The 70,496-nt window shown below is 53.4% G+C and overlaps 4 long non-coding RNA genes across 7 annotated transcripts; 2 read left to right on the top strand and 2 right to left on the bottom strand.

The window, feature by feature from the left end:
- Window positions 1-1,962: 1,962 nt before the first annotated feature.
- Window positions 1,963-25,160, bottom strand: LOC120387943. Of its 4 annotated transcripts, XR_005590445.1 has the most exons (5): window positions 25,110-25,160; window positions 19,716-19,801; window positions 18,725-18,878; window positions 12,969-13,081; window positions 1,963-2,647 (listed from the first exon to the last, which is right to left on the bottom strand). It is a non-coding gene; the product is annotated as an uncharacterized LOC120387943 (long non-coding RNA). The 4 variants fall into 4 exon arrangements; XR_005590446.1 differs by lacking the exon at window positions 1,963-2,647 and having other exon boundaries at window positions 12,913-13,078; XR_005590443.1 differs by lacking the exon at window positions 1,963-2,647 and having other exon boundaries at window positions 12,913-13,081.
- Window positions 25,161-26,002: 842 nt separating this feature from the next.
- On the bottom strand, window positions 26,003-27,178 carry LOC120387944. Its single transcript, XR_005590447.1, has 3 exons — window positions 27,093-27,178; window positions 26,829-26,946; window positions 26,003-26,308 (listed from the first exon to the last, which is right to left on the bottom strand). It is a non-coding gene; the product is annotated as an uncharacterized LOC120387944 (long non-coding RNA).
- A 2,799-nt stretch (window positions 27,179-29,977) lies between these two features.
- Window positions 29,978-37,649, top strand: LOC120387942. Its single transcript, XR_005590442.1, has 3 exons — window positions 29,978-29,992; window positions 36,246-36,419; window positions 37,513-37,649. It is a non-coding gene; the product is annotated as an uncharacterized LOC120387942 (long non-coding RNA).
- A 14,181-nt stretch (window positions 37,650-51,830) lies between these two features.
- On the top strand, window positions 51,831-54,923 carry LOC120387786. Its single transcript, XR_005590337.1, has 3 exons — window positions 51,831-51,892; window positions 52,727-52,880; window positions 53,965-54,923. It is a non-coding gene; the product is annotated as an uncharacterized LOC120387786 (long non-coding RNA).
- Window positions 54,924-70,496: the final 15,573 nt, after the last annotated feature.

Genomic DNA, 70,496 nt, shown 5'->3' on the forward strand with positions numbered 1-70,496 from the left:
CAGTGACCCTCTGGTTTTGCTTGGTTCAGCAAAGGCCAGGCAGAGGAGAAGTCCTGGTCAGCCCCTCCTCCCTGCCACAGCCCTGGCTGCTGAACTGCTGGGCCTTCCTGCCAACCTGCTGGGGGAAGGGAGAGAGAACCTGCTTTTGACACTACACCCCGGATCCCTCATGATGATGCATTTAGTACAAGATGGGTCGTGTCAGACGTTATTGGAAAAGTTCTGATTTGCTGAATATAAGACTCCTGTCTGTATGCATGTATCAGTTTGGTAGCTGAAGTTATGAATATTGACTCTGTATCTTTATTCCAAATGTATTTACACCTGGTGACAGCCACTAGGAAAGATGCTTCCAGTGTAGACAGCTGGTTGGGAAGAGCCAGCAGGGGAGACAATAGGCCTTAGGAGAATCTTATCCCCGACCTGGTGAGCCTGCTGGAGAATGCTCCAGGCAGCCTCTGAGCAATGGGCTCGGCAAGGTGGGCAAGGGCATGTGACCGGACCACATGACACTGAGCTCCATTTTGGGTACCCGTGTTTCTCCACAAACTGGGCTGGGAACCAAGTTTGGAAGAACGAGTATCGGCCACATGGAACAGCTCTCTAAGGCAGGGAGTGACATCATCGGTTGTTGGATACTCTCCCATTGCTGAACACCTGAGAGAAGCTCCGAAAGAAAATGACTTGGTGCTGGGGTGGGTAGCCCAAGCTGGAAAGCAAGTGCAGCTTGTGCCTTCAGCGTCTGCAAGCCTGCTTGTGCCATCAGTCAGGGTGAGCACTTGCTAAATCAGACCCAATCTTCCTAGTCTTTTAGGCTTTGTTTGCAGTTTTGTGTATTTACTAGGTAATCTGCTTTGAGCTGTTTGGTATCACTTCACTTCTGGTTTCTGTAGTTAGTAATCTTGATTCATGTTTTAATCTGAACCCGTGTGCTTTGGAGTCAAGTGTCTGGGGAAATCTGCACCCGGAACCTGGGACGGGAGGAGAAGGGGACAGACGGACAAACGTGCACAGAATGTTTCTGACCCTTTCCCCAGTCACCAGGTCAGTCTGTGCAGAGTCAGGTGATAATGGTGATGTCACCAGTCCTTGATATGTCCTTCACGGTGTAACCGTGGTGGCTTTGTGGGACACAACTGAGGGTGCCAAATTCAGGCCGAACTGCTGAGAAGTAGGGCAGACGCCCCGAGGCTGGTGGCTAATCCTCACTAGGATTTACCAAACCAGCAACAAAAGCAACTTCTGCTTCACCCCACTGGCTAACAAGAAGTCATCAAAGCAGTTTCCCCAGGCATTCCAATTTCTATATCACCACCAAAACCACTGGGTTCAGAGACGAGTGATTCTTTACAACCAGTCTCATCTGAAAAACAGTTCTTCTGATCCCAAAGCTCAAACCGCACACCCAGGTCAATGTAGAACTTAGATCTTATCCCAGAATCATGCTGAGGCCAGTCCTTCAGTGTCGAAAAGTTAAAGGTTTGTTCACAATAAAAAAATAAGGTGAGAACTAAAATTGGTTAAAGGAATCAAATACATACAATAATTGCAGTGTGTGTGTGTGTGTGTGTGTGTGTGTGTGTGTCCGTCCGTCCATCCCCATTACCCCAGCCCTTTCTGCCTCTGTCCACCCACTGCCTCTGTGCTCTCTCCTTTTGTAGCAGGTCTTGGCTCCCTTACTGGTTGCAGCTGTGGGAGCCAGCATCTGTTATAGGGGCCGACGTCCTTTCTGGCCTGGGGGTGCTCGGTCCCCACCCCTCTCCCTAAGGCCCTGCCCACAGCCCTGCCTCCACTGCATCCCTTCCCCCAAGCTCCTGGCCCATTCCACCCCCTTCCCCAAGTCCTTTCTCCCACCCTGCCTTTATTTGCCCTTGCTCTACCCCCACCCCTATTCCACTCCCTTCCCCAAATTCCCGCCCCACCTCTTCCCTGCCTCCTCTCCCAAGTGCGCCACATCCCCCCTCCTCCACCTCCCTCCCAGAGCATCCTAAGTGCTGCGACACCAGGCCTGGAGCTCCAGCTGTGGTGAGAGTGGCGCGCATGCCGGGGATATGGCTGGTTACACGGGCTGCCCTACAGCTGGGTGCAATGTGGCATTGATTTAATGCATTTTGCTCTGGGGGATTCATACATTCTTGCAGCTGGATGGTGTGAGCTGAAATGATTTTCTTTAAGGGGAAGGCTGGCGCTGCTCCCGTTGGCTGGAGAATCCATGGCTGGAGCTTTGTAGCCATCAGTCACACTCCTTCGTTCTGCGGCTGGTCCATGTGGCTGGGCAGTGCAGCCAGGAGTCTATTGCAGCAGAGTGGCTCTGAGCTGAGATTCAACAGTGAATCTGGGGAGTGGCCATCTGGGACCAGCCCAGGAGCTGCAGCTGCGATGGGAAAGGTGTGCTGGGCAGAGATGCTGCTGGGGAAGCAGCCGGTCACATCCGGAGCAATCGGATGCAGTATTGTCACAGAGCTTGACTCAGACAGTGATGAGATCCATTATCACGAGTGTGTAAGGCAAGCTGGTTCCACAGCCGTAAACTTCCTTCTAAGCAGTCAGTCTCCCTGCTGTGTGGCTGCCCGAGGCTGGCAGCGCTGGGGGATGGGCTCAGGAAGAGGATCTCACTGCTGCTGGGCTTTGCTGGTGAACATATTGCCTGAGAATTGGAGTCATCAGTCAGACACACGGGACAGGCAGTTACTTTTGGCCAACAGAAGTGGCGCCTGGCAGCTGTGAGGTGGATGCTGGAGAGATGAATCCCTCAGCCCGTGTCCCTTGCAGCTGACTGTGCCAAGAGACAATTCCCAGACTGCTGAGCGGAGCAGCGGGCTGGGGGAGTGGGGACACGCTCCGATGCCAAGGACAAAACCCATGGGCTGGGGTGCAGTGAACGAGCCAGAAGCCGTGAGTACAAATCGTCTCCCTGCTCCTGAGGCTGTCTGTGTCTGCAGGGGGAGCTTGGGGGGACGGGGTGGCCCAGGGGCAGCAAGAAAGGGGCAGTGAAGGGGGTGGGACACACAGACAGGACAATATGTGTGTGTGAGACATAGATGGGACAGTGTGTGTGAGAGGTTGTGACACAGACAGGACAGTGTGTGTGACTGACACAGAGAGGACAATGTGTGTGTGTGTGAGAGAGAGAGAGAGAGGCTGGGAGCTGGGGCGCTCTCAGACACAGCGCACTGTCTCTTTAAGAAAGGCCCCCAGTCACACACTCCCCATTCAGAGTAGAATGGAGCAGCTCCGCCTCCGAGTTCTCCGGAGCCAGGTTGTGTCCCCTCCCCTGCTCTGCAGAGATGGGGACAGGGCAGGGGACACCCTGACATCAGCACCCCCTGATATTTGGGGCTTTTCCTTATATAGATGCCTATTACCCCCCCCCCACTGATTTTTCACACTTGCTGTCTGGTGCCCCCACCCCCTGCTCTGCACATCTAGCGGGAGAGTCCCAGCCAGGAGCGGCGGGATGGAGAAACATTGGCGGGGGGCACCTGCCGCCTCTGCAGCAAGGAGGCATGTGAATCTCTCCTGTGCGGCAGGGCCCCGCCAGGCCCTGTGACATCGCCCAGGCCCCTGGGAAATTGCCCCTTTGCTCCCCCGTCGGCAAGCCTGACCCCAGCTGGGACTCACCTCCCAGGTGCTGTTGAGACCCTCCGTTGAACTAGGAGATTCTCAATGCAAGCAGGGGCTGAGTGAGCTCTCCCCGAGTCCTAGTGCTGAGCTGGGAACAGGACTTCAGGAGCCGACCTCCTCTGCATGGACACACCCACCCTGCCTCGGTGCTCAGCACGAGGGGGCTGCTTTGCCCAAATGGCCACTTTTGGCTGGTGCTGGCTCACAAGTCACTTTGTTATCGGGGGCAGGGCACTAAAGGGCTGTTATCCTGGCTGTAGGACTCAAGGGCAGCAGACGGTGCTTTGCATCGCCTGGCTGAGGGACTCACTCTCAACTGAACCTCACTCCGTGTGGTGACTTCCCAATTTCCCTGCTAGATGTAATTCATGCTTAGGCCCTTCCCTCCCGTTAGCCTTAGACCCCTCTTGACCTTAATCTGGCCCTGCCTGTGAAACGCGGAGAGCTGCCTGGAGATGCTCTCAGGCCCCCACCTTTAGCTGTGCTGTCTCGATTCCCATCGCAGCCAGTAGTAGCTGAAATCATCTAGGATCCTGGTTAGAGGGTTGGATCCAGGTGCAGATGCAGCAGCTCCACTGGTTAGAGGAGTGGCCAGAGCAGAGAGAGAACCCCAGAGTGGGGACACCCTAGCCCCTGTTCTAAGTGACCACAACAAGATTGGAGGTTGAACCCCCAGACACCCTGGGCCCAGCCTTACCAGGGTTACGAGGACTTTGCCACACACAGAGTAGAAGGAGAGTCCTTGAGGTCAGGGAGGCCTCTGGGTAAAGGGAGTGGGAGTGAGGACTCACATCCTAGCTGGTCCATTCCACTGGGGGTGTGTATAAGCCAGAAAAATGTGCCACAATATAGGGACCATGCCCCCCTTTACACTTGGACCCTTTGCTTCTCCCTCTCTCTCCTCTGCTGTCTCTGCTCCCCTTGGCTTTCCCAGCACCTGGCCCCACAGTGCTTGTGGTCAGCTGGAGACGGGGCTTCCTGGGCCTGCTCCTCTCTCCTGATTCCAAAGGACTTGGCAGGAGAAAGGGGTTTTTCCAGGAAATTGCCACCGCTTCTGGGAATCTGTGTGGTTCTGGAAACCATTGAGCTCGTGGCGCACGAGGCAGTGGAAGGGGTGAGTGGCCAGACAAGGACTCAGACCATAGACTCGCAGAGTAGGAGCCTGGTGTGCTACAGGCTGAGCTAGCCAGGCTTGTTGAAAGCCTTTACACCTCCCCCACAAGGGCAAGGAGGCAGGAAGGCAAAAGAGAGACCAAAAAAATAAGTCCCCAGTTCCCTTCCTCTTTTTCTCCAAGGCCCCTGCCTACCAGCAGGATTCCTTTTCCTCGACCTCCCTCCTGTGCCACGGGGCCACTAAATCGCACCTGTACAGCCTGCTGCACCCCAATCCCCCATGCTTAAGCCTCCCTGACAAAGTCCTGCACCTTTGCCATTCCTGACGTGCCAGAGAAATGGGCGGCTGCCCGGCTCACGTGCAGAGCAGTTTCCCTCTTCCAAGTGTGCGCCTGTCCCGCCGCTTGAGGGGGCTTGCTAAATAGCACCTTTGGAGCCTGTGTGTTTCTCTGCTTCCCGCCAGCTGGGGAAAAGCCCCTTGGGGTAAAATCTCCTGCCCCACTGCCAAAATGAGCAACCTTGGAGCGGGAACGGTAAGAGGCCCCAGCCGCGGGGCAGGCCCTGCTTTCCTACTGTCTTCTGCTGTTGGCCACAGAGCATCAGCAGCTGCCCCCATGCTGGTCTGCGGGTGCCTTTCAGTGGGTGTCTGGTGTGCCAGGGAGCAGGCTGGCTGGTGTCTTTGTGGCTGTCTGCAGCCCACACGCGGGCATGGTCCTCCCCTCCTCTTGCCCCACCCTCGGTCGCTCTGTGGCTTTTAAGCTTCCCTTGGAGCTGTCAGCACCAGCTGCCTCTGCTCGAGGGGCCCAGAGGAGGAAGTTGTGCTGGGCTCCAGCCTGGGGCTCTTCCTCCCTCCTGCCTGTCCCTGGCTATCAAGCCTGGGCCTGGCCCTCCTTTTGTTACGCGCCCTGTGGGCAAGAGCCAAAGTGCGGCAGCAAGTGCAAGGGCCAAACCCGTGGGCATCTGGTGAAGCTGCAAGAATTGCAGCCCTCAGGTCACCCCACAGGACGGCAGCATCTCTAGCCAGGGTGTCAAGTTCTAGGGCCCGGCCCATTGCGGCCATTGCGTCAAGCCGGCCAGACCGAGGCCTGGCTCCAGTGGGAGCAACTCACCGGCAGGAGGGGAAAGAGTTGCTCTTGCACAACTCCAGAGAAAGAAGCAGAGATTCCAGGGCTTGGCCACAAGCCAACAGGGCACCAGGTGGTCCCACGGAGAGTTGAACTGAGCTGGTAGGAGTCAGACTCCTGCATGAGCCCATCACACCCTGGGAGGGTGGGCAGGAGCTGTGAGCCCGGCGGGTGTGTCCGGTGCAGGGCATTTGGAGTCTGGGGGCTGCTGCACAAACCAGCTGCCGGGGGGGCCGGTGGGTGCCTAGGCTGCTGCTGCTGCCCCAGCCGGGTCTGTATGGGGGAGAGATCTGCATTAGCCCCCTTTGTGCCCAGCTCTGCGGGGCGGGGAGGGTTCGGACTCTTTGCGGTGGCTGGAGCCAGCCCCTGAGCCGGAGCCTGCCGGTGAGGGGAGAGACCTGGGGGAAAGGGCTGGGGGCTGAGCAGGAAAGTGAGTCTGGAGCTTCAGCTCTCACAGCCCCAGATCTGCCGCTGAGGCCAAAGCAGAGGGTTCTTTTGGGTCAGTTCTTGGGTAACCTGCATTGAGCTGTGCGCTCATTGCTTACAATCACTTCAAGCCTCTTTGCGTAGTTACTAACTGTGTGTTCTATTTCCCCCTAAAACTCTGTGTTTTGCTAGATGTGCTTGGGGCACCTGCTCAGGACCAGAGACTGGTGCATGATCCTCTCCACTTGGAGGGAGGGACAGACTGGGGAATAAACTGATACCATCAGGCTTTTGGCCAGGGCAAGACGCTGCAGCACTAGGGACCTAGGCTGGGGAGAAGCTTCCTAGTCCCTGCAGCTGGGTGTGTCCCTGCCTGTGAAAAGGTTTGTGTGAGTGCAGGGCCGGGAGCGATCCGCATCTTCTCCCAGCAGCTGTGTGAGAGGGAACCCAGGCTGGGGAGACAGACAGCTCAGTGGTACCCCAGCTCCAGGTTGCACCCCGGGGGTCCCCTCACTATAACAAATAAATTAGTGCCTCTCTCCCCAAACTAGTTCTAGAAGCACAAAAACACCATGGAGACCAGGCCTTTACATGTTAGGGACCATCAGAGTTAAGGTGACGTGTACAAACTTTGTGCAGTGCTGTTGTGCATGCCTGTTATGATACAGACTCACAAGTGTGGCCTTGGGGTGAATTCCCTGCCCCCCACAGCATCAATTTCCTCCAGACTACCAAGGGAAGTGGTGCTTTCTCCATCCCTTGAGGAGGTGCCTTTCTGGAGTCTGCTTTGGTCCAAAACTCACTACTGCACCATACAGGAGGCCTGTGATGTGCAGAGGGGTCAGATGAGATGCTCTAACCGTCTCTTCTGGCCTTAGTCTCCAAATCTCTGCAAAACTGAGTGTGGCACATTGAGAGCCTCTGAGGTTTCCATGTGCTGCCTGCTTGATCCCCAGCACTAACCCTGAGTGCGTGGGGGTGTCACAGGGAGAGCAGCTCAAACATGCAAAGGGGCTGGCCAGGGGCAGGACATTAGCCCTGCAGGGCAGGGGTGGGTGTGGCGGTGACATCACAAGGGCCTTTTGCAGCACCTCAGCTGATTGGTCAAAGGAGGTTGGGAGGCGGTGACCTCACAGAGCGTCCATGACAACGGCCAGGTAGGACAGGCTGCAGGGCTGGGGCGATCTCCGAGACCCCCGGGGCTTTGCTGCAGAGAGTCTCCTTCTGTAGGTCTCTCCTTGAGGACTGAGAGAGGATTCTGGGTCAGGCCTGTGATCACGAGGAGGAGCCTCCTTGGGGTTTTCCCCTTTCCCACGGCTAATTGAGCGAGAAGACAGACGTCCCTGTGGAGCAGGTAAGAGCCCCAGAGACGTTTGGTACCTGGGCAGCCTGACCCACCTGGTGCTGGCCAAATTCAAGGCGTGGAAAACACTAGGTTAAGGTGGGAGAATTTTTTTACCACCTAGGCCTTTGTCCATTAGAGTCAGGGGGACATTGGGGTTCATCATTTTTGGTTTCCCTTTTTCCTACTTCCCTCCCTCGACTGGCGAGGAGGGGGCTGCTCTTTAGCCCTCGTGGAGGGAGGCCGTCCCAAAGAGATGGGACAGGAAGACTGCTCTGAGAGCGATCCTCACTGGTGACCTGAGCCATCCGTGGGCCATCTGGGGAACCCTCAGCCTCCGCCAGAGTCTCAATGCTGATTGGCTGAGCAGGGGATCTAGTGACAGGGAGGAGACTCAGGACTTTGTTGTTCTCTTTTAAGGCCCAGCAAATAAGCCAGAACCAATCATCTGCTTGGTGAATTGTTCTCCTTCCTTCTCGCCATTGGCTGTCTCTGAGCCGTTCCTGGTTCTCTCGGATGGTCTAGTGCTTCTACAACACGTGCTGAATAATCTGTGTGAATGGTGGTTGGTCTGTAGCTCATTCGAGGTCACTTTGTTCTGATCATTCAGTGCGTGAAACTCCAGACTGATGGTTAGTTTGACAGTCAGGACTCCCGGGTCCTGTTCCCAACTCTGTGCCGACAGGCTCTGGGATGTAAGACAAGGCCCTTCGCCTTTCTCAGCCTTCGTTTCTTCCTCTGTCGGTTAGGGATAACAAGCCTCTCACACCTGCCTCCTGGTGGGGGAAGGCTGGGGAGCTGTGGGGACCTGACTGAGAGGTCACTAGTAGCAATGTAGCACAGGAGGTGTCCTATCGGGTTGAGTCATTGCAGATGATGATGTAGTGCAGCAGACCCCCGTTTTCCCAACCTTGCATTATGCAGCTTTCCATGTTAACCGAACCACCAGTGCCCACAGGTGCCGCAGCCGGCGATTTGTCCTGTGGCCACTAGATGGTGCTGCAGCCTCGCACTGTCCCGTTCCCCTGGGTATCTGAATGTTTGATAGGGTGACCTGGCCCCACCCGGCCCCGGTTAGATGCGGTCAGTGGGGTCTGCTGTGTAAGTGCTGAAAGAGTCAATTTTACTGGTATTTTATTATCTTTAAATCATTAAGGGGAGCAACTACGTACCTGACTGAAGCATCTTATCTCGTTTCTAAATCATTGTCTCCTCTTTGTGTGCGAAGAGACAGTTTAAGGGGACGCCACAAACGGGAGATGCTTTTGGTTTGGAAAACAAAACATTTTTGCAAAGAATTTTCATCCAAATTGATTCATGATTCCACAAACCAAACTTGTTTAATGTTCATGGGATTTTCTAACAGAAAACTGTCGATGAAAATCCGCCCTCCCCACCTCCAATTGCTGGGCTCTGTCCCTCCCCCAGGGGGCTTGTTGTCTGCTGATGACAGCGAGTGAGAGCTGTTGGCTTTTCTCTCTAGCTCTGCCATGGCTTTGCTGTGTGACCTGGGGTAGGTCATTTCCTCTCTCTGTACCTCAGCATCCCCATCTGTGCAATGGGACGAGAGACACGTCTGTAATGCCTGGCAGAAGTGAGGCTGGGAGAGAGAACGGGCATTAAAGCACTTTGGGGAGGAGAAAGGGTTGTATCGTGGTGTTGAGCACCAAGGCATTCTGACATTTGTGAAAATGTCTCATCTAGAGAAACAAGAAATGGTCGGGGACAAAGCCTGTGAGAGGATGTGACTCAGAGAAGCCAGGGTATGTGTTTGGGGTCTCACCAGTGCTTCCCACCTGTGAGTGCTTCCCTGTCATCGTAGCTTGGCCTGGGAACAGGAGAAACAGCAAACCAGATGGCGGAGTGAGTGAGTGGGATGAAGTGACAGTGCCACGGGGCAGTGAGGATGAGGTAACAAGCCTCTGCTGCCCAACATAGACCAGAAGGGAAGGGATTTCCCCTACAGTCCTCACCTGCCCTGGCTCTGAGCAGGATTAGCGGCCTAAAACCCACAACTGCCAGAAGCCGTCCAGACCACAGCTGAGACCTGTGGCACTCTCAGCTCTATCGAAATTGTAATAAACTATTCAGCTGTAAAGACCCGGGGACTAGAACCTGGGTTGGCCAATACTCCTGCAGTGCCAGCTGCACCAGGGAGCACTGGGGAGAGTAGGCACTACAGGAAGTACCACCCAGGAGACCCAGAGTGACAGTACCCTGCAGGCCTCTGATTGGCCAAGTGCCCCTACATAGCCCCAGGGGTTGCCTCAAGAAGTTGTCTGGGCAACCACCTGCTACTTTGCTGGACTTTGCCTTGTTTCCTGATCCCTGATGCCGATTCCTGCCTCTTGGCTCTAACCTGGTACTGCCTCTGGTCTCGGAGTCTGACCCCAACTCTTGTTCATGGAGCCTGGCCTTGTGATTTCTCTAACTCTGGCCCAATGATCCCCATCCCTGGCAGGCAGACCTCAGCCCAGCTGTGACCACTAGGCGCGACTGCCTATACACTGGTCCCTTACACCTGGGCAGGGATGGTCTCTCACTACTGTTGTGTCCAGCTCCCAGCACAATGGGGCCCCATCTTGGCTGGGCATTTAGATGCTCCCATATAACAGGACATATTAGGGAAAAGAAGCCAGTGCAGGCAAAGCTTTAAATGAGGTATGAATGGCCACTGATCACTGGGTGGGGAAGTATCCCCATCTCCCAGCCACACATATCCCAGGTGAGGGGTCTCTGGGGATATTCCTACAAGCAGAGCAGTCCCTGACCCCAGTGATTTCACGATTCAGTGGCCCACCCTCATTGCCTCCAGCCTTGGTGCAAGTGGCAGGACTGAATTGTGACCACATCTTTGTGCCCCCTGGGATCTGAACCATTTAAACCACACTCAGGTTATGTCTACACCCAGCTGGGAGTGAGCTTCCCAGTGCTGGCAGACAGAAGTGTTAGCTCGCCTTGAGCTCGGATGCTAAGAATAGCAGTATAACGGGGAGTCCAGGGGGTAGCTCGGGCTTCCTGCCTGAGAACAAGCCTGCCTGGACTCCTGCGGTACATACCCGGGAGCTGGCTTGAGCTGCCACCTGTGCTAGCCCAGCTCCACCGCTAGTTTTAGTGCAAGACCTCGAGCTCAGCTAGCACAGGTGGGTCTCTCTACCCCACTGGGAGCTCAGGCCCAGCCGCCTGTTACCAGGCAGGAGGTACCCAAGACCCTGTGGCAGGAAGCAGAAGGTGATTTAAACACAGTCCCTGAGTGCATCACTCAGGCTCTCTGGGCTGGGACCCACAGGAGAGGGTGGGCCTGGGTCCCCCTACCGCCCAGGGATGGACGTGGGTAGAGACAGCTGAGCTCCCTGACCAGGGGTGGCAACAAGAGTAGGAACACTGGACTTTGCCTTTGTGTTCCTGCTGTAACTTCCCTTGTTTTTTACAATGGGGCAAAAACAAAGTAAGAAACCTGTGAAGGGGGAGCAGTGGAAAAGGGGTTATGTAACCTGGCACAGACTCACCCAGCAGCACCTCCTGCTGGTCATCTCAGGGAATTAGTGTCCAGCCTCCCGAGCCCCCCCTGTCAGCCAGTGTCACGCTACCACTGGCCCCCATGTCCCTCCTAGACCCCGGGTGACCCTTTCAGTGGGTGTTGCCCCCTGGCAGTACCCCCAGTTTCTCCAGGTCTCCCCACTCAGGGGAACTCCCACTACCCCCACCTCACCTCAGTTGTAGGCTACTGCCAGTCACCAACTCACCCTCATGCACTGGGGCAGACTGCATTGTAAGCCACTCATCATAGGCAAGGTTGGGTCTGGACCTGCTGCCTCAGCCTACCCATGGGCTGCCCTCTGCAACCCCAGTACCCAGGTGGCTTTAGACTAGGCCACAGCCTGAGGTTTTCCCAGGGCTGGTGCAACCATTTAGGCGACCTAGGCAGTCACTTAGGGAGCTAGAATTTGGGGGGGGCACCATTTTTTTCATCAGCGACTGTGGCGGCCGGAACTTCGGCCACCCTAGTCGCTGCCGGCATGTAGGCAGAGGGACCTGGGACAGGGGAGCGCGGGGAGGGCTGCCTGCAGCAATTAAGGGGGGGAGCACGCAGGGGAACTCCCTGTCCCAGCTCACCCCTGCCCCGCCTCCTCCCCAAGCATGCCATGGCTCCTTCACTTCTCCCACCTCCCAGGCTTGCGGTGCCAATCAGCTTAGGTGCCACAAGCCTGGGAGGCGGGAGAAGTGAAGCAGCGACGGCGTGCTCAGGGTGCTCGTGCGTGGAGCAGGGGTGAGCTGGAGCGGGGAGGTGCCTCAGGGCAGAGGGTGGGGAGCTGCCACAGGGGGGCACCTCAGGGCGGAGGGGGGAGCTGCCACCAGGGGGGGCACCTCAGGGCAGAGGTGCGGGGCGCAAGGTGGAAGTTTTGCCTAGGGCACGAAACATCCTTGCACCGGCCCTGGGCTTTCCAGGCCAGAGCTCCCCAGCTCCCTTGGCCTTCCCCAGCCCTACTCCCCCCAGGTACCTGCTCAGCTCCCTAGCAGCCAGGCCCTTCTCCCTCTACAGACAGAGAGATTATATCTGTGCCCATCCCTCAAAGCCTTTTTATAGGGGCCGGCTGTGGGCTGTTCGAGGCATGGCTGCCAGCTGTGCCTACTTCCCCAATCAGCCTGGGAGCTGCTTGCCCCAGCCCCAGCCCTCTGCTGGGCTCTTCTAAGCTCCTCAGGGCAGGAGTGGGTGACCACCCTGCTACAGGTTAGAAGAGCCCTGAGTCAAAGGCCCAAATCCCTGGGACACTTGAGCCGGCAGCACTTTGCTTGAGGCCAGACTCTTTTCAGACCCGAAAGTGAAGAGACACAAGTCAGTCCACTGGAGGACTGGAGCTACAGACAAAGGGCTTGTCTACACTGGCAAGTTACTGCACTGCAACTTTCTCACTCAGGGGGGTTAAAAAACACACCACTGTCACCCCCAAGCTCAGCAAGTTACAGTGCTGCAAAGCCATGACTGTGCTTTGAACTTTTAAGTGTAGACATAGCTAAAGACTGACAGATATAAGTTCCATCCCTGAACCAGCTAAGGGAAACTGAGGCAGAGACAATTGCAGTTCTGCTGCTGCTGCATGCCAGGGTTGCTACAGCGCTAAGGTCCCTCAGTTATAGGTGCCTGTTGATACAGATGAAATTAATGGGAGTTAGGCATGGAGGCACATTTGAAAGTCTCACTAGTTGTCTATCTGCATCTTTAGGTGCCTACATATTTTTAAATTTGTGGCCTTAAATGACATGATCGTTCGATTCATTCTGCCAGTTCAAAAACATTTTGTATTTGTTTTTGTGATACTTATTCAACTGGAACACACTGGAAAAAACAGATCTTTTCCTCCCAGATTTAGCCCCTCCATCTCCAACGAGAAACCTTCTCATGTAGCCGCAGAAACAGCAGGGAAGACCAGGCTCCCCTGCCCGGACGCTGCTGGAGGAAAACACACAAACGTCAGAACGGTTCTTTTTTTCAGGATGGAAAATCTTCAGCATCTTGTCAGGTCTCCCTTGTGCCCCGAGAGACCCCACAAAGGTGCTCAGCCCCCCAGTTATTCTCCCCTCTTCGGATCAGCTTCAGGAATGGCCAGTTTAAAAATTACTGGACATGAGTCAGCATCTGTTTGCCATTTTCTCTCATTCTCGCAGTTGGAAATAAAATCACCTCAGGTTTTGTCACTTGTCTCAAATATTGAAAAGAAAATTATCTCCAGTTTTGCCCTTTTTTGTCTGTGATTATCAAATATGGAGATAAAATCCTTTCACATTTCCCTTTTCTCTCACATTATTGAACATTTCTCTGTCACCCCCCTCCCCCGTCAGGTTCTGCCCCGTTTCCCCCCTAACTCTCAGATATCCCCAAATGAAACTGTCCAGCCCCAGGCCCCCCTGTCCCAGTTGCCGCCCCCCTCTCCGCCCAGCTCAGCCCCTCCCCGACCAACTGCCAGTCACCTGCCCCTCCCCTGCTGCTGCCCCCCCAACTGCCAAGCAAAGCCCAGCTCCCCCCACACCCCACCAACAGCCAGTAACCAGCCCCTCCTGCTGCTGCCCCCGAACTGCCATGCAAAGCCCAGCTCCCCCTCCCCGACCAACTGCCAGTCACCTGCCCCTCCTGCTGCTGCCCCCGAACTGCCATGCAAAGCCCAGCTGCCCCCTCCCCGACCAACTGCCAGTCACCTGCCCCTCCTGCTGCTGCCCCCGAACTGCCATGCAAAGCCCAGCTCCCCTCCCCGACCAACTGCCAGTCACCTGCCCCTCCCCTGCTGCTGCCCCCCTGAACTGCCATGCAAAGCCCAGCTGCCCCCTCCCCCGACCAACTGCCAGTCACCTGCCCCTCCCCTGCTGCCCCACAACTGCCATGCAAAGCCCAGCTCCCCCTCCCCGACCAACTGCCAGTCACCTGCCCCTCCCCTGCTGCTGCCCCCCCGAAATGCCATGCAAAGCCCAGCGCCCCCTCCCCGACCAACTGCCAGTCACCTGCCCCTCCTGCTGCTGCCCCCGAACTGCCATGCAAAGCCCAGCTCCCCCTCCCCGACCAACTGCCAGTCACCTGCCCCTCCCCTGCTGCTGCCCCCGAACTGCCATGCAAAGCCCAGCTCCCCCTCCCCGACCAACTGCCAGTCACCTGCCCCTCCCCTGCTGCTGCCCCCCGAACTGCCATGCAAAGCCCAGCTGCCCCCTCCCCGACCAACTGCCAGTCACCTGCCCCTCCCCGCTGCTGCCCCCAACTGCCATGCAAAGCCCAGCTCCCCCTCCCCGCCCAACTGCCAGTCACCTGCCCCTCCCCTGCTGCTGCCCCCCCGAACTGCCATGCAAAGCCCAGCTCCCCCCTCCCCCGACCAACTGCCAGTCACCAGCCCCGCCCCAGCGGCGGCCCCCCCAACAGCCAAGCAAAGCCCAGCAGCCCCTCCCCGACCAACTGCCAGTCACCTGCCCTCCCCTGCTGCTGCCCCCGAACTGCCATGCAAAGCCCAGCTCCCCCTCCCCGATCAACTGCCAGTCACCTGCCCCTCCCCTGCTGCTGCCCCCCGAACTGCCATGCAAAGCCCAGCTCCCCCCTCCCCCGACCAACTGCCAGTCACCTGCCCCTCCCCTGCTGCTGCCCCCACAACTGCCATGCAAAGCCCAGCTCCCCTCTCCCCCGACCAACTGCCAGTCACCTGCCCCTCCCCCGCTGCTGCCCCCACAACTGCCATGCAAAGCCCAGCTGCCCCCGCCCCCGACCAACTGCCAGTCACCTGCCCCTCCCCGGCTGCCCCCACAACTGCCATGCAAAGCCCAGCTCCCCCCTCCCCCGACCAACTGCCAGTCACCTGCCCCTCCCCTGCTGCTGCCCCCCCAACTGCCATGCAAAGCCCAGCTCCATGTATCCCGGGCCCCTGGCCAGTACGGACTGCAGGCGGCTGAGGGACCGTCGGTGACAGGCTGGAGGCTGAGCGGCTGGGGCCAGCTGAGCGCCCGTGGGGCCATCCCTCCCTTCCCCATGCTGGGCCAGGCCCTGAGGGAACCAGCTCCAGGGAGCTTCCCAGCTGAGGCCTGGGAACAGGGAGAAAACAGCCGCTTGGTGTGGGGAGCTGGAGGGTCCCTGGTCTCTGGCTGGCGCCGCCCCCTCTCCTCCCTGGTAGCTGTCACCCGTGGAAGGGGATGGCTCCTCTCTGGCACCTGGGCTCTGGGCTCAGGAACCCCCCAGAGCTCCCTGCTCGTGGGACAGCTGCTGCTTCAGCGCCCTCCCTCCAGCCTCCCTGCTTCGGGCGGGGGTCGCCTGGCAGGGGGGCAGCAACGGCCTGGATGCAAACTTCAGCCCTGGCCGGGCCCCAGTAAGCATCACAGCCCCCCTTATGGTCAGGGGTTACAGCCCCCCCCACCCTGGTAACGCGGCATCGCCCCGGGCTCCCTGCTGCCCACGTCAATGGCAGGGCCTGGGGACCCAGCACGTCCCAGGTAGTGACTGAGTGTGGATGGAAAGTTCCCTTGGATTTCACCCTTTTCTCTCTGATAACCCATCATTGACCAACCCCTCCCCCGATTTCCCCCATTTCCCATTGAATGCCCAAATTAGATGTAAAACACCCTTCAGCTCGGCCCTGTCTCTCTCGTTACTGGCGACTGATATAAAATCTCCTCCGATTGTGTCACGTTCTGTGTAACTCTCAAATACTGATGGAAAATCCTCTGCTGCTCTGGGCTCCCCAGTCCCTGTCTGCTGCCACGTCTTGTTCTGGAGGGAAACTGCTGCCCCGAGTCATTACCCCAGTGCGGGGGAGGGGAGCTAAACCCCCAAAGGACCAACTTTCGCCTCAGTTTTGAGCATCAGATTGTTTCCCCCTGTACATCTCACTCATGACTGAACACAGGTCAAATCTCCGGGTTTGCTCTTTCCCACGTCATTACCAGTTACTGACAGAAACTCCTCTCCGGTTGGGATTTTTCCCTCACATGTTTTAAGTGCAGCAACTTCTCCTTTTTTGGAGGGAAGCTGTTGCCCTGCGTCATTCTCCATGTCAGGGTGTTGCAGGGGGACGGGGTCAACCCCCCCAGTGACCAACTTTCCCCTCACGTCTCTGATTCAAATTGTTTCTCCCGTTACACCCAATAAAACCGACATGTTGCTGAAGAATGTGACTCGCCCCATAGTTAATGAACATCAGAGCCAGGAGCCTCCCCCTGGCTGCTAAGGCAGAGCTGGCCAGTCCCTGACAAGCTGTTTCACTGCCCCATATGGGGTTGAGAAGGGGGGGGTTAAGGGGCCCACCCCCACCCCAAGGGGCTGCTCTCTGCTTCACTGCCCCTGTTCGCCTGGGCAGGACCCAGTGTGGCCACAGACTCCTGCCCCGGCCCCTCACATTCCCTCCCCTCTGTCACCACAAGCTCAGGACAAATGGCCCTGGGAGGTGGGGGGTCATTTCCCCCAGTGCTCAGACAAAACCCCGGCAGGGTGGGAACGTGGGGGCTGTTCTGTGCCAGCGACGGGGCACGGCTGGGTCACTGGAGGGGAAGGGACGAGCCACGTCCCCACTGAGACTGCCCGGTCCCAGTTTGCCCAGTCCCAGCTGCTGACCCTCCTCCACTGCTGCCCCCCCAACTGCCATGGGACCTTCTGGCTCCATCCCCCTCCCTGCCCCTGTTCATGCAGTGTCCCTGTCCCCCATGGCTCCCTGCTGCCTGTGTCAAAGGCAGGGCCAGGGGAATCAGCACTTTCCAGTTATTTAATTAATTTTGATTTGATTTCCCCTCAGATTTTGCCTTTTACTGTCTGATTGTTGAATATTGATGCTCCTTCCCCAAGAGATCTTGCCACACTTCTCTCCTGTTATCAAATATTCAGACTTTGCTCCATTTTCTTCCTAATGATGACAGATTGCGGTGAAATCCCTTTGGGTACCCCCCAGTCATTAGAACAACAGCAACTCCTCCCTGTTTTGGAGGGACACAACTGCCCGGGCCTTAGATTTTACATTTCTCCATCTAATTATTAAATATTAACATAAAACCTCCTCAGATTTTGCCATTGACATGGACAGTGGGGAGTGCTGGGCAATGGCATGTTAAGAGGGGGCAGGAACAGGGATAGAGTTAGAAGGTCCCTTGTTCAGCTGGGGGGGAGCAGTAGGGGAGGGCAGGTGATTCACAGTTGGTGCTTGAGAGACCTGCGTTGGGTTCATTATTTGATAATTTGGGGAAATGGGGCACAGTCTGCAGAGGATTTTATATCAGTATTTAATGAGCAGTTGGGAGTTTAACCTGGTCAGTCAAGGTCTGGCCAACTGCCCTGTTAGCAGCCGGGTGTTGCTGCTCCCCCATGTTCTGTTCTGTTCAGTCTGTAACCCTTCTGCCAGTTGAAGTGGGCAGCGAGAAGGGCAGGTTCAACACCTAGGGGGTTCCTTTTCAACAATGCAACCAGAAAAGGCTCAAGCCCCCACCCGGGAACCTGGGGAAATTTCACTGTAACGCCTGGATGCCTCTAAGAGGCAATTCTTCCCCTCTCGCAAGCACAGAGTCCGAGGTAGAGTTTCTTTAATAAAAGTAACCTAGCAGTAATCTGAGAAAACAGTCAAGCGGTATCCATAGACATAAAAGCACGAGCAAAACACCCTTCCCAGTGTACGCTGGGCAGTGTCTTTTGCTTCAGGTTCTTGAGTCCAACTCCAAAGTTCCTGTAGTATACCCCACCCTTAACATCCCACCTCATAGTTGTTGTCCCTGGTCAGTGCAGACCCACAGTTCAGAAGTGCACCTGTTGAGTGGCTAGGCAGCAGTTCTGCAGAAAAGGACCTAGGGTTACAGTGGATGAGAAGTTGGATATGAGTCTACAGTGTTGCCAAGAAGGCTAATGGCATTTTGGGCTGTCTAAATAGGAGCATTGCCAGCAGATCGAGGGATGTGATCATTCCTCTATTCAGCATTACCTGTAACCAGTTTCTGAATATATTAGGCTTAGACTTGAGTGTTTTGGCTTTATTTTGCTTTTGTGGCTTACTTTGTTCTGTCTGTTATTACTTGAAACCACTTAAATCCTACTTTTTATACTAAATAAAATCACTTTTGTTTATTAATAAACCCAGAGTATGCGATTAATACCTGGGGTGGGGGGGGGAGGGGGCAAACAGCTGTTCATCTCTCTCTATCAGTGTTATGGAGGGTGAACAATTTACAAATATACCCTGTATAAGCATTATACAGAGTAAAACAGATTTATTTGAGGTTTGGATCCCATTGGGAGCTGGGTGTCTGGGATGCTGAAGACAGGTAACTTGCTGAGCTGTTTTCAGTGAAGTCTACAGCTTTGGGGGTGTGGACCAGACCCTGGGTCTGTGTTGGGCAGGCTAGCATGTCTGGTCACAAGATGGGGTTCTGGGGGGCCCAGGCTGGCAGGGAAAACGGGCTCAGAGATAATTTCAGCACATCAGGTGACAGTCCCAAGGGGATCTCTGTGACCCAACCCATCACAGATCCCTTTGAACTTCTTCAAAGTCTTCTCTAGGGCCGAGTAACCTACATAATTTTGTGTCATCTGCCAATATACATCTCACTGTTCAGCCCAGGTTCCAAAGTGTTGATAAGCATCTGCTGTACATACCATAGCAGGATGAAGAGGTCTTCTGTGTTGGTCCTGGTTCCCTAGTCGAATGCAGAACCTGACACGAGATTTCCAAGTTTCTGCAACCATTTGTAATGTCTATTGAGGATGTACCTTCTGGTCCTGTCAGATTTCAAAGGCACTTCTTGAAAAGCTGAAACAAAGAGGAAACGGGTTGGAAGCCCCATGGTGCTGATGTAACTGGTGCCTAGGAAACCTCCCCTTCAGATGGCCATTGCCACATGCTATTAGCTACCCAAGAGTCTGGGGGCACAGAAACAACAACTCAGCTACTCCCAAAATAGCCCTGGAGAGAGAGGAGCCTCCATTTTTGCATAAGTTCCCTCTCCGCCGGCATACACATGCACACCCATACACACAGACAGTTGGGGGCACTTGTTCTTTTGGTGGAATAGGAAATTGACAGCAGCAGAGGTGTTAAACCATCAGACATTTAGGCTGAGATCCACAAAGGGATTTAGGCTCCTAATGTCTATTGAAATCCTTTGTGGCCCTGTGCCTTCATTCCTTAAGAGTTCACAGGGAAAAGTGTTTCCCATGTGCACTCATGGGTTTTCCTATGAGCTGATAACCAATCTCGGAGTGAAGTTCCTTGGCCTGCAAAGACGCCATTACAGGGAGGGCAGGTGATGAATCTTTCCCTACAGAGGGTAATCGTCATCATCATCATCACCACCACCACCCTTAATAATAACAACAGCCCTTTTCAATTCTGTCAGGCCTTCCTTTAGAGACATTCCTGACCTTTATGACAACAGTCTCCCCACACAGCTCTATTCTAGGAGCTAGAGATGGAATTCCCCTGCTCCCGTACACATATTGTGGCACCTCGATGAAAGCTCGCGTGACCATCCTTCTTCCTTAAACTCTGTCCTTAGACAGAGAGGGACACATTCAAACTGTTTTCAGGCCCTGTGCTGCACCTCTGTACTTCCCACAGAGGCACTAACACACAGAGGTATTTCCTTACCTTCATACAGGCGGGAGATGCCATCTTCATTCACTGTTTCAGACAACAAATCGCAGTAATGGTGGATAGTCTTTCCTAGGCCTGCTCTAAAATACAAGGTTAGGTCAAATTTAGCCACGTTAGGTCGATTTTATAAGTAATGTGTCTACACAACCAACCCCATTCTGACCACCTAAAGGACTCTTAAAATCAACCACTGTACTCCTCCCTGATGAGGGAAGTAGCGCAAAAATCAAGCTTCCTGGGTTGAATCTGCAGTACTGTAGATTCAGTACTGTGCAATTTGATGGTATTGGCCTCCAGGAGCTATCCCAGAGTGCTCCAGTGTGACTGTTCTGGAGAGCACTTTCAACTCCGATGCACTAGACAGGTACACAGGAAAAGCACCAAAAACTTTTGAATTTCATTTCCTGTTTGGTCAGCATGGCGAGCTCAGCAGAACAGGTGACCATGCAGTCCCAGAATCACAAACGAGCTCCAGTGTGAAGCAAACGGGAGACACTGGATCTGATTGTTGTATGGGGAGAAGAATCTGTGCAGGCAGAACTCTGATCAAGCAGAAGAAATGTTGATATATATGCCAAAATCACACAGGGCATGGTGGAAAGAGTCCACACCAGGGGGACACAGCAGTTCCATATGAAAATTTAGGAGCTCAGGCAAGCCTACACAAAGACCAAGGACAAAGGAGGCAAATGGTCACTCCGGGTCAGAGCCACAGACATGCCGCTTCTATGATCAGCTGCATGCCATTCTGGGGGGTCCTTACCTCTACCCACCACTGTTTGTGGACACCTGCAAGGTGGCAGCCTCGTGCGACACGGAAGAGGATTTTGTGGATGAGGAAGAGGAGGAGGAGGAGAATGCCCAGCAGGCAAGTGGAGAATCCATTCTCCGCAGCAGCCAGAACCTTTTCCTCACCCTGGAGCCAATACCCTCCCAGGGCGAATTGTTCCCGGACCCTGAAGGCGGAGAAGGCACCACCTAACTACACTACAGTGATTAAAAGCAACTGTGTTTAATGTTTGATTTGCCCTGAACAATTGGGATGCATTCACAGCCAGTAAAGCTATTGGAAAAGTCTTTTAACATGTCTGGGGATGGAGCGGAAATCCTCCAGGAATATCTCCACGAAGCTCTCCTGGAGGTACTCTGAAAGCCTTTGCGGAAGGTTTCTGGGGAGGACTGCCTTATTTCGTCCTCCACGGTAGGTCACTTTACCACATCAAGCCAGTAGCAAGTAGTCTGGAATCATTGCAGCACAAAGCATGGCAGCGAATGGTCCTGGGTTTTGGTCACATTCATGCAACATTCAGTCTTTATCTTTCTGTGTCAGCCTCAGGAGAGTGATATCATTCATGGTCACCTGGTTGAAATAGGGGAATTTTTGTAAGGGAACAGTAATCCCCTCCGTTGGGTGATCCCTGGCACATTAGACCCCGGTTGTGCTGGGCTGTTTGCGCTTGGCTAAAAGGGATCATCCTGGAGAATAGCCACATAGGGGGGAGGGGTGTGCTGCACATCCACCCAAAAACCACAGCCCCTCCTTTTAAACAGCAAACCCAACCGGCATTGGTTATTATGGGAAAGGAGTGCGCTGTAGTTTGAAACTATTCCCACATTTTATGAACGCAGAAGAAGCCAACCTCGCTTACCCTTTGGCTTACCATGGCTGCCTGAAAACCTAATTCTGTTGCCCAGCCGTGTGTGATGTGTCACCATACCGGCAGGCACTCAATATAAAAGGCAAAATGTGACTTTGTACTTAAAACACATGTGCTCTCTGCTGTGAATTGCTTGATTCACTGTGAAAGAGTCTCCCTTTTGTTCTCAGAAATGTATCTTCTTAAATTCTACTCTCCTTTTCCCCCCTTGCAGCTGAAAATGTTTCTATGCTCCCCGTATCAACTCCATCCCTGAGGTTATCGCAGATTAGAAGGTGAAAAAAAACTCACTGGCAATGACATGTTTTCAGAGCTCACACAGTTCTCCCGCACTGATAGGACACAGCTGAATGCATGGAGGCATTCAGTGGCAAAGGCCAGGAAAGCATACAGTGAGCGTTATCGGAACACGCAGGAGGAGATGCTGAGGCTAATGCGGGAGCAAACGGACATGATGAGGCGTCTGGTGGAGCTGCAGGACAGGCAACTAGACTTCAGAACCCTGCTGCATCCATTGCCCTCCTTGCCAAGTTCCAGATCCTCCTCACCCAGATGCCCAAGAACACAGGGGTGGGGAGGCTCCGGGCACCAAGCTGCTCAACTCCAGGATGGCCCAGCAACAGAAGGCTGTCATTCAAACAGCCTTGATTTATACTGTGGCTACAATAAGCACTGTGACCTTGTCCTACCCTCCTATCCCACCCGACTAGGCTACCTTTTACTAGTCAGCGTTGTCAGAGATCTTTTTTTTTTTAAATGAATAAAGAATGAATGGATTCAGAACAATAGAGACTTTATTTCCTGTGCCAGCTGTGGTCGAAGAGGGGGAGGGGGATTGGCTTACAGGGAAGCACATTCACCAAAGGAGGCAGCTTCACATCAAGGACAAACACACACAACTGTCACACTGTAGCCTGGTCAGTCATGAAACTGGTTTTCAAAGCCTCTCTGATGCATAGCATGCCTTGGTGTGCTTTTCTAATTGCCCTGGTGTCTGGCTGTTCAAAATTGGCCGCCAGGAGATTTGCCTTAACCTCCCACCCTGCCATAAACATCTCCCTTACTCTCACAGATATTATGGAGCACACAGCAAGCAGCAATAACAGGAATATTGCTTTCGCTGAGGTCTAACCTACCCAGCAAACAACGTCAGTGCCCCTTTAAACGTCCAAAGGCACATTCTACCACCATTCTGTACTTGCTCAGGCTACAGTTGAACTGCTCCTTACTACTGTCCAGGCTGCCTATGTACGGCTTCATGAGCCATGGGAGCAAGCGGTAGGCTGGGTCCCCAAGGATAACTATTGGCATTTCAACATCCCCAATGGTAATTTTCTGATCTGGGAAGAAAGTCCCTTCTTGCAGTTTTCTAACAGCACGGAGTTCCAAAAGATGTGAGCATCATGCACCTTCCCGACCGTCCCACGTTGATATCGGTGAAATGGCCCTTGTGACCCACTAGTGCTTGCAACACCATAGAGAAGTACCCCTTGTGGTTTATGTACTTTGGCAAGGTGGCCCGGTGCCAAGATAGGGATACGTGTTCCCTCTGTCGCCCCATCACAGTTAGGGAACCCCACTGAAGCAAAGCCATCTACTATGACCTGCACATTTCCAAGAGTCACTTCCCTTGTTAACAGAAGGTTATTGATTGCCTTGGCTACTTGGATCACAGCAGCCCCCACGGTAGTTTTACACACACACACACACACACACACACACACACACACTTTTAAGATTCTGGTGCTGTCGGAGGGAACAGAGCAAATTGATTCCCGACTGACCGGTAGCAGACAGGTGTTGCAAGCTTCCACAGGGATATCGCCACTCGCTTCTCAACTGTCAGAGCAGGTCTCATCTTGGTATTCCTGCACTTCAGGGTGGAAAAAGCAACTCACAAAGTTCCATGAAAGTGGCCTTACACATGCGAAAGTTTCGCAGCCAATGGGAATCATCCCATACCTGCAACACTATGCAGTCCAAGCAGTCTGTGCTTGTTTGCAAGACCTAGAATCGGTGTTCCACTGTATCAATATGCCCCAATGCCGCCATGATATCCCAATCGCCACATCCTGTGCTTTCAGGAACATCTGTGTCCATGTCCTCCTCACAATCTTCCTTATGCTGGTGGCTCCTAGCTAGGCTCTGCACATACTGCAGGATAATGCGCGAGGTGGTTACAATGCTCACAAAAGCCGTGTGCAGTGGAGCGGGCTCCATGGTATCTGCCATGGCATCTGCACAGATAACCCAGGAAAAAAGGTGCGAAATGATTGTTTGCTGTTGCTTTCAAAGAGGGAGGGAGGGGAGACTGACAGCATGTACCCAAAACCACACACAACGATGTTTTTGCCTCATCAGGCATTGGGAGCTTAACGCAGAATTCCAATGGGCAGCGGGGACTGTGGGATAGCAACCCTCTGTGCACCACTCCATGAGTCAATACTAGCCAGGGTACTGAGGACGCACTGCACCAACCTAATGCGCTTAGTGGGGACAAGCATGATTGACTGTATAAAATTGGTTGCTAAAGCTCAACTTCTATAAAATCCACTGAATTTCGTAGTGCAGACACGCCCCTAGACATACCATGGATCTCATTACTTTTCAAATCCTTCGCTGAAAACTGCTAAAGATGCAGCCATTGCCCCAAGACAGCCCTTGGGAAATTAAATACATTCCTTACATCTGTTCACAAAGCACATTAGATAAAACATCAGGGGCCCAGAAGATACTGAGAGGCTGATTTCCAAAGAAGATTGAATTCACATCATGCTGGCTTCCCTAGGTGCAGCCAAAATGTAGTTGTGGGCAGGGGACATTGGTGCAGTCATACAGCTAAGTTGCTCCCTTCACACACGCACACACAGTGTTAAGATTCTGGTGCTGTCGGAGGGAACAGAGCAGCAGTCTAGAAAAGGGCTTTGAAGGAAGCAAGTCAAAAAAGCTCAAGTGAAGTTGCTCTGATTACCAATGAACAGGGCTGCAGAATGTCTGATTGTTGTCTGTGAGCTTTCCAGGTACTCTAAGGCGTGGAACAGGAATTTGGGGATGTGGCTCTGTCATAGGTCTCACCCCCACTTGGAGCTGTTGGGATCCAATGTGGGGACCTGCATGTATCCCCCCACCCTAAAATCCTAGGGTAGGTCTCCTTCTCGCTGCCACCAGTCAGGTTAAAGTGTCTGACACACTGCCTGTCCCCCAAGCTTCCCCTGGGGAACCCAGATTCAAACCCCTTGAATCTCACCAGAGAGAGAGAAACAGCCAGTTCCCCTCCCCCCTTCCCCCTCTCCAGCCTGCTCCGGAGAGAGAGATACCTTGATCCAAACTCCTTGAATCTACACACAGGGAAGCAGCCCACTTCCCCCCTCCCTCTCTCCTAGCCACTCTGGAGAGAGACACACCGATTCAACTTTGTGAATCACCCTTAGGAGGAACTCACTCTTCCCCCCTCCCCTTCCCTTGAATCTCCACAAGAGGAGGAATTAACCAAGTTTTAAAAAGAAAAGACTTTATTAAAAAATAAAAAGAAAGTAACTTGTCTCTGTAATCCAAGATAGAACAATACAGGTTCTAAACTTATCAATCTCTGGAGAGAATTCCCCCTCCCCCCTTTCTCAGTAAAAGCAATATCAGCAAACAGGAATAAAGAATTTCCTTTAGCAAACACACAATTGCAAATGTAGAAATCAAATTATAAGACTAATTCGCCTTTCTAATTAATACTCACTATTAAATAGTAGAAACTACTCCAGGAGAACTTGGAGACATGACTGACCTCTCTTAGATCCAAAGAGAGCTCTAACAAAGAACACAGACAAAGGCTTCCCTCCACAGAGATTTGAAAAAAATCTTGTCTCTGATTGGTCCTCTGGTCAGGTGGTCATCAGGTACTGCATGTTAACCCTTTACAGGTAAAAGGGACCTTAACCCTTAACTATCTGTTTATGACAGGCTCTTGTTCTGCATCTAGGAAGAAAGAAGGAAGAAATGCACAATATACAAATGACATGTTCTCCCCACAGCGACTAGTCCAGGGAAGCCAAAGCATAGAGCCAGGGCATGGCAACAGCCAGTATGAGCCCATGCACCACAGTAGCACCTCTCTGGAGTTACTATTGTGTTCTCCAGAACCTCAGCTTTCATTTTCAAAAACAAAAGTTTGCAGGTCTGACAGTTGTGGAGAAAAATTTTAAAAATGTGAAGAGATTGTAACTCCTGCAGAAATGAACCAGCAGAGAACCTGGAATAGAGTCCTGCCACCCAACCGAAGCAGATGGGACCTGGCTACAGGGGTCAGCTCCAGGTGGGAAAACAACCGGACCCTCTCAGGCTTGGGTCAGGGCCAGCTGCAGAGGGAGCGAAGGAGTCACAGCGTTTCTAACTCCACAGCGCCTGCAGTGCAGCGGGGGCCGCAGACAGCAGCTGCGGGTTACAGAGCCGATGTGCCGACCGCACAGGCAAACGGAGCAGAGTCCGCACAGGCAGGACACAGAGGCAGGAGAAAAATTTAAAAAATGTGAAGAGATTGTAACTCCTGCAGAAATGAACCAGCAGAGAACCTGGAATAGAGTCCTGCCACCCAACCGAAGCAGATGGGACCTGGCTACAGGGTCAGCTCCAGGTGGGAAAACAGGCTTGGGTCAGGGCCAGCTGCAGAGGGAGTGAAGGAGTCACAGAGTTTCTAACTCCACAGCAAGGCTTGTGTGGGGATCTCACTCTCATTTCTGAGCTATTCGATAGACATCGGCTTCCTTGGTCCCCCGGACAATCCATGCCTCTCACTTTTTCTGGCTGAAGCACAATACTGCCAAGGCCCCGTAGACTGAGCCTGCGTATGATGGGATTTGTGTCTTTGATCTACTCCATGAACTGCGCCCGGAGGTCTGATTTTGTCACTGTCGTGGCAATAGAAGCACTCTGAAGAAACTGAAAAGAGCCAAATCAAGATCTGGATGAGGAGCAGAGATCTTACTGTGGAGTCTGTTCCTGACACTCGTCTTTACCAAATGGCCACTTACTCCCATACAAAGTCTCTGGTGTGTAGGGAGCCAGGTGCTGCTCTTTCAGTTGGTTCAGAACTTAGACTAATACACAAGTCACAAATAAACCCCAGGAAAGGGGGAATCTCCAGGCCCCACTGAGTGCCATGGAGCGACCCTGGGGCAGAAGAAAAGCAGAACCTCAGGAAAAGGTGAGGAGAGAAGCATGGCCTTGGGGCACCGGAGAAACATCTCCTCTTGTCACATGATCCCACCTAGGCACATCCAGCCAGGAGCGATCTCACCCTGTCTCTCCTCCTCTCTGTGCCATGCCCCACCACCATCCATGTGCGGAGAGGAGCTAGCTGGCTGGAAGGCTGCTGAGCTGCTGACAATGTGCCCAGAGCTTACTGGCCTGAGCTGCTCTCCAGAAAGCCCACTTGTGCCTGTCAACTAATGAATCTCACCTCAGTGCAGAAAGTCATGGCGATATTTCTCTGCTCCTCCTCCTTCTCACTCTGGACAATGCTGACGGCCTCTCTGAAAGCTGCAGGGAGCTGAGGGTTCTCAAACTCGATCATGGCTCTGGAACATAGAGCAGAAAGTCCCTTGTGGTTATCAAAGGGGAGAGAGTTCCTCTCTAGTTGCTGGGCTGAGATGGCAGCCTGGAACAGAGGAATATTTCACATGGAAATCCCATTCCCAATGAAGAGGAACCTTTGGGCTCCTACCTTGCAATCACGCCAACACCCTGCGAGTAGTAATTGCGGAGGCTATCATGTCTCAACTCTGCTGTAACTGGATGCCAGCAAATTCCTTCCAGTCTCCAGGCATGGAAAAAGAGTCTTCACAGCCTCCACCGATGTGCTAAAGACAAAAATACCAGTGTCAGGTAAAGAGATCAGCCCCAAGCATGGCAAATCTGCACATGCCCTGGCACACACAGTATGGACAGCAGGAGCTAGCCTCCCAAGGATAGATCTAGTGTGATATCATGGTGCTTCCCTGCCCAATGGGCCCTGTCGACACTGCAGTTCCATTGAGTTTGTAACCAGTTAGTGACACTGTAGCTTCTGAAGATGGTTGATGTCATCACTCAATGCGGTTGAATACTTGATTCTTTACTGTGACAGGTAACAGGACTCAAGCAGGCATGTGGGGCCAGATCCTTAGTTGGCATAAGCGAGCAAAGCTGTGTCAGTTTACACCACCTGAGGTGTCTTCTGGCGCTCTCTTTTTCCCATGTAGATGGAGGCCCCTAACTGTGCCCACAGAACCAGTTGAACTGGTCCCTCTTCCTCCTGTTTACCTGTGACACTGACATCCTGCGGTGCCTGGTCCCATGTGCTGCTGGTGTGGCTCTGTCCACGTTCTGGGACAGAGGCCCACAGATTTGCTCAGGGGTCCTTGGCAAGTGCAGATCCATCACATACTGCACTTGCCTGATGCAGAGGATGAGCATCTAGGGATACATTTCCAGGATGGCTTCTCGGTATCCCCATAGGAAAAGGACCTCGTAAATGGTCCTCATTGCCTGGAGGGGGGGAAGAATTTCACTCAACTATCCCAGTCTGCCATCTGCCCCCATTGCCACTCGCTATTGTCCTTTTGTCATGTCTCAATTCCTCTCCAGTGTATTACAAAATAAGATTGGCTCCTCAGAGCGGAGGAGACATATGAAGGCTCCTGAACCTTCACCCACTCCTGGAAGCAGGATGGAGCCCTGTGGAAAGATCAGAAGAGTTTGGATGATGTTATTCCCCGTTCTTTCTCTTAATGCTGCAGACTCTGTGCTTTGGCTTTCCAGCCATGACTGGACAGGCTGAAACCATCCAGAGTAGATCCGTTCTCATAGGCCCAGTATTTCTGGCCCAGTCAAAAGTGGTGGACATCTCATGATCCCGTGCTGGGAAGATTTCTAGGCAAAATTTACAGAGACAGAAACCTGGATACTTCCAAGACACACCCCAACTGCACCTGCTCACTAAAGGGCCACCTAGAGCTGAAGGCAACTGAGCCAGGGTACCAGCAGAGAAACCACTTAAGATCTGGTTTCAGAGTGGTAGCAAAAACGTTTTGTATCAGCAAAAACAAGGAGTCCTTGTGGCACCTTAGAAACTAACACATTTATTTGGGAATAAGCTTCCGTGTGCTAAAAATCTAATGTCCCCCTGCTGATACTCACACTTTCTTGTCAACTGTTTTAAATGGGCCACCTTGTTTACACTGGCTTCATTAGCACTACAAAAATGCTTTCCACCCCTTCTTGGTGGATGCTTCCACCCCTTGTTGAGATTAGCCCACTTCCACCTTAATTGAATTGGCTGGTTAGCACTGACCCCCCGCACTTGGTAAGGCAACTCCCATCTTTTCATACGCTGTGTATTTATACCTCCCTACTGTCTGTTACACTCCATGCATCTGATGAAAGCATGCACGAAAGCTTATGCCCATATAAATTTGTTAGTCTCTAAGGTGACACAAGGACTCCTCGTTGTTTTTGTATTCTGTGTTGTAATTGAAATCAATATATTTGAAAGTATAAAAAAATTCAAAAGTATTGATAATACATGTAACCTGGTATTCTATTATTGTTTAACAGTGCGATCAAAAGGCCATTAATTGACAGCCCTAGTTATTGGCTTTGGATGGAGCCCAACGGGAAATCAGTAGAAATTCTTTCCCAAACACTCACCCACTGTCCTTCTGAGCTCAGAGCTGCCAAGGCCGGATGACATCCAGCGCCCCGTGAATACTGGCTGAATGCCCTCACATGGATAAGGAGAGTCCTTTTATCCCCCGTTTGTGACAATAGAGACCAACCCCCTGCTGGCTGACAGGGCACATGCAGCAGATCTGGGCGGTGTTGGCAAGGAGCGGTACCGCAGTGCCGGTCCTTGGAGACGTTCTCTGCTTAGGAGAGTGCACGGTGTGAGCTCTCACCGTGCAACCCCCACGCTGCAGTAGTTACTTTCTGCAATCACAGCCCTGATGGAATCACATGGCACAGCCCTGGAGGGGGAAATGCCCAAGAAACCCACCACAGGAGCATTTAACCTCAGAAAGGGGAACTGCCCAGACGTGAGCAGGCTCGTTAAATGGAAATTAAAAGCAACATGCCAGGGTGAAATGCCAGCCAAGCGCACGGAGACTGTTTAAAAACACTGTACTAGAGGCTCACACTAAATGTACACCGCAAACAAAAAACAAACCTGTGCAAGGATAAAAATGCCCCCATGGCTAAACAGCCGAGTAAAAGAGGCACTTAGAGGCCAAAAGGCACCTTTCAATATTGACACCCGACTGTGCAGCCCGGGGGTTCTCCCCCAGGAGTTCTCCTGCTCCTTCGTTGTCACCGCAGGCAAGAGTCTGGCAGTGGGAATGGAGAGGGGGTGTCTGCAGGCAGAGCCTTCCATGGCTACCTGAATGGGAGCCTGGCAGGCTTGTGCCCGTGATGGTGAAGGGCCCAGATTCAATCCCCATCCGTGCCCATGGTGTCTCCGTGTGGCCATGGGTTCCCTTACCCATCACCGCAGGCTGTTCAGTAGGTGGAGGAGAACCTGGCCATGGAAGAGGCAGCGTCTCTGGACTGAGCAGCACCGGAGCTGGGGGAGCCAGGCAGGAGCTTCTGGTACGGGAGGTTTCACGTGCGGTCCATGGAGCTGGAGAGGACAGAGCTGGGCCCAGAGTCCTGGGGCAGCTCTCAGTTAGTTCCTGTAAGACCCAAAGGAGAATGTCAGATTCAGGCCCTACTGACCCCTGGGCACTTCCCAGAGAGGCTGCCCAGACACAGCCAGCAGGATCCTCTGGCAACACAGCTGGGCCCTGTCCTCCCGATTCCTTCCTTCCCTTCCCACTTGGCCCAGCCTCTCACAGCTGCCCCCTACCTTTCTACCGCCAGCCTCGCCTTACCCCCCAATCCCACGATTCCCACCTACCCCCAGCGCTTACGCCCAGAATTTCCCCTTGGCTGCTGCCCAGTCCTCAGCCCCAGGAATCCCTGCTCTTTGCTGTCCTCTCCAGTGCCACCGATCTGCTTCCCTGCCAAGGGAGCCCCCTCCTTGTCCAAGGTCTCCTGCCCTCCCGCCAGGTCCCCACAGCCGTCTCTCACTCACTGCTGTCTTCTCCGCCAGGGCCGCTTTGGAGCAGGGCCATTCCAGGCTGTCCAGCCACCCTTCTGTGCGGTGAAGCACATCGGAGCAGGGGGGGGGGAGACGATGGTTCATAGAGTTTCATAGAGCTTAAGGCCAGAAGGTACCATTGGATCATCTCATCTGATCTCCTGAATGTTCCAGGCCATTAAATTTCACCCACCTACAATTTGAGTCTCTCACTGTAGGTCATTTTCTCCAGCTCTCAGATCATTTGTGTGACTCTTTCTGCACCCTCTCCAATTTAACACCATCCTTTAAAAACACAGACACCAGAACTGGACGTCACCATTCCATTATCTCTCTCACCAATGCTATAGAGAGAGGTAAGATCCCCTCCTTGCTCCTACTCATTACTTCCCTATTTATGCATCTGGGCAAGGGGGACCTGGCCATGGAGGTGGAGGAGGACTTGGCTTTGCCCTCCTCATCCTCTTCCTCATCCAAGTCATCCTCTTCCGCTTTCTTCTCCATGACGACATGCTCCATTCCCATGGCCCGGTCCTCCCCCTCCTCCACTTCCTCCTCTATGGTCAGGTCCTCCCTGGACAGGTTCTCCTCCTCCTTTTCCTCCTTCTCGTCCTCCTCTCTGGCCAGGTCCTCTTGCTCCTCCTCCTCCAGGGCTAGGTCCATCTCCTTCTCTTCTTCATCCCCCTGCATTGGCACATCCTCGTCCTCCTCTGTTCCTGGGTCCTCCTAGTCTATAGCCAGGTCCTCTACCTCCTCTTCCGCCTCTTCTTCCCCCTGCATGGCCACATCCTCCTCCTTCTCCTCTGTGACCAGGTCCTCTTCCTCCTGCTCATTCTCCGGGGCCAAGTCCTAATCCTCCTCCACTTCCTTTCCCTCCATAGCCAGTACCTCTTCTTCCTTCTCTTCTTTCTTCTGAATGGCCACATCCTCGTCCTCCTCCATTGCCAGGTCCTCTTCCTTCTCCTCCTGCTAATTCAGGTCCTCCTTTCCCTCCTCTGTAGCCAGGTCCTCCTCCTCTCCACCTGCTCCATGGCCAGGTGCTCCACTACTGTGGCCAGGTCCTCCTCCTCTTCCTCCACAGGCAGGTGCTCCTCTTGCTGCTCCATGGCCAGGTCCTTCTCTTCTTCCTTTTGCTCCATGATCAGGTGTTCCTCCACCAGGGCCACGTCCTTCCTTTACCTTCTTCTTCCTCTTCTTTTACCTTCTTCTTCCTCCTCCGTCTCTGTGGTCAAGTCCTCTTCCTCTTCTGTGGAGAGGTGCTTGACCTCCTCCTCTTCTGCAGACACGTTCTCCTCCTCCTCCTCCTCTTCTTCCTCTTCTGCAGACAAGTTCTCATCCTCCTCCTTTTCCTCCTCTACGGATATGTCCGCCTCGTCCTTTTCCTCTGTGGTCAAGTCCTCCTCCTCTTTTATGGCTAGGTCCTCCACCTCCTCCTCTTTTTCTGTGATCAGGACTTGCTCTTCCTGCTTCTCCTCCTCCTCTGTCTCTAGCTCTTCCTCCTCTTCCTCTCCTTCTGCGGCTGGGTCTTCATTCTCCTCAGCCTTCTCCTCAGGGGCAAGGTCCTTCTCTGACTGGTCGGTGGGGGGTCTCTGCATCAGAGAGACAAGGGCAGAGGGTGACTCTTGCTGGGAAGGGGGGAAGAGGAAGGACAGGGGTGTAAAGGGATGGGGAGAGAAGATTTAATGTTTTCCCCTCCCATGTTAGCATCCAAAGGCAGAGAGATCCCCACACTGCCCCTCCCACAGACCCCAGGCCCCATAGCAGACAAGTCCCGACACTGTCCTCTCACAGACCTCTCAGCCCCAGGGCCCCATGGCAGAGAGATCATAGAATCATAGAATCTCAGGGTTGGAAGGACCTCAGGAGGTATCTAGTCCAACCCCTGCTCAAAGCAGGACCAAACCCAACTAAATCATCCCAACCAGGGCTTTGTCAAGCCTGACCTTAAAACCTCTAAGGAAGGAGATTCCACCACCTCCCTAGGTAACCCATTCCAGTTCTTCACCACTCTACTAGTGAAAAAGTTTTTCCTAATGTCCAAACTAAGCCTTCCCTTCTGCAACTTGAGACCATTACTCCTTGTTCTGTAATCTTCTACCACTGAGAACAGTCTAGATCCATCCTCTTTGGAACCCCTTTCAGGTAGTTGAAAGCAGCTATCAAATCCCCCCTCATTCTTCTCTTCTGAAGACTAAACAATCCCAGTTACCTCAGCCTCTCCTCATAAGTCATGTGCTCCAGCCCCCTAATCATTTTTGTTGCCCTCCGCTGGACTCTCTCCAATTTATCCACATCCTTCTTGTAGTGTGGGGCCCAAAACTGGACACAGTACTCCAAATGAGGCCTCACCAGTGCTGAATAGAGGGGATGATCACATCCCTTGATCTGCTGGAAATGCCCCTACTTATACAACCCAAAATGCCATTAGTCTTCTTGGCAACAAGGGCACACTGTTGAATCATATTCAGCTTTTCGTCCACCGTAACCCCTAGGTACTTTTCTGAAGAACTGCTGCCCAGCCATTCGGTCCCTAGTCTGTAGCAGTGCAGGGGATTCTTCCGTTCTAAGTACAGGATTCTGCACTTGTCCTTGCTGAACCTCATCATATTTCTTTTGGTCCAATCCTCTAATTCCCCACACTGTCCCTCTCACAGACCTCTCAGCCCCAGGGCCCCATGGCAGAGAGATCCCCACACTGCCCCGCCCACAGACCCCTCAGCCCCAGGGCTCCATGGCAGAGAGAGCCCCACACTGACCCTTGCACAGACCCCTGAGCCCCAGGGCCCCATGACAGAGAGAACCCCACACTGCCCCTCCCATAGACCCCTCAGCTCCAGGGCCCCATGGCAGAGAGATCCCCACACTGACCCTTGCACAGACCCCTGAGCCCCAGGGCCCCATGACAGAGAGAACCCCACACTGCCCCTCCCATAGACCCCTCAGCTCCAGGGCCCCATGGCAGAGAGATCCCCACACTGCCCCTCCCAAAGACCCCTCAGCCCTATTCCCCATGGCAGAGAGATCCCCACACTGCCCCTCCCACACACCCCAAGCCCCATAGCAGACAAGCCTGACACTGCCCTCTCACAGACCCTCAGCCCCAGAGCCCCATGGCAGAGAGATCCCCACACTGCCCCTCCCACAGATCCCTCAGCCCCAGGGCCCCATGGCAGAGAGATCCCCACACTGCCCCTCCCATAGACCCCTCAGCCCTATGGCCCCATGGCACAGAGATCCCCACACTGCCCCTCCCACAGACCCCTAAGCCCCAGGCCCCCTGGCACAGAGATCCCCACACAGCCCCACCCACACACCCCCAGCCCCCAAGCAGAAAAACCCCGACACAGCCCCGCACACAGACCCCTCAGCCCCAGGGCACCATGGCAGAGAGATCCCCACACTGCCCCTCCCACTGTGTCCTTCCTACCGCAGTAAGTCGTCCTAACTGATGCTGCTCCAGCCACATGACTAACACAGCTGGATTCGAGGTAGCTTAGGTCGACTTACTGCTGTGTCTACGCTGTGCTGGGCCGACGGGAGACTTACCTTACTCCTGTCGTTCCCGGTGTAGTCCCAGAGTTGCCCGGAGAGCGCTCTGCTGTCAATTTAGTGGGTCTTCACTAGACCCCCACTAAATCGACCCTGGTGCATCGATCGCAGCAGACAGCCTCACAGCTGTGCTGCGCATCCACCCTGCACTACTCAGCCCCGAGTCAGAAATTCAGCTCCTGTGGGGTGTGTCACCCTGCTCAGCTGAAGATGCTCCCCGAGTCCCCAGTGATTTCTGCGATAACTTGTCTCCAGCCTGTTTGGGTCCATACGCTTCCCACGGGGAGGCTGTGCGTGGTCTAGTGACAAGCTCTGGTTGCTCAGGCCTGTCAGGAAGGCGAGCTCCGGGAACATTGACACTCTGGAGATCCTCAGTGGAAGCACAGGCGGTGGGTATAATAGTGGGGAAGCCTCCTGGCACAGCTGCCGCCAACCAGGCCCCGGATGCCTGGGCCCCAGTGCCCAGCCTGTGCTCCATCTCTTCCTGTATCTGCTTCCCACTTCTCCCAACCCCATCTGCCCACTGCTGCCTGGCTGAGTTCCCCTCTCCTCCACTGCACCCCTGTCTCTGGGGTCCCTGCTGCTCACCGTGTGCCTCCTCTTCTCCACCCTCCCCGCTGGGTCAGTCCTGGGGCTGATTTATGCAACATCTTCATAAATGATCTGGATGATGGGATGGATTGCACCTCAGCAAGTTCGCACATGACCCTAAGCTGGGGAGGGGTAGATATGCTGGAGGGTAGGGATAGGGTCCAGAGTGACCTACACAAATTACAGGATTGGGCCAAAAAAATCTGATGAGGTTCAAGAAGGACAAGTGCAGAGTCCTGCACTTAGGACAGAAGAATCCCATGCACTGGTAAAGACTGAGACCGACTGGCTAAGCGGCAGTTCTGCAGAAAGTGACGTGAGGATTACAGTGGATGCTAACTCATATCAAGCTTCTCAGTGTGCCCTTGTTGCCAAGAAGGCTAACGGCATATTGGGCTGCATTAGTAGGAGCATTGCCAGCAGCTCGAGGGAGGTGATTTTTTCCCCTCTATTCAACACTGATGAGGCCAAATCTGGAGTATTGTGTCCCGTTTTGGGCCCCCCCACTACAGAAAGGATGTGGAAAAATTGGAGACAGTCCAGCAGAGGGCAAGGAAAATGATTAGGGGGCTGGGGCAGATGATGTATGAGGAGAGGCTGAGGGAACTGGGCTTATTTAGTTTACAGAAGAGAAGAGTGAGGCGGGATTTGATAGCAGCCTTCAACTACCTGAAGGGAGGTTCCAAAGAGAATGGAGCTTGGCTGTGCTCAGTGGTGGCAGATGACAGAACAAGGAGCTATGATCTCAAGTTGCAGTGGGGGAGGTCTAGGTTGGATATTAGGAAACACTATTTCACTAGGAGAGCGGTGAAGCACTGGGATGGGTTCCCTAGGGAGGTGGTGGAATCTCCATCCTTAGAGGTTTTTAAGGCCCAGCTCGACAAAGCCCTGGCTGGGATGATTTAGTTGGTGTTGGTCCTGCCATGAGCAGGGGGTTGGACTGATGACCTCCTGAGGTCCCTTCCAACCTCATCTTCTATGAGTCTATCAGTCCTTTGTCCATCCCCTCAGTAGGCACCAACTTCCCTCTGGCCAGTGGTGCTCAACTACGCTCTGCCCCAGGCCCTCCCCACTCCACCTCTTCCCCAAAGCACCGCCCCACCTTTTCCCTGGTCTGCCCCGCTGCACCCCCAAATCAACCCTTTCCTCTGCCCCCTCTCTTCCTAACCCTGTTCCACCCTCGCCCCACTTCTATCCCACCCCACCTCGCCTCTCCTCCATCTCCTCCCCCAAGTATACCATCTCCCCCTCCGCCCCGACCCTCCTGGAGTATCCTGAATTCCATGAAAGAGCTGTTTTGTGGTGGGCAGGAAGTGCTGGGAGGGAGCAGGAGGAGTTGCTCACTGGGGCCACTTGCATGCGAGACGCACTGCAGGCAGGGCAGAGCTTGGCTGCCAGTGGGTGCTAAGCACCCACTAATTTTTCCTTGTGGGTGCTTCACGCCCAGAGCACCCATGCAATTGGAGTCTATAATCCCCCTCCTCCAAATCAAAATCCCTAGAGATTTTGGGTGTCTCTCTCACTGTTGTTAATGTTACAAACTCTTCTGTGTGTGTGTCTCTCTGGGTGGGTGTCCAGGTGTGTTTATGGTTAAATTTATTGTGATGTCATGTATCCCAACAGCAAAGAATGTTCTGCTTCAGCATTCTTGCCCGGCCTTCAGTCTGCCAACTGGCTTGGTTGACAACGGCTGGTGACCCAAGGAGCTGCTGATAGACGCGGACTAGCCATCTCTCAACAACTTCTTGAATCAGCTATTTCCACAGGTGTTCGAACGAAGATGAGTTTTTACAGAAGGTAATTCCCAGATTCTGTTTCTGCTCCTTAGATCGCACATGGCAGGTTGGTGCCTCTTTCTCCTAGCCCAGGGGTGGCCAACCTGTGGCTCCGGAGCCGCATGCGGCTCTTCAGAGGTTACTATGCAGCTCCTTGCATAGGCGCTGACTCCCAGGCTGGAGCTACAGATGCTGACGTTCCAATACGCTGTGGGGTGCTCACTGCTCAACCCCCGGCTCTGCCCCAGCTCCTGCCACCACCCCACCCCTTCCCCCAAGGCCCCTGCCCCTAGCCCCGAGCCTGCCATGCCCTCGCTCCTCCCCCCTCCCCACCACAGCCTCCTGCGCACTGCCAAACAGCTGATTGCAGCGGGCGGGAGGAGTGGGGAGGGAGGGGGAGGCGCTGATTGGGGGGGCTGCCGGTGGGAGGGAGATGCCGGGGGCTGGGGCGGTAGTGGATGAGGGCTGCTGACATATGACTGTGGCTCTTGGCAATGTTCACTGGTAAATTCTGGCTCCTTCTCAGGCTCAGGTCGGCCACCCATGTCCTAGGGACTGGTGGGGGCCAGGGTTGCAACAGTCAGGTCTCAACGTTCCGTTTTGATTTGAACGTCGGCATCTTTCAGCTCCCTCCTGCGCCAGCCTCTCACCTTCTCTGGAGGCAGATTTCCACTGTTTTAACTTTCAGCAGACGAGTGGGGTGAATTTCCAGGGTATCACCTAAAGGGAAGATAACAAAACTGGTGTAGAATTTAGACTGATATCTCCATAAATAGTATTTCCTCTGGAGTTGCCCCAATGCACTCCTTTGCCTTCCCGTTGGGAATAGAAACCTTTGTCTCATGTAATGATTGTCTAATGTAGGTGTATTGTTCATTCCTCTGGGGCACTGGCTACTGTCTGAACACAGGATAATGGGCTAGATGGACCTTTGGTTGGACCCAGGATGGGTGGTCTTGGGTTGCTTATGTTCTCGGTTGTATGAACCAGTCCTGACTATTAGAGGAGCAGATGGCTTCAAAAGACCGGTCTCCTGGACCTGTGAATCCTGGGCAAACTAATTCCTTCCTTTAGAGAATGACAGAAAACCCATTTCCTCCTTCTTTCTATTCCAGGCTTCATTCCTTTTTCCAAAGACTCATCTCTAGGGAGCACAGAGAGATCCATGTGCACAAAGTGCTTGTCCAACCTGTAGCAATGGAGGCATGCTCTGACTTTAGCCAGCAAGAACAGGCCTTGCCAGAGAAGCCCAGAGAAGGAAATGTTCATGGTCCATCCTGTCAGGCATGAAGAGACTCTGTGTCTGTAACCAATCTGACACCTCGATGGCAGACAGGGATGAGGAGAGAACAATTTCTCACAAAGAAGGTGGAGGCACTTGTCCCGAAGAAGATAGCAGCTGAGAACCAGGTGGAGTCAGAGGAGGTGAAGCTGCAGGAGGATACAGGGAAAGTTGAACTGGATCCTACAGGTGAGGATTCAATCCACATGGTTAGCGAGGAGCATGTGAGGAATACTCACACCAGTCACCCTACAAGCCTTACACATCAGGGCCTTCTCACGGGACAGCGATGGGGACCAGGGCCGGCTCTGGCTTTTTTGCCACCCCAAGCAAAAAAAAAAAAAAAAAATTGTGCAGAGGCCGAAGTGGCGATGGGGTTGGGGGGAACAAACCTGCCAGCCAGCGGAAACAGCAAAGGGGGGAAACCAACCTGCCAGCCAGCCGCGAGCATCAAAGGGGCGGGAAACCTGCCGCCGGTTGGAGCAACAAGGGGGGGGGCTCAAAACAAACCGGCCGGCCGGAGCAGCGAAGTGGGGGGGGGGAAACCAACCTCCTGGCCGGAGCAGCAAAGGGGGTGGGTGGGAAACCTGCTGGCCGGTCGGAGTGACGAAGGGGGCGGGGGGAGGGATGAATCAAACCTGCTGGCTGGAGCAGTGAAGGGGGGGGCGTGAAACAAACCTGCCGGTCGGAGCGATGGGGGGGGGGCATGAAACAAACCGCCCAGCCGGCCGGAGCAGTGAAGGGGAGTGAACAAACCTGCCGGCCATAGCAGCAAAGGAGGGAGCAGCAGGAAACCTGCCGGCCGGTCAGAGCAGCGGGGGGCGGGGGTGTGTGCGAAACAAACCGCCCAGCCGGCCGGAGCAGTGAAGGGGGGTGAACAAACCTGCCGGCCATAGCAGCAAAGGAGGGAGCAGCAGGAAACCTGCCGGCCGGTCGGAGCAGCGGGGGGCGGGGGTGTGTGCGAAACAAACCGCCCAGCCGGCCGGAGCAGTGAAGGGGAGTGAACAAACCTGCCGGCCATAGCAGCAAAGGAGGGAGCAGCAGGAAACCTGCCGGCCGGTCGGAGCAGCGGGGGGCGGGGGTGTGTGCGAAACAAACCGCCCAGCCAGCTGGAGCACCGAAGGGAAGAAAAAATAAAAAACCAAAAAGAAAAAAAATACCTGCGGGGCGACGGGAACACGGGTGCAGGGGGACTCCGAGCCCTGCAGACCCCGGGCAGCGGAGTGCACACTCCAGCTAGCGTGGGGGGTGGAGACAAGGGGGGCGGCCAGGGCTTCCTTAAGTGGGGTGCTCGCGCTGCCTGCTGGGAGGGCTCCACGCTGCTCCGGTGGGCGGGCTGCTGGGCTTGCTGCAGACCTGGCACCGCTCCCAGCAGCTCCCCTCCTCTGCGCTGCCACAAACCAAAAAGAAAAAAACCTGCCGAGGCAGCGGAAGCAGCAAAGCCCCCCCCCCAAAATGGGATTGGACGGACTGCCGCCCCTTGGAATCTGCCGCCCCAAGCACCAGCTTGCTCGGCTGCTGCCTGGAGCCGGCCCTGATGGGTACCTCAGACTCTGGAATCCATTTAGTGCCAGATCCTTTTGGCAAGGGTGGCCGAGGTCCATCTCTGAGGTGGGGAGAGCTGAGTGTGTCAGGTCACCCCCCCTCTGGGGGTCTGGCACTGTGGGGTGGGGAGTACTAACATTGCTCCGGGCTGTAAGGAGAACAGAGAGGCTGGACGTTGTAGGAAATCATTTCTTGTCTCCTGGATCGGGTCCATTTCATCAGTAAAATGCTCCAGAGGTCCCAGCTGGGAACCGTACCAGAGCTGAGCCATTACTTCTTGGGGGGTTAAATGCAAATGAGGCCCGTTGCCCATCACTGACAGGGAAGGTGTGCAAGGGGAGGGGACAAGTAGAAAACACCATGGAAAAGAAACTTGCCCCCAGGTCCGAGGAAGCCTCGTGTGGTAAAAGCCCCCAGCAAAGATCCATGAGATCGGAGTTCTCTGCTTAGCTGCCAACAACCTTCAGTCTGACCCTGGGCAATTCACTTCAGGGCTCTGGGCCCGACCTCCATCCTCTGTAAAGCAGGGATACTACATGGAAAAGGGAAATGTTACGAATGTTTCTTTCTGCTCCAGGGACGAAGAAGGAGGCGCGGAGTCGCAGGGGAAGTGGGAAAAGGGAGCCCAGAAGAGCAGGAAGAAGAGCGCACTCCCACCCCTCATTACCAAGCAGCTCCCATATGACCATGGTAATGACGCTTTGTGACTGTGCTATTGGAAAGCCTCCTGCTGGGTGTATTAATATCTCCCGGAGCTGGGATCTCTGACAGGAGACCTACCTGCCCCTTGCTCAGGAGCTGAAAGGAAACACTCTTCAAGTGTGATCGACCCCAGCCAGTCTTTACGAGTTTCTCTGGGTTGCTTGAACGAGGCCCAGGTTGACAAAGGGGTTCAGGCACCTCTGGAAGTTCTGTGGTGCTTTGTGGGATCTGCAGAAGTGCCTGACTCAGGTGCCTGATTCTGATGCACTCTCCATGGGACACAGGCACTGCTGAAAATCCTACCAGGCCCCTCCCTGCACTTGTAGGGGTAACCCACACACCTGCTGGGTGGGGTGTTCTGGCCCGTCTAGTGGCACCAGGACCACTTAGAGACAGAGATCAAAGGAGTCTGCTCTAGAGCCTTAGCTAACAGCCAGTTGGGTTTTAGCTGCTGCGGAGAGGCTCCTGCACTAAACTCCAGAAATCCCAGGTTGGATCCCCTCTGCCAGGAGTATCTATGCGAGTGTGTCGCTCTGGTGTGCTCTACTGCATCCTCAGCTGCTGGCGTCCAGGACAGACGGGGCTAATCCAGCCACGCAGGCCAGCTGCAGTAACACTCAGGAGGTGCCTGAGACACCAGGGCAAAGGCCTTCAGCACCCCAGGCCCTGGGTTTAGGTGACCCTGGAACCAGTCCCCCTGCAGTAACATTGTGCCCAGTGAGTTCTGACCCACGGGGGGCTGGGCCCCAGAGGCCCACAGTTTGGGATTCTCCTCAGCCAGGCAGACTTGCTCCTTCAGTCGAAGCTACTTTCTGTCCTGCCGGCGATTCCTGCCTGTTTTGTGGCAGCACCACACGCTGCAGGGTGGGGAAGGAAGAGGCATTTCCGCTTGGGCCCTGTTCTCAGTCCTTTCCTCGCAGACACTGTGGGCTGCTAGAGTTGCTGAGCCAATCTGCTCAGGTGCTCGGGGTGGGATGGGACATGGGGCAGGTTCTGCAGTGACCCTCGGCTGCACTCAACAAGCAACTTGACTGGGCTTTGCAGGCCATTGAGGCTTTCTCAGCAAAAGCTGGGCTTCCTGGGGGGAGGGGCTAGAGAGGGAGGAAATGGGGTGCCCTTGGGGTCCCAGCACCGGCTGAGAGGCTCCCATCTCTTCTCAGGCAGGGGGGAGGGGAAGCGTATGAAAGACTGAGGAAACCTCGGCACCTGTTGAGGTTTGTTAAGAAAAGGGCTCAGCCGGAGTCTCCACGCTCACGGGGCGCTGCCAGCCTCCCGCCGGGACAGACTGTTCCAGGGCAGCTGAGCGATGGAAATACTCAGTCCCGACAGGCTCTGTCCCTCTCATTGCAGACCCCCCGGGAGCAGCTTCCTCAGCCCAGCTCCAAGCCCTGCTGATGAGAGCCGTGAAGGGTCTGACGACACCCACCCTGGAGCGATTTCAAGCCGCCGAGGAAGAGCTGAGGACCATCGTGTCTCTACACGGAGACAAGATGGAGAGAGTAAGAGACTCCGCCGTGGGCAGGGGATGCTGCGCAGAGAGGGGAGGGGAGAATTTCTCTCCTAGGAAACTGTTCCTGGGACACACGGGCATGGTGCTGTGAAGGTTGGCTGAGCCCTTTCCCTTCATCGCTTGGCCGCGGGATCCGCGGCGTGAGGTGTTTGACCTGTTCTCTGCCCGCTGGAGCTCTGACACGTCCCTGAGGACAGCCCAGCCCCACTGAAGGGGAGCGATAGCCCCAGCCCTGGCAGCGCAGCACTTACCTAGTCTGCCCAGGGGCCTCCACACTGGTTTCTCAGACATGCTGCGGGCCTTGTTTTTCCAGCTGAAGGATCAGGAGGAATTTGGCTTTGCACTTTTCTCTCTGTCTCTCCCTAGCTCTGATCCTGCTGCCCATCCCCACAGGATCTGAGTGCCTCCCCCGTGAATTAGACTGGCCTAGGGAGGTTTCTGGCAGACTTCATTTCTACATCCCCTGAGTAGGAGGCTCTCAGAGTCATTATTCCCCTGATTAATGAAGCTCCACCACCTCCTGGGAGGTAGGAATTCAACCCATTTGACACCTGGGGAAACTGAAGCCCAGAGAGCTCCTTGAGTTGCCCAAGCCTGCGCAGGTGGGGTTATCGAGAAAGGAATCAGGGTTCACGTTCCCTACAGTCCTTTAACTGTTGCCTTCAATCGCTCGGCCTGGAAATAGGTGACATTCCTGCCCTTCCCCAGATACCGCCTGCCCATGGCGCCTAAGTGCAGACTTATTCCCTTCCTGGGCTTTGGCTTTCCTGGAAACTCGGAGACTCATAAACAAACAGAATCCTGAGCCTGAGCTTCCTCCCCAAACCTGCCTGTTCCTGGGGTTTCCTGCAGGTCGTCCCTGTCTCTGTCCGAGTTCCCTGTTTCCAGCAGGTCCGAGGGGGAAGATAACAAATGGCCCTCAATCAGGAGATTGATTTGTGCAGGGCTCTAACTCCTGCTAGCAGAACAGGGCACCAGAATCCAGCCACCCGGGTTGTAGCTCCTGCTCCTTGTTCGAGAGAGGAAAGAGCAATGACCAGTTCCTCATGGAAGAGCCCGAGGGGGCGGCTTGTCCCTTTCGGGTCTGTCTACCTTGTGCTGCAAACTCTGCAGCAGGAGCCGGAAAGCCTGGCCCTATGGACGTGGGCTCCCAGGGCTGGCACAGTGGGGCCAAACGGCAACGCAGCCTCTTCTGGGCTTGGGCTGGAACTGGAGCTCTGAAGCCTGGGGAGGAGGGGGCTTCAGAGCCTGGGCTCCAGCCCAAGTCTCCAGGTCTGCACTGCTGTTCCCAGTGCCATAGCCTGAGCCCGAGGTTAGAGACCCGGCTTTGAGATTGGTTACGGCAGGTTTTAAAATCCCGCAGTGTAGAGGTTCTCCTTAGGGCTGGGGCCTGGAGCTGGCTAGCCCAGTCCAACTAGCCCTGCCTGCCATCTCTGGGATGGGCTCTGGGGTACATCAGTGGAACCAGCTGGGTCTGGAGCAGCGCTTCTCTACCTGGGACATCCTCAGGGCCAAACAGGTGGTATTGGACGTGCCCCACACAGCACATATGGGGCCCACAATGGAAACTGGGTTGAGAAGCATGGGCCTGGAGGAACTGATTGTGCTAGAGAGATCAGCAGGAAGCTGCAGAGATGGAGGAAAGGCTCCTGCAGGGAAGCCCTTGAGAGCAGGCTGAGAGCAGTTTGCTAAGGCAGGAAGGCCCTGGGATAGCAGGGGAGTTTGGGCTGTGCCCACAGTAAGGTTTGGGGAAGTCTTTGTGTGTGTTTCTGAGCTTTAAGGTACTAAACCAGACCTCAGGAAGGCTGGGGTTCCTGGACTTGTCAAAGCCTCTTTCTTCAGATTATGGAGGAGCCAAGATGGGCAACCGAGGTGAGAGGCGGCTTGCAGGGCTGCCAGGAGGGGTTACCTGGGAGGTTGTCACTCATGGATAAATCCATCCCTCAACTTTCTGGCATTCTTCCAGGTTGAGACGTCGTGGACGTATCTTAATCTGGCTGGACAACGTCTGTCATCCCAGAGCCAGAAAAGCAGCACTGAGGGCCACGGCCTTGCTGGCTCGTTCCCACCCCCAGGACGTGGTTCTGAGCTGTGTGGCACACACGCTGTCCTCGGACAGGTAGGGAGCTGCTCTGTTATCACCTCAGGCCATTATTTCTCTTCCTGCTCCTACCGACAGGCCACAGTCCGGGAAGGGTCCGTCGGGCTCACGCAGCTGGAGGGAGTTTCCTGCTGTGCAGAGAGCTGTCCAGGCTCACCAAGAGGAGATGCCCAGGCCCAGCCACTGAGGAGCCAACCCTCCTCCTGCACTCCCCAGGATGGAGACGTGCCAGTTTTCTGGGGAAGTCCAGCACTGTCCTGATTTCTATGGGTCACCCCACTTCCTCTCCCGTCCAGTACAGGGCCAATAAATGACTTTGGGGCTCACTCCACATCCCTGGGTCATGAGGTCTGGCTGCTCCCTATTGTGTGAGAGAAGGCAGAGATGGAAAAGGTCCATGAGGTCCATCTGTCCGTCCGCTGGGGACCAGTGCAGGATTGTTACCTGCAGTCAGATCCCTAGTTATTCCATGGCTGAGGAAGTGGTGAAAAAATGCACTCATCCTTATGGCGCTGCGCAGCAGAGGTAAATCTCTTCAGACAGAAAGTTCCAGACCTAATTGTTGCAAACTAAATAAATAAATAAATGATCCACACATGACCAGAGCGTAAATGCAGTGCAGCCTGCCTGAGTCTGCAGACAGCCGGCAAGAACAGCTCTGAGAGGGGTGAGTGCCTCTTTCATCTCAATACGTTGTGAACCCTGAGTCCTGCTGGTTATTGCCGATCACTTTGCAGAGTCATCCAGCTGAGGTGTTTATAATACAGTCTCCATGTGCCTAGGGGCCGTGAAACCCAACTGGACCTCGCCAGAGGTCAAAACTCCGTCTTTCCTCAGCATCCTCTGCAATGCAGTTCTGCACTGACCATAGACAAATCTGTGTCACATGGGAGAGAGAATTGAAGAGCAGCATGAAAGAAACTGAATTTCTTACCCAGTTCCGTTACCAGAGGAATACAGTGTTGGTTTTCATATTGATTTGAGTGTTTGATTTGTAAACCTTTCAGGTTTGAATTCCTTGAAGCAGCCCCAGTGCTTTCCAGGGTCTGTGCTCAGAACCTATAGAAACTCGGCAGCGTTGGCACAGAATTTCAGTCAAGCTTCCTGAAGACCTTAAATCCAGGCCATTTGCTCTTGGTTTGTCCAACCTAGTTCTCAGTGTCCCCAGGGCTTGACCACCATGTCCGACCTTCCTCACCAAACTTGGAAGTTAAATGACTGGAAGCCTTTTGGATCTGTCTGCAGTCTTCCTGTGCGGATGCCTGGGGGGACCAGGAGCGGTTAGATCAGCAAGAATGGAGAGAAGAGAGGAGGGGGATTTCAGTACTAGTTTCCTTCCAGCTCTGTCACACTGGGCAGTACAATCTCCCTGAACCTCTCCTATCAGGGCATGTTCTGAGTCAGTGTCTGACCCGTCCACCACACTGCAGTAGGATTCAGCTGCTAAGAGACACTTGGCCAAATGCTGGGTCTCAGTTACACCCCAAATAGCCAGAGGAACTGCACTGAGGTCAGGCAAGTTCCTCGGGACTGAGCCTAGCGTAACAGAGCAGAATGTTGCACAGTCTGGTGGTCACACTGTGCTGGTCACTCGGTGGTCAGATCATGGTCACTGTCCTGGAAACAGCGGTGCTAGCTTCAGGAACAACAACCCATTAGGGGAAAGGAATAAATACAACCTTCTCTGACGGGACTTGCCCTGCCTCAGCCTCCCTGCACCAATCGGTGTCTCCTCTCTCAGACGCCTTTCCTGCCCGTTTTCCAAGCCTCTCCCTGGGGAGGGCAAGAGGTGGCCAAGCAGGGAAGGTCTGACTTCTCTTTCTGAATCTGCAGATGTGCCATTGAGCTGTGGAAGGCCCTGGGGGAAGAACCACAGCTCCCCAGGGAGGTGCTGCAGCAGCTGCTGGACAAGCTCCAGCAGAGACACCGGGAGGAGAAGAGCGGCAATGTGTCTCTGGCTGTAAGTGAGGTTTGAGATGTCACTTTGAGAACCCGCAACCGCGGGGAGGATAGTGCATCTGTGTGTGTCTGTGAGCTTCACCCCTTCTTAGCTTCAGGCCACGGCTCCACTACACAATGAAGCCGACTCATGTAATCTCGGCATACAGCCGCCACAGCAATTCTATCCCTTGTGTGTGTCTGCACTTTGCTGCTTGTGTCGGCAGTGCACGTCCTCACCAGAAGCGCTCGTCTCGATTGTACGGTCAGGGTGGGGCATTGTGGGAAGGCTCCTGAAAGCCAGTTGACGTACGCGACGTTGTGTCTACACTGACACTGCATCGACCTGGACTCTCTGCCACTTATGGAGGTGGAGTTATGAATTTGGCACCAAGGGGCAGTTCTGCCAATGGGAAGGAAATTCCATAGTTAGGGTGATGCTGGGTGAGGGGCCTTGCATTGACATAACTCTGTAATGCAGACCAGGCCTTAGTGTGTCCTGGCCACCTGCTAGCAAACCAAAGAGGTGTAAATAAAGCTTCACCCAGGAAAAGTTACTGATCTGAAGCGGTTTATCTGCTGGTGCCCTGGCTCTGTTTGCCGCTCTAGGTGGCTCTTTAGTGAGCAGGTGCAGTTCGGGTGTCTCTTGGAAGTATCCAGGTTTCTGGCTCTCTAAATTGTGACTAGAAATCTTCCCAGCATGGGATCATGAGATGTCCAGTACTTTTGACTGGGCCAGAAACACTGGGTCTACAAGAACAGATCTCCTCAGGATGGTTTCAGCCTGTGCAGTCATGGCTGGAAACCCAAAGCACAGAGTCTGCACCATTAAGCGAAATAATGGGGAATAACATCATCCAGACTCCTCTGACCTTTCCGTAGGGCTCCATCCTGCTTCCGTTCCAGGAATGGGTGAAGGTTCAGGACCCTCCAAATGTCTCCTCCCCTCTCAGGAGCCAATCCTCTTTTGTAATAGGCTGGGGAGGAAATGAGACCCGAGAAAAGGACAATAGCGAATGGCAATGGGGGCAGGTGGCAGATTGGGATAGTGGAGTGAAATTCTTCCCCCCCTCCAGGCAATGAGGACCATTTACGAGGTCCTTTTCCTATGGGGATACCGAGAAGCCATCCTGGAAATGTATCCCCAGATGCTCATCCTCTGCGTCAGGCAAGTGCAGTATGTGATGGATCTGCACTTGCCAGGGACCTACATGGCCAGCACGACATCCAGCCCCGAGGAGGGATCCAGCTGCCTCAACCCCCTAAGGTAATGACTGAAAGGAAAAGGAAGAACAGATGTGCTCTGCTAAACACATGTAGGCTGTTCATGGCCATCATTTGTTCGGGTGCTATAGTTAGCCCAGGCTCACTTACACCAACTAAGGATCTGGCCCCACATGCCCGCTTGAGTCCTGTTACCTGTCACAGTAAAGAATCAAGTATTCAACCGCATTGAGTGATGACATCAACCATCTTAAGAAGCTACAGTGTCACTAACTGGTTACAAACTCAATGAAACTGCAGTGTCGACAGGGCCCATTGGGCAGGGGAGCACCATGATATCACACTGGATCTATCCTCGGGGAGGCTAGCTCCTGCTGTCCATGCTGTGTGTGCCAGGGCGTGTGCAGCTTTGCCATGATTGGGGCTGATCTCGTTGCCTGACACTGGTATTTTTTGTCTTTAGCACGTCGGTGGAGGCTGTGAAGACTCTTTTTTCCATGCCCGGATACTGGAAGGAATTTGCCAGCATCCAATTTCAGCAGGGTTGGGACATGATAGCCTCACGATATTACTACTCGCAGGGTGTTGGCGTGATTGCAAGGTAGGAGCCCAAAGTTTCCTCTTCAGTGGGTCTCTCTTGGGAATGGGATTTCCGTGTGAAATGTTCCTCTGTTCCAGGCTGCCATCTCAGCCCAGCAACTAGAGAGGAACTCTCTCCCCTTGATAACCACAAGGGACTTTCTGCTCCATGTTCCAGAGCCATGATCGAGTTTGAGAACCTCAGCTCCCTGCCGTCTTCAGAGAGGCCGTCACCACTGTTCAAAGGGAGAAGGAGGAGGAGCAGAGAAATATCGCCATAACTTTCTGCACTGAGGTGAGATTCATTAGTTGACAGGAGAGCAGCTCAGGCCAGTAAGCTCTGGGCACATTGTCAGCAGCTCAGCAGCCTTCCAGCCAGCTAGCTCCTCTCCGCACATGGATGGTGGTGGGGCATGGCACAGAGAGGGAGGGAGAGACAGGGTGAGATCGCTCCTGGCTGGATGTACTTAGGTGGGATCCTGTGACAAGAGGAGATGTTTCTCCGGTGCCCCAAGGCCATGCTTCTCTCCTCACCTTTCCTGGGGTTCTGCTTTTCTTCTGCCCCAGGGTCTCTCCATGGCACTCAGTGGGGCCTGAGATTCCCCTTTCCCTGGGGGTTTATTTGTGACTTGTGCATTAGTCTAAGTTCTGGGAATGAGCCAACTGAAAGAGCAGCAACTGGCTCCCTACACACCGGAGACGTTGTATGGGAGTAAGTGGCCATTTGGTAAAGATGAGTGTCCAGGGGACAGACCCCACAGGAAGACCTCTGCTCCTCAACCCGATGTTGATTTGGCTCTTTCCAGTTTCTCCAGAGTCCTTCCATTGAGACAATACTGACAAAATCAGAGCTCCAGGCACAGCTCATGGAATGGACCCAAGATAAAAACCCCATTGTACGTCGGCTCAGTCTGCGAGGCCTTGGCAGTATTGTGCTCCAGCCAGAAAAGGTGAGGGGCGTGGATTGCCTGGGGGACCGAGGAAGCCGATGTCTATTGAATCGCTCAGCAATGAGAGCGAGATCCCCACACAAGCCTTGTTGTTTAACGCACAGCACTCGAATGTTGGAGGTGCTTTACTGAGCAAATCAAGGCACGACGTGGTCCCTGCTCCCGTGAGCTGACCCCTGATTGCAGATGTGATGCAGTGGGGAGGCGGGTGAGCAAAGACAAAGGTTACAGTGAGCAGCTGGCAGAGAGTGACAGGAGAATGACTTTGTGCCCCATTGGGCGGCTGTGCCAGCCGTGGTGTCTCATAGGTGGGAGTGGATGGGCCAGCATATGCCCCAGGCTGTCATCCAGGGTAGTAATGAGCTGCCTTCTCCATTGCTGCAGGTGCACTCGTTACGGGCCCAGCTGCCAGCGATCATGGACATGTTCTGTGACACGGATAGAGGGCGTGTCATGGGAGCCATGCATCAAGCTGCAGACATCATCTACCTCCTGGATGGGGAGGGGCTTGGCTCCATCTCCCAGGACATTGCAGTCAGCCTTCGCCCCTTCATTGATGACGTAAGGCTGGGAAACACAGGAGAACCCCATTCCTCCCCCCCCCGCCTGTCTCTGGTGCCCTTGTCTCTCTCTTCCCATCCCCTTCCCTCCCACCCCTCAGCCCTGCCATGAAGCCTCCAAGGGGTGCCCCTGCCATGGGTGGGGAATCTCCTGCTCAGCCACCTCCCTGTCAGAGCTCTTCTCCGCAAACCTCAGCATCAGCGCCATGCTCCCAGCCCCTGCTGCCGCCTGGCCTCGGGGAGAGGGGTCCTGGCACTGGGCAGATGACCAGCTGTCTGGAGAACACCGGCCCCAAAGAGGTGGAGATTCCCAGCAGGAAAGAGGTGGGTCGGGAATCTCCCGGCTCTCAGGGGCACCAAGGAGCAAAAGAACTGCTGTGTTTTGTAGCAGCACCTCCCTGTAAGGCTCCAGCAGCTGCTCCTCCCCTTCCCCAGACCAGTCTCCAGCAGCCTTCCCTCCCTCTCCCCTAAGCTTCTAGGGGTCTAGGATTCTGTGCTCTCCAGACAGAAATTGTGTCTAGGACACCATGGGGCTGCACTGCCCTGCACAGTGTCTCAGGCCTTGTTCTACACAAGATGTCTATGGCGCTGGCCTGGTGGCCTCACTGCTCCCGCGACCCAAGTCAGTTAACACGGGGGAACCGGAGCAGCGTGCGGATTATGACTCTGTCACGTTATGCTCTGATCCTGCCTGGCTTTAACCGGGCTTCCCCACTCCCTGTGTGTCATTGCCAGGAGAGGGACAGCGTGCGCTCCGTTGCCATTTTACTGCTTGGCAACGTGGTGAGCAGCGTGAAGGACCCGGACAAACCCATCGTGCAGCAGAAGATGATCCACTGCTTGCTCCCGCTCCTGCTGCACCTTGAAGACCGGGATGAGAGTGTGACACTGGTAAGTGCCACGGTCATTATTTCCTTAAGAGTAAAGAGCCAGAATCTCCTGGGGCCCCCACTCCATTAATGGCCAGAGCCCTTGCCCAAGCAGAGTCTTCTCCTCCCTGCTTCACTCCATGCTGGAGCCCAGTGCCTCATCCATTCTCACAGCACACAGCACAATTGGGAAGAAAAGCCTTCTTCTGGGAAAGAGCCCTGACCCTCTCCTGCAAAGACGGGCCTCAGGCCTTTGGGCTGCTGCATCCAAAGGTTCATAACAAGAGGCAGCAAAAGAAAAGGGAGCACAGATCTGTAAGAGCCCCTTCAGTTCAGGGAGCTGATATCTGCCCACAGCCTTCTGGAAAGTGGGTGCAGCTGCCCTGACTTCTTCCCTGGAGCTCCTGAGAGAACTTCTCCAGGTCCCAGCTTCCCAGAATTCACCGGACGTTGCCCTCTGTTGTTGGGCCAACTGGGATGTGGAGGGAAGCCTGATCTGGCGGCCCTTTGGTCCGACTCTTTGGGATCCCAAAGCTGACTCACGCTCTCATGCAGTCTCTTTGCACCTAAGGACTGAGCTGTGGAGATCTCTTATGAATCTTTCCAGGGCTGTCCATAGAGGGGCACAGGGCCTGGGACAACACCCCCTACTCTGCCCTAAGCCCCAGCCCCACTCCATCCCTTCCCCCAAGTGCCACCCCACCTCTTCCCACCCCTGCTCCGCCCCCTGCCCCATCCCTATTCCTCCCCTCCCCCCAAAGCCCCACCCCCTCATTTCCCAAACGACGCTGGGCGCTGGCGAGGTGGGGCATAGCATAGTGGGACCGGGAGTACTGCTCCTGGCCCCAGCATGGCCCACGTCCTGCGTCCCCCTGAAGTGCGGGGCCCCCCAAAGCGCAGGGCCCTGGTCAACCGCTCCAAACCATCCAAAGACAGGACGGCTCTGGCTCGCTCCAGCCCATTCCTCTCCTGAGCACACTCCTGTGTACAACAAATGACAGGAATCTCCTCCACTAGCAGGAAAAGCAGGAGAACAAGTGACGGGAAGGCTCCATGTCCCCCAGACTGTCCCTCTCTCAGTGAGAACCCTCTTGGTCTCACCTTCTCTTGCAGAGATGCAAACTGACGCTCTTCCGCTGCGCAGTGTTTCTCAGGTGGGCTCATTTGAAGACGCTGTTCCGCAGCATGGCCTGGGATGGCTCCACACAGCTCCGGAAGTGTGCCTGGAAGTGCTTGGTAGGTGAATTCCTTGTGCCTTCAGAGTGGTGAATGGGGACTTGAGGGAGACCTTTAACCCCACACCCTGAGTACCCATCCGCTTCCATCGGGTGGCAGGACTCTATTCCAGGCTCTCTGCTGGTTCATTTCTGCAGGAGTTACAATCCCTTCACATTTTTGAAATTTTTCTCCTGAACTGTTAGACCTGCAAACTTTCTGAAAACAAAAGCTGAGGTTCTGGAGAACACAACAGTAACTCCAGAGAGGTGCTGCTATGGCGTATGGGCTCATACTGGCTGTTGCCATGCCCTGGCTCTATGCTTTGGCTTCCTGGACTAGTCCCTGTGGGAAGAACATGTCATTTGTATATTGTGCGTTTCTTCCTTCTTTCTTCCTAGATGCAGAACAACAAGAGCCACATCCCCAAATTCCTGTTCCACGCCTTAGAATACCTGGAAAGCTCACAGACAACAATCAGACATTCTGCAGCCCTGTTCATTGGTAAGCAGAGCGACTTCACTTGAGCTTTTGACCTGCTTCCTTCAAAGCCCTTTTCTAGACTGCTGCTCTGTTCCCTCTCACAGCACCAGAATCTTAAAACTGTGTGTGTGTGTGTTTGTGTGACAGAGAGAGAGAGAGAGAGAGATTAACATGTCTTCCAAGATGAGTGGAGCAAATTATCTGTATCGATCGCACCAACTTCCCCTGCCCACAACTCCTCTTTGGCTGCGCCTTGGGGAAACCAGTATGATGTGAATTCAATCTCCTTTGGAAATCAGTCTCTCAGTGACTTCTAGGCTTCTGATGCTTTATCTAATGTGCTTTGTGAACAGATGTAAGGAATGTATTTAATTTCCCAAGGGCTGTCTTGGGAGAATGGCTGCATCTTTCGCAGTTTTAAGCAAAGGATTTGAAAAGTCATGAGATTCATTGTCTGTCTAGGAAATACTATCCACCATTACTGTGACTTGTTGTCTGAAACAGTGACTGAAGATGGCATCTCCCGCCTGTATGAAGGTAAGGAAATACCTCTGTGTGTTTGTGCCTCTGTGGGAAGTACAGGGTGCAGCACAGGGCCTGAAAACAGTTTGAATGTGTCCCTCTCTGTCTAAGGACAGTGTTTAAGGAAGAAGGATGATCACGTGAGCTTTGATCGAGGTGCCACAATATGTGTACGGGAGCAGGGAAATTCCATCCCTAGCTCCTAGAATAGACGTAGCCTTAGAACTGTGTGGGGAGACTGTCTTCATAGAGGTCAGAACATCTCTGAAGGAAGGCCTGACAGAATTGAAAAGGGCTGTTGTTATTATTAAGGGTGGTGGTGGTGATGATGACAATTACCCTCTGTAGGGAAAGATTCATCACTTGCCCTCCCTGTAATGGAGAGATTTCAGGCCAGGGAACCACTCATATCTTGGTTATCAGCTCATAGGAAATTCCTGAGTGCACATTGGGAACATCTTTCCCTGTGACCTCTTAAGGAACGAAGGCCCAGGGCCACATAGGATTTCAGTAGATGTTGTTAGGAGTCTAAATTCCTATGCGGATCTGTGCGTAAATGTTGGATGATTTAACACCTCTGCTTTTCTGTTCCATCCCAAGCAGAGTTGCTCCCACCTGCCTGTGTTTTAGCGTGTGGACGTGCGTATGCTGGGGGAGGGGGAAGTTACGCACGGAATGGGGTCTCCTCTCTGTCCAGGGCTATTTTGGGAGTAGCTGAGTTGCTGTTTCTTGCCTGCAGACTCTTGGGTAGCTAATAGCATGTGGCAATGGCCATCTGAAGGGGAGGTTTCCTAGGCACCAGTCACATCAGCACCATGGGGCTTCCAACCCGTTTCCTCTTTGTTTCAGCTTTTCAGGAAGTGCCTTTGACATGTGACAGGACCACAGGGCACATCCTCAATAGACATTACAAATGGCTGCAGAAGCTTGGAAATCTCGTGTCGGGTTCCGCATTCGACTAGGGAACCGGGACCGACACAGAAGACCTCTTTGTCCTGCTATGGTACGTACAACAGCGTCTTTGGAACAGGGACTGAACAACGAGGTGGATATTGGCAGATGACAGACAATTGTGTAGGTCAGTGAGGCGTAGAGAAGACTTTGAAGAAGTTGAAAGGGATCTAATAAAGCCATGTGACGGGGCAGCACAATGGCAGATGAAAACCAGAGCTGACAAAGTCAGGGCCATACGCATGGAAAGCCCGGAGGTGAACGACTCCTACATATCGCTGGTGTCAGACACCAGAGCATGGACGGTTGGGCCCAGTGGCTGGAGCCGGGGTGGTGGGGCCTAGTGGAGGTCGAGCCGAGGGTTGGAGCTGGAGTGAGGAGCAGCTAGGGGCAGGGCCAGGGTGGGATTAATGATTCGCAGCCAACAGGAGCTGTAGGGGGCGGAGCCTACAGGCAAGAGCAGCTCATAGAGTATCACTAGCAGGGTTGGAAGGGACCTCAGGAGGTCATCTAGTCCAACCCCCTCCTCAACGCAGGACCGATCCCCAACTAAATCCCCAAATGGCCGGGGGGGGGGCGGAGAGGAACGGCAGCGCGTGGAGCCGCCTCGCCCCACCCCAGCCAGGCAGAGCCGGCCCGGCTGGAACGCAGCACACAGGGGCTTTAGCGGCTGTACCACGGGGCCCCCCTTAGCCCTACTCCTTTCATGAGTGCATCACTGCCCCACTTCTGCCCCAGCCCCACACACGGTTACAGGGCAGAACCCTGTAGCTGAACTCTGAAATCTCTCTCACTGTAATGAAGTTACTGCAGAGTCAGGACAACCCCACCTTTGGGCTCCATGTCTGACATCTCTCCCCACTGCACAGAGCCCTACATTCACAGAGCTTCTCGCATGTGATTCCCTCAGTCATCAGAGCCAGGCGGAGAGAGGAGAAAGTCTCCCAGACTCCATTGCCAGCCCACAGGGTAGCGGAGGTTGTGGGGGGTTGGGTGCTCTCTTTACGCAATGCCAGCTCTCAGGGAAGTTACAAAGGAGCATTAGCAAAGTGTGGTGGTTTTGTGCTGTGGAAAACTACCCTGCTGGAAGGTTTTGTTCTTCTGATTTGTGTTCCTGCCCTTTCTCCCTCTTACAGACATCTAGAGGCTAACAGGAGCCAACCGAGCCCACCACTGATCACATCTCTTGGGAGACGGCAAAGCAGCTGCTGCATGGGAAGGAGGAGAGAGAAGAGGCAGAGCAGGATGTGCCGGGGTGCACCAGTCACACATAACCTCACAGTCTAGGCGGCGGAAGCCAAGCCCCTCCCCAGCCCTGCCGGACATGCTACAACTGGAGCACCAGTGTGAAAGGGAGCAGCTCAGCTCGGTCTAGGCAGATGCCGAAAATGGAGGATGCACATTGTAGGCTCCAGTCCAGAAGCAGCTGATGCCCCTGACTGCAGAGCCCCAAGGTGCCGAGACCCAACCCCATCCCCGGGTGCCTGCAGACGTGCAAGGGAGCTCGGAGTCACTGGGAGATTCCCACGCCGGGAGCCCAGAGACCCCCAGCCCATGTCCTAGAGACATCTCGTAGGAAGTAACCTGGGAGAACTAGCCATCGCCATGGTGACTGACGTCAGATGTTCTGGCTGGATCCCCACTGACTCAGTGCCGAACACATTGGCCATGGACAAGGCCCTGGGGTAGGACCCGGGGGGGGAGTAACAAGGGCCTGGGTCCCCCTACCCCGGCCACCATCCATCCTTGGGTGGCAGCCCACCTCCCCAATGTGCCACTAGACTGCACAGCCCCAAGAGGAGGGGCGGCCATCTTGTCTCTGAACTCTCAGCCAGACAGCCCTGTGCTGAAGGGCAGCGATATTGACTCTGCCCGTTGGGCCACACAGCACTGAGGGAGAGAGCAGCCATATTGTCTGGAGCCATCGGGCCACACAGGCGTGAGAGACAGGATAGCGGCACGGACACTGGTCTCTGGGCCACACAGCCCTGCCGGAGAGGGAGGGCGGCCGCACGGACTCTGGTCGTTGGGCCACACAGCCCCGACAGAGAGGGAGGGCGGCCGCACGGACTCTGGTCTCTGGCCCCACAGCCCCGACGGAGCGGGCGGCCGCACGGACTCTGGTCGTTGGGCCCCACAGCCCCGACGGAGAGGGCGGCCGCACGGACTCTGGTCGTTGGGCCACACAGCCCCGACGGAGAGGGCGGCCGCACGGACTCTGGTCGTTGGGCCACGCAGCCCCGACGGAGAGGGCGGCCACACGGACTCTGGTCGTTGGGCCCCACAGCCCCGACGGAGCGGGCGGCCGCACGGACTCTGGTCGTTGGGCCACACAGCCCCGACGGAGCGGGCAGCCACACGGACTCTGGTCGTTGGGCCACACAGACCCGACGGAGAGAGCGGCCACACGGACTCTGGTCGTTGGGTCACACGGCCCGACGGAGAGGGCGCCACGGACTCTGGTCGTTGGGTCACACGGCCCCGACGGAGAGGGCGGCCGCACGGACTCTGGTCGTTGGGTCACACGGCCCCGACGGAGAGGGCGGCCGCACGGACTCTGGTCGTTGGGTCACACGGCCCCGACGGAGAGGGCGGCCGCACGGACTCTGGTCGTTGGGCCACACAGCCCCGACGGAGAGGGCGGCCACACGGACTCTGGTCGGTGGGCCACACCGCCCCGACGGAGCGGGCGGCCCAACGGACTCTGGTCCTTGGGCCACCCAGCCCCGACGGAGAGGACGGCTGCACGGACTCTGGTCGTTGGGCCACACAGCCCCGACGGAGAGGGCGGCCACACGGACTCTGGTCGTTGGGCCACACAGCCCCGACGGAGAGGGCGGCCCCACGGACTCTGGTCGTTGGGCCACACAGCCCCGACGGAGAGGGCGGCCACACGGACTCTGGTCGTTGGGCCACACAGCCCCGACGGAGAGGGCGGCCGCACGGACTCTGGTCGTTGGGCCACACAGCCCCGACGGAGAGGGCGGCCGCACGGACTCTGTTCTCTGGGCCACACAGCCCCGACGGAGAGGGCGGCCACACGGACTCTGGTCATTGGGCCCCACAGCCCCGACGGAGAGGGCGGCCACACGGACTCTGGTCGTTGGGCCACGCAGCCCCGACGGAGCGGGCGGCCATACGGACTCTGGTCATTGGGCCCCACAGCCCCGACGGAGCGGGCGGCCACACGGACTCTGGTCTCTGGGCCACACAGCCCTGAGGGGGAGGGCGGCCGCACGGACTCTGGTCGTTGGGCCACACAGCCCTGAGGGGGAGGGCAGCCATTTTGACTGTGGCCATTAGGTCAAACCACACTGAGGCTAAGGGCAGTTATTTGGTTCCAGCCAAGGGACCTCGCCCCTTCACCCCTAAGGCATCACTCGTCTGTCACCAGGAGAATGACCCCATGACATAAGACTTTCGGGGTCAAGATGCAAACGTGAGCAGAAGCAAGGAGTGGCATGTGACCCCTCTAAGAGCTCCTCCCACTCCTCCCCCAATCTGGGGGTATTTTATCGCCATCGATCTACCTCAGGAATGGATCTGAGCAACGGGGGAAAGTTCTGGGGCAGAGTGACCCATCCGGAAGTGGGTCATGTAACCCCTCCAAGGACTCACCCCAGTTGGGGTGGGCCTCATCCCCTTAGGACCAACCAGAGAGGGGATTTCACCAGATAGGTGAAAGTGCCATGGTGGGGTGACCTGCCCATAAGAGGGGCCCATCACCCCTCCATGAAATCCCCCCACCGTCCTCTGCTAATCGATCAGGGTTTCACACTCATCCCTTAGGCCATCCCAGAAGGGAAACGTACCGATCAGAATAGGTAGTGCCCGAAGGCCTAGGCCAGAAGCCGCCGATCTCCGGAGCTCCATGTTTGCGTGACTGGCAGCATCGTCCTGGAAGTCGCAACCCAACACTGCGGGGAAGAGGCCGTCTCGTTCCAAGGATGTGTTTTGCAGAAATCATGGCCTCGACCTTCGGGCTATATCTGTTCTGATTGGTACATGTTTCCCTTCTGTGATGGCCCAAGGTGGGTTGAAACCGTCGCCAATTGGTAGAGGGTGGTGTGAGGGCTTTTTAGATGGCCCATGTGATCCTGTTGCGGGCAGGTCACTCCGCCACATTACTTCCGTGTTTGGTCAAATCCCCTCTCGGGGTGGTCCTACAGGGCTGACACCCACTTCAATTGGTAGAGGACAGGGGGAGGAGTTCTCAGAGGGGATACACAACCCCCTTCTGGATGGGTCACCCTGTCCCAGAACATCCCCTGATCGGTCAAATCCAGTCTCCAGGTTGTAAAATGCTAGTTGCCCCTGCCAAATTTTAGTAAAAGAAGGGAAGAAAGGCATGTACCTTTTGCGTTATCTATAAGGTGGCCATCTTGGACTTGGGAAAAGAATGTGGTGACCTTTTCCCATGTGCTCTATTATTTTGGGTGGGGAAGCACACTCCCACGCACGGATTGAATCCGCGTAGATAGGGTCTAACATCCAGGCAGAGACGACGCAAAGAGGGATAGGGAGGGGTTTTAGTTAGGTCTACTCACCCGTTCCTATGTCCCTCATCGAAGTCCGTCCCTGATGTCCAATGTCAAGAGAGCAGCAGCCATCCACCACTGTCCTTGCAAGAGAAGAGAGAGAACATCAACATTACCTCAGGGGTGTAACTGTTTGGGAGAGTGGAGCATTTCCAGAGTTAAAGTTTTGTTAATCTGCCCCTTCTCTGTCCTATCCTAGCCCTTTTCCCCATAGGAAATAAAGTCTTGTTTGTGTGGTTACCACTGCGTGTCCTTTTTTTCTTGTGCTAAGGGAAGCTCCGATAGATGGGCTTTACAAAGGGGACTATGTGGGAAGAATTTACTGTAAGATTCCCCATGTCTTCTGAATGGGGTTTGGGTCCTGCCCTCTTTAAAGGAAGGACAAATCCTTACAGGTGATCCCACGGGGTGAAACCCACTGTGATTACTTAGTCATCTGTCCTATTCACCACGATGTGTGTGACCCTGTGTATCACAGGGAAGTAGCCCATGGGGCATTATAAATCCTCTGATTTCAAATGGACACTCGTGGATGAAGAAGGACAACTTTCAAATCCAGTGTGCACCGAGATTGTATGGACACTGAACGTATTGAGTACAACGCTCTTATCTTTCATCTGTTCATTAAACAAGGCCAAAGGAGCAGGGTTGGGAGGCTGGGCATTGACTTCCCAAGGATCATTCCTCTCCTAGTGATTCCCATTACAAATCTCCAGTCAAGGATGGGTAAGAATGGTGTCCCTAGCCTCTGTTCGTCAGAGGATGGAGATGGATGGCAGGAGAGAGATCACTTGATCATTGCCTGTTAGGTTCACTCCCTCAGGGGCACCTGGCATTGGCCACTGTCGGTAGACAGATACTGGGCTAGATGGACCTTTGGTCTGACCTGCACGGCCTTTCTTATGTTCTTATGTATGGACAAACCCTAATGTCCTCAGTGATTCTAAGGGACAAGATGCCAGGTTTGGAATAAAATACTGCCTCCTTAAGATCATGTTTTCCATGAATTCAACTGTCACCAGATGGATCAGACTGAACAGTTTCAAACCTCGAGGAGGCTCTTACCTTCTAAACAGGGTCGGCTGTTTTCAAGTAAAATCACTAAAAGAGAAGGAGAAAACTCGAAAGAGGTTCCTCCTGGCGCTCAGGTACGTGAACCCCAATATTCCCCCAGTCCTCAAAGAGAGACCTGGAGAAGGAGACTTGCTGAAGCAAAGCCACAGGGTCTCTGAGGTTTCCCTGGCCCCTCGCCCCTGTCCTGCCTGGCTGATGTCAGCATCTCTCTGTGAGGTCACCACCTCCCCACCGCCTTTGACCAATAGTCTGAGGTCCTGCAAAAGGCCTTTGTGATGTCACTGCCACACCCCTCCCTTGCTGGGCTAATGTCCTGCCCCTGGCCAGGCACTTTGAAGGTTTGAGCTACTCCCTGTGGATCACCCCACTCAAGGAGCATTCGTTCTAGGAAGCAAGCCGGATAGACAGGAAAACATCAGACGCTGCTCCCAATGCTACACTCAGTTCTAAAGAAACTAGTCGACTTTATTGCCACAAGAGACCATTAGAGCATCTAATCTGACCCCTGCATATCACAGGCCTCCTGTATGACACACTAGCTACTTTTGGGGTAAACACATTCCAGAAAGGCATCCAGTCATCATGAAATGACGTCACGAGATGGAGAATGCACCACTTTCCTTGGTAGCTTGTTCCTGTGGTGAATCATCCTCGCTGTTGAATATTTGTGCCTTAATTGTAATATGAATTTGTCTCTTTTCACCTTCCAGCCATTGGCTTTTTTTATGCCTTTCTCTGCTACATTAAAGAGCCCTTTAATAGCCAATCTTTTCTCTCCAGTAAGGCACTTCAACATTTCAATGAAGTCACCTTTCAATCTTCTTTTGAGAAGCTAAACAGGTTGAGCTCTTTCAATAGCTCACTAGAAGGCATTTTTCTCCAGCCCTCAGAACATTTGGTGGCTCTTTGCTGTCTCAGCTCCAATTTCACACCATCTTTTTCAAATGAGGACACCAAAACTGGAGGCAGTATTCCAGTATCAGTCTCGCTGATACCATGTCACCTCCTGTGACGTTCTTGACATAATCTGTAACTGTATAGATCACCGTTGCCACCACTGTTCTATATTTGCAGCCAATATTGTATAAAGGTGGTCACATAAAGGGTCTATGGAGAGGTTATGATTGGCTGATTATAATTGTGCTATCTCTAGATATGTATCATTTTTGTAGTTGACATTATGAATATTGGCTCTATGCTGCCTGTATTTCAAACTTGTGCTATGCTTCTGGGAACACCCCAGCCAGACAAATTGGTGTCAGCTCTGCCTAGCCTGCTTGATGGCCCATTAAGGACCATCAGCTACACAATTGACCCATTTAGCGAAGGCAGATATGCCTTGTGGCTCAGCAAGGTGTGCAGGGACCTGCCTATGGACAGAACTCTAAGGTTTTTCTATGTCGTGTGCTGGATAGAGTGTCCTTGGGACAAAGAAAGCAAAGACCACATGGCAAGAGACTATAAAAGACTGACGCCTCATCTCCATCTTGTCTTCAGTCCTGCTTCCTACCTCTGGAGGGACTTGGCTACAAACTGAAGCTCTGTACAAAGGACTGAATGGCCCATCCCAGTTGTGGATGTACTCCAGAGACTTGATTTGAACCTGCAGTTTATTCCATCACTGCTACAAGCCTGAACCAAGAACTTTGCCAAAGTACAAGTTTTGCCCAGGGCACCATTTCCCCTGACGCTGGTCCTTGGTAACATTTCTTGATGGGGGAGGCAGGGGGAGGGGCGAGAGATGAGGCGTTTTCTCTCTGTTTCTTTCCTCTCCGTTTTCTGCTCCTTCCTTCAATTCCAGAAACCTCCCTTGTGTTTCAGACTGTGCAGTGACACCCTCCCCAGGACTATGGAGCCTTTGGAGCAGAAACATCTTAGGAGCTAAGCATGAATCCAGGGGTGAGTAGCTGGCAGGAAGGAGTCCTCGCAACTCTTGTGGGAGTGCAGGGGAGGAATGACTCCCCCTTCTCTACATTCTCCCCATGGGGCTCTGGGGAGCAGGGAGGGTTGTGTGATATATTCCATCCAACATTCCCCTTTGATCCAAACCGAGAGACATCTCAGCTATGCACGATCCCCTTGGCAGCACCAAACAAGGGATGTTTTCCACTGCCCAGGAGACCCAGCCAGGGACTGATGTGCTGGAGATATGTTGGGAAAAGGGACTGTCTGAATTACCAAGGCAGGAAGCAAACAATGTACAGCAACATCATTAACCACAAACCATGCTCCAGCCAGAAGGGAAATGGGCAGGAATTCTTGCTGTTCAGCCATGGCCACACATCCAGAGCTGCACAGCAGTGAGGGTGCTGGGTAAGCTGGTCTGAGCGAACAATTGGAAATGATCCTTCCGTTAGAACAGAACCAGAGTGTAGAAAGGCCCCTATGTTAAGTGGTTGAGGCTGAGGCCTTAGGAAGCTGGCCTACGATACCATAGGGATCTTTCTGTGGAGGTGTGATACTTGCCAGCTAGGGGAAGCTGGTGTGTGGTGTCTTTGTGGCTGCACTTTCAGTGATGCAGGTTTCTCTATCCCATTGTTCCAGGGTCATCCTACTAGATTGCCAGCTGCTTTTCAGCTGCAGTGTGGAGACTATTTGTGTGTGGGGAGAGACAGTGTGTGTGTGTGTTGGGGAAGAGTGAGTGTGTTGATGTAGGTAGGAGCGGATCATTATTACCCCTACTTGAAAGAGGGAGACGCTCAGGCTGAGAAAGGAGAACTGACTTGTCTTAGGTCACACAGCCAGTCAATGGCAGAATTGGGAATAGGACCCAGAGCCCTGATTGTCAAATTAACCATCGGATTTTGAATTACATACATTGAATGACCTCAAGAAAGTGCTCTCAGATGAGCTCCAGTCCAACAAGTATGCACAGTAATTATTCAGCCAGTATTTTAGGAGAACTGCAAAGTTAGAGAGAATCATGAACTGCTCAGAGACAATTAATGCAGAGAAGCAGCAAAATCCATCAAACATATAAGTGGTTATGACTTATTTACTTGGTCTTAAAAGAGAACAAAAAGGCCTTGAGTCTCCTCCCTGTCATTAACCCCCTGCTCAGCCAATCAGGGTAGAGACTGAGGATGGGAGGCTGAGAGGTCTCACCAGAGAGCTCAAAGGATGGCCCAGGTCACTGGCGGGGATCACTGCCCCAGCACTACTGCCGCTCCACAGTTTTGGGTGGACCTCCCTCAGTGAGAGCTGCCGAGCACTCCCCCGCAACACACACACACACACACACACACACACCCCTCCTGGTGTTAGGAGGGGAACGGGAGAAAGGAGAAAAGAAGCAAGAGAGGAAGAGAAAGGAGGGATGGATGGAGGAAAAGTTGAAACAAAAAGGACAAACCCTAATGTCCTCAGTGATTCTAAGGGACAAGATCCCAGGTTTGGAATAAAATTCTGCCTCCTTAAGATCATGCTTTCCATGAATTCAACTGTCACCAGAATGATCAGACCGAACAGTTTCAAACCTCGAGGAGGCTCTAACCCTCTAAACAGGGACATCTGTTTTCTAGTAAAATCACTAAAAGGAAGGAGAAAACTCGAAAGAGGTTCCTCCTGGCGCTCAGGTACGTGAACCCCAATATTCCCCCAGTCCTCAAAGAGAGACCTGGAGAAGGAGACTTGCTGAAGCAAAGCCACAGGGTCTCTGAGGTTTCCCTGGCCCCTCGCCCCTGTCCTGCCTGGCTGATGTCAGCATCTCTCTGTGAGGTCACCACCTCCCCACCACCTTTGGCCAATAGTCTGAGCCCCTGCAAAAGGCCTTTGTGATGTCACTGCCACACCCCTCCCTTGCTGGGCTAATGTCCTGCCCCGGCCAGGCACTTTGGAGGTTTGAGCTACTCCCTGTGGATCACCCCACTCAAGGAGCATTCGTTCTAGGAAGCAAGCCGGCTAGACAGGAAAACATCAGACGCTGCTGCTCCCAATGCTACACTCAGTTTTTTAGGAATTAGTCGACTTTATGGCTAGAAGAGACCATTAGAGCATCTAATCTGACCCCTGCATATCACAGGCCTCCTGTATGACACAATAGCGGGTGGGAGGGGGCTGAGGAGGTGGGCAGTGGCGGGGGGACAGGTGAGCCAGTGGCTGACCCCAGCTCACCTCCGCTCCACCTACTCCCCTGAATGTCCCACCCCGCTTCCGTGAATCAGCTGTTCGCGCAGGAAGCCTTGGAGGGAAGAGAAGCGGTGTGGCAGCTTCGCTCAGGCCCAGTAAGGTGGAGACAGAGACAAAGTGAGCTGGGTCAGGGGGGCCGCCCGCACCACAGCAGGTAACCCGGGGGGTGCACAGGGGAACCGCTCCCCACCCCAGCTCACCTACCTCCCCTCTGCCACCCTGGGCCTTAGTGTGAAGGCGCCATTTGCTTCTCAGTCCTCCCAGGCGTCCCGCGCGAACCATCAGGGGCAGGGGTTCCAGAGGTGGTCAGGGGACAGGGAGAAGGGGTGGTTGAATGGGGCAAAGGTCCCAGGGGGGCCATCAGGAATGAGGAGGGGTTGGATGGGGTGACAGGGGGCAGTCAGAGGACAGGGAAGGGCAGTGGATGGGGTGGGGTCCAGAGGGGGGGCATAAAAGGAACGCAGGGGGTTGGATAGGCGCAGGAGTCCCGGGGGGACACAACCCCCTGGGGTGAGGAGGGAACTGGTTGTTAAGATTTTGGTAGCTCATCCCTGGCCAGGGGGGTGGGAGGCTGAGGAGGAGAGCAGGCGGGCAGTGGCAGGGGATGAGTATGCGAGCCGGGGAGGGGAGAGCTGAGGTGAGCTGGGGGACTGAGGAGGTGAGCGGGCAGGAATTGGTGGGTGGGCAGGTGAGCTGGCGGTGGGGAAGGGGGTTGAGAAGGTGCGCGGGGTGGGAGGCTGAGAAGGCGAGTAGTGAGTCAGTGGCTGACCTGTTCTACTGATCTGGTCTGGCTCCCATCCCCTCTCCGAGGGTTGCTGCTGTCTGGGGGTGTTGCCTTCCACATTCACACCTCATTCATTCAATAGCATAATTGACTACAAAGTGGGGGGAAGATCTTATTCTACTTCTAGCAAAAAGAGAATTTTCTTTTACCTTCATTATACTACCTTAGGGGCCTGCTATAACTTATTACCAACATTCAATACTGCTGTTTTGGCGGGGTGGTGCTGGGGAAGGAGGGTTTGTTTCCACAGGGCGGACAGTCCTTGAGCGGGGGGGTGTTTTGTGGGGCTGGGTGGCACTGGGGGGTTTCACTGGAGCCAGGGGGTTTTTGGCCCTCAGCTGTTTTCTTTGGAGTACTATTGCCCTTGCCGCTTTACGAGTTGTGCAGTCCTGGACTAAACCACAGACTCTGGACTCAGCATTCAAGTATCCTGCAGTCTGAACTTCGAATCCGATACATTCCCTCATTGGCTACCATTGTTTTCCCAGCATGGAAGTGCTTTTTGTCCAACATGGCAGCCAGAGTGGGATCCATAGGCATGGAATGGCTCTGAAGGAATCAGCTGTTTCTCTCTGCGCTTCATGAAACTTTGGATTGAAATGGTAAAGGACAGTTGTTCCCAATTTAATCATGGTGTCCTTTAGGAGTGTGACCAAGGCCACTTAACTAGGGAGCGGGGGTCTAAAAAGAGTTTACCTGGGCCACAGGTCACCATAGCTTCCATCTCGGGGGTGAAAATCAACCACCAGTACCTGCAATTTCTACCCGAGTTCTTGTCAAATCTGTGACCTTACTTGGAGTAATTTTATACTTCTCTGGCGTAGAATTCTTCACCAACTGCACAACAGATCAGTAGTGATAGTGAGGTACAACTCCCCCAACTATGCCCTTTTATTTCTTTAATCTGGAGGCACAGATTTAAATTAGGGACTAAATTCAGGTGCAGCTTAGAATCCCTGTAAGACACCAAATGTCAGGTCTCTATTAAAAATAGGCATCTTTCTGCAGCTATATTACATTCAACACACATTCCATTTTCTGCACATTTGCAGCACCTCCAGGGGTGAGCTGAAGACAAATGTCATTTCCATTTTTCCCATCCCTACCTCAATATGGATTGTATTTCCCAAATAATAGGCAATAAGCAGCTGATTAGGAAGGAGATATCTTCAGGAGCGACTCTTGCAGGGCCTGGGCCACAACGACTTTGGTAGTGAAATCCATGGGTATTTTGCTTCGTTCCAGGTCATTTACTAGGGAATCCTCTTCTCAGCCCTTTAGAAAAAATAGTGACCTAACCAATTGAACAAATGGGGGATTGGAATGGTGATCGGGAATAAGGGAATCCCTCTGACTTACACTAACTTCTTCTGTTGTTACAAAGGGTGAAATGACATTTTCCCCTATCCCTGCCCTGTTCCTGCTCTTTGTTATAGTTCAATATATTTTAAGTGAGGAAAATGATAATAAAAATATCTGCTCTCCAGCACAACCTGAAGCAACATCAGAGCAACTGGGAATGAAACAATTGGTTTCCAAAGGGGGAACTCGATGACTAACACTTGGTTTGAAATGGGGGAACAGTATAACCGTGATGCTCAGGGTTTGTTTAGACTAGGAAAAGTGATGGAGTTTAGGTCAGGACAAGGGGAAAGCTAATGCCAACCACTGCACCTGGGCTGCATCTGCTCTACAACTGTAATTATCTTTTTACCCCAAGATCACTAACTTGAGCAGCCAATGCCATGTACAGCCCTAGTGGATGGAAGGCCCAGGTAGTTTTTGCCTCAGTGTAGCTTGTTGGGATCAAACCTCTCTCTCACCTGGAGCTGATGAACATTCCTGGCTGGAGGGACACACACTCCTACGACTCAAAAGGAAAGGAGTTGATAGAAAAGATCACAGGACTGACCCCAAAGAAGGGTGAGCTGCAAAATGCAGAAGCAGGTAACTCATGTGTGGGAGCTGAGAGACCACAGTGAAGATGGAGCAAAGACCACAATGCAGGAATGAGCAAATGCGATAAAAACAACAAAAAAACTCCCCCTCAACCTTTGGCCAGCCCTAATCAAGGCATTTATTACAGTTCTCTCCCATGTGGATTTTCTGATGTTTAATAAGGTTTGTGCTCTGACTGAAGCTTTTCCTACACTCAGATCATGTGTAGGGTCTCTCTCCACAGTGGATTCTCTGAGGTGCGATCAGGGTAGAGTTCTGAGTGAAGCTTTTCCTGCACGCAGAGCACGTGTAGGGCGTCTCTCCTGTGTGGATTCTCTGATATCTGATAAGGTGTGAGCTCTGATTGAAGCTTTTCCACACTCAAAGCATGTGTAGGGCTTCTCCCCTGTGTGGATTCTCTGATGTGAAATGAGGGTTGAACTATGAGTGAAGCATTTCCCACACTCAGAGCATCCATAAGGTTTCTCTCCTGTGTGGATTCTACGATGTGTGATAAGGTGTGAGCTCCAATTGAAGTGTTTCCCACACTCATGGCATGTGTAATGTGTGTCTTCCAAGTTGATTCTCTCACTTGTAATAAGGTCTGTGTGGCTACTGAAGTTTTCCTCTGGCCTCTGCTGAGTCTCACAGGCTTTTGCTTTTGCTTTTTCTGGGAGTGCACAACTCCAGGAAACATTCCCTTTCGATCTTCCTGATAATGTCCCATGTGGTTCTATTGGCTCAGCATCTTCCTGCTGGGGTTTCTCCTCCTTGTTATCACTCACCATCCCGTCACCTGATGGGAGACAGAGAGAATGAGACATAGGTCACTCTCTGTGCCTGAGAGAAAGGAAATCTCAGAGATAGGAATAGAAAAAGGGATGAACCAACCAAAATATATGTTGGAGATTTTCCCCAAACCTCTCCCCAGAGGAGAATGGAAGGGATCAGTTTTGGTCTGCATCTCACCAGAACTCTCAGGGGAAAGCGAGATTGGGGGGGGACCTGCTGCCAGTTGACAGTCAGGATAGGTGGGATGCTGTAAGTGACATTTATCTAATGATGCCACATCTGCAGGGAACAATCCTGAACTTGGAGAGCTCACAAGGTCTTTGTAGGGCATCCCAAATGTTTCCTGGACAGTTTTTGAGTTGGTTTAACCAATTCCCCACCTGTGCAGGCAGCTCTCAGGGGCACTTCTTTCTCAGAGCCCTGGAGACCTGGGACCCACGGCTCTTCCCCTCATTCCAGCTGCGAGATCACATCAGGTTTGGAAACTGGAAACTCTACTCAAGGCAAAGAAATCAAGGGAGGTCAGTGGAATTTGTGGGATATTTTTCACAAATAATAGTCCATGGTTTTAAGCCAATCTCCTTTTTAAGCAGTAACATCCCAGGGCCAGCTTCCTTGGCTCCATGTGGCAGGAGAGTTATTATTCTAAATCATATTCATTACCTCAGTGCCTAGGGACCAACTAACAGGGGGTCCCCATTGTGCTAGGCACTGTACAAACACAGAATAGTAGATGGCCCATGCCCTGAAGAATTTACAATCTAAATAGAAAAGACAAACACAGAATGGGGAAGGGTAGAATCCTCTGTTAGAATAGAGATATTCAGGCCTGCCTGTAAAGCCTATACATTAAGAACTTACAAGTGTTTGTTATCACTTAACTAGTTACAGGAGTATGAAAAAAAAGAATGAAAATCTCAGTCTGCCTGTGTATGGGTCTTCTCTCACTAGGTTAGTCTGAGGCCTTTTTCTTAGGCTAAGGACTTTGGCTAAGCAGCAGGGGCAGCCATTAGCTGGGAAGCGAAGGGTCACATCCTCTCATCCCAAACCAGTCACACTGAAATAAGGTGCTATTAGGCTGTTAGGAAGATGATCCTGTCTGTATGATGCCCATCACCACCAGATAAAGAAACAGATCTTAAGATGGATAAAAGAAACTTAGTTTGACAGCATCCTGTCTGGCAAGAAATCACTTATCAATGGCTCTGACTGCGAAACTCTCATTTCTGTATTGTTCTATCTTTATGGCCCTCACTTTTCTGTTGTTTATCTGTCTGGTTCTCTAATTGTTTCTCTCTTCTGTACAATCAGTCGTGCTAGGTGTAGCTGGCAATATGACTATATAAACTGGGGTCAAACAGGAGGGGGAAGGGAAATTGGAATCATGTTTATTAAGTGGGGAACAGGAACAGGGACACAGGCAAGGCTGGGAAGGAGGACGGGGTAAATGCTCTGCAGCATCAGAGCTGGGAAGGGAACACTGGGGAACAGACTGTATGGGTGTATAGAGATAAGCCCGAGTGGTGTGAAGGGCTTCGGAATATGTAATCTTATAGGTGTAACAATTGTACGGGCTACACAACCACCCAGTGACATCATCAACAAAGTGCCCATTTGTGCCTGGGTAGCGGCCCTGCTATGGGAGGGAGTGTGACGTTATTGGTATAAACTGGGACCATATAGAACATGGTTTGCAACCAAGGTCCTGTAGTGGCACCAAATCTTAGGTAAAGGGGGTCATATAAGGTGTCTAAGACCAGGTTATGGGTGGCTGGTTATGACTATGCTGTCTGTGTGCATGTGTCATTTTTAGTTGAAGTTATGTATATTGGCTCTATACTGTCTGTATTTCAAGTTGGTGCTGTGCTTCTGGGAAACATCCCAGACAAGTTGGTGTTAGCTCTGCCCAGCTGGCTTGATGGCCCATTAAGGACCATCAGCTACACAATTGACCCATGGAGAGAAGGCAGACACGCCTTGTGACTCAGCAAAGTATGCAGGGACTGGCCCATGTGACTCCAGACTCCATTTTGCTGTAATTTTACACAGTAAGGACAAAGAGGTTCTTACACCTGGAAAAACCTATCTAAGGCTGATGCCTCATCTCCATCTGGTCTACAATCCTGCTTCTTACCTCTGGAGGGACTTTGCTACAAACTGAAGCTCTGCACAAAGGACTGATGACCCATCCCAGCGGGGGATGTACTCCAGAGACTTGATTTGAACCTGCAGTTTATGCCATCACTGCTACAAGCCTGAACTAAGAACTTTGCCATTACTGTATGTAATTGATTCCATTTAACCAATTCTAGCTCTCATCTCTACCTTTTTTCCTTTATGAATAAACCTTTAGATTTTAGATTCTAAAGGATTGGCAACAGTGTGATTTGTGGGTAAGATCTGATGTGTATATTGACCTGGGTCTGGGGCTTGGTCCTTTGGGATCGAGAGAACCGTTTTCTTTTATCGGGGTGTTGGTTTTCATAACCATTCATCCCCAGGACGAGTGGCACTGGTGGTGATACTGGGAGACTGGAGTGTCTAAGGGAATTGCTTGTGTGACTTGTGGTTAGCCAGTGGGGTGAAACCAAAGTCCTCTTTGTCTGGTTGGTTTGGTTTGCCTTAGAGGTGGAAAAACCCCAGCCTAGGGCTGTGACTGCCCTGTTTGAGCAATTGGTCCTGATTTGGCACTCTCCGCTGGGTCCCGCCAGAACCGCATCGTCACAGGGAGGAATGCAGCAAGGACTCAGGATCAGTGGCCAGGGTCACTGAGCATAGACATGGGGAGGTTATATGGGGAGAGGGGTTATGAGTGGGAGAGGGAGGTCAAATGTTAAAATAATGATATTTGGGGGGGGGAAATGTAAAAAGAAGTGAAACTGAACAGAAATAAAACTGGAGTGTAGGCTCTAAAGCAACAAGGCTTCAGTAGGGATTGAGGGTTAAAGGTCTGGGATCCCCCACAGCTCTAGATTCCCAAACCTCTCCTCCCTCCCAATGACCCACCCAGCCCACTTCCCGGGTGCCCTTCCTCCACACTCCCCTCCCCTTCTTCCCATTACTCTCAGCCGGCACCACTTCCCGGCACCTTGGGAGCTTCTTGTATTTTCTCCTCATCTCTCACTACCTCCTACCTCCCTGCTGCTTCTTAGCTCTAACCCTGCACACACCCTCCCCATGTCCTGGCACCCCAGAATTATCTACTCCCCCCTCTTCTCCGCCCCTCCCACGGCTCTCTTATCCCTTCACCCATGGGATCCTGAATGGCAACATTACATGCTCTCCTAAAAGAGCTCATCTCACTGTCACACAAACCATGCATGAGTCATACACATATTTACTCAATTTAGAATTCTACAGGAGGCATATTTTCCTCTTAAAATGAGGAAAAGGCATGAAAGCTACAGTGATTAATATAGCCAATAAGGATATATTAAATCCAATTTTAAAATGACTGACGGCACCAAAAGGCACATGTCCAAAAATTATACTAGCGTGTGTGAGATAAGGCAAAAACTGGTGCAAGAAAACCTGCAAAACGTGTATGATGAATAAAGGTATACAGTTATTACTACTCAGGTTCTTTAGAGACCCCACAGCTTCTAATAACCCAGGCGACAGGACTCCTTACCCAGCAAGACCACCGTCTCATAGTTCTCCTGCATGACATCCCTGTAGAGGGCTCTCTGAGTGGGGTCCAGCAGAACCCACTCTTCCCTGGTGAAATACACAGCCACCTCCTCGAAGGTCACCGGCCCCTGAAAGACCAAGAGTCCAACACTCAGTACCTGCTGCCCCACTCACAACCCCACTATTCACGGAATAGCAGCACCAGGTATATGGGAGCTCCAGGAGGCACATGTTAACAGAGTCCCACCCCACCTTGCTTAGAGCAGCCAGGAGGCATTAGAGGGTGGAAAGAGAGAACCTTTGTGTCTCCCAGCTGACAGACAGAGGCAGAGTCATCACATTTATCACATAGCTACTAGCCAGGGCTTGATATAGGAGATGGGGCTGTCTCTGGACCCTGCTGGTGGCTCCCTGGTAGGAATCTCCAAAGAAAATATATGGAAGAAAGGAAGTCAACAGTAAAGAATATAATTTATAAAGTCAGAATTTTATAAAATTGGTAAGGGAAGCTATCAGGAATCAATGACCACTTAATGAAAATAAGAAGGAAGTTTTAAAAAGTATATTAAGTACAAAATTAATCCCTAACAATGGTAGTGGTAAATTACTAGATGGAAATGGCAGAATTATCAAAATAATACAGAAGAGGTAAAAGTGTTCAATAAATATTTCACTCCTGGAGTTGGAGAAAAACAGATGATGTAATCGTATAAGACGTTGACAACGACAGTCTTTCCATCCCAACAATAACTCACGAGGATGTTAAGAGCAGCTCTTACAGTTA

Source organism: Mauremys reevesii, linkage group 21, assembly GCF_016161935.1.
Source record: "Mauremys reevesii isolate NIE-2019 linkage group 21, ASM1616193v1, whole genome shotgun sequence".
Lineage (NCBI taxonomy): Eukaryota > Metazoa > Chordata > Testudines > Geoemydidae > Mauremys > Mauremys reevesii.